General features: G+C 34.2%; 5 protein-coding genes across 8 annotated transcripts; 3 read left to right on the top strand and 2 right to left on the bottom strand.

Annotated features, from left to right (window-relative positions):
* The first annotated feature begins 7,976 nt into the window (after positions 1-7,976).
* On the top strand, positions 7,977-15,120 carry LOC142620274 (TMV resistance protein N-like). The gene is made up of 9 exons (XM_075793671.1): positions 7,977-8,008; positions 9,475-10,573; positions 10,685-10,960; positions 11,033-12,142; positions 12,305-13,006; positions 13,074-13,732; positions 13,964-14,084; positions 14,209-14,972; positions 15,114-15,120. Exons 1-9 carry the CDS (start codon positions 7,977-7,979, stop codon positions 15,118-15,120), a joined length of 4,770 nt encoding a protein of 1,589 aa, XP_075649786.1.
* LOC142619956 (uncharacterized) lies at positions 15,107-18,606 on the top strand. Its single transcript, XM_075793363.1, has 5 exons — positions 15,107-15,755; positions 16,016-16,626; positions 16,831-17,014; positions 17,144-17,752; positions 17,839-18,606. The coding sequence occupies exons 1-5, from the start codon at positions 15,126-15,128 to the stop codon at positions 18,469-18,471; spliced, it is 2,667 nt and encodes an 888-aa protein (XP_075649478.1). The 5' UTR covers positions 15,107-15,125; the 3' UTR covers positions 18,472-18,606.
* A 9,310-nt stretch (positions 18,607-27,916) lies between these two features.
* On the bottom strand, positions 27,917-28,975 carry LOC142618300 (uncharacterized). Its single transcript, XM_075791207.1, has 2 exons — positions 28,832-28,975; positions 27,917-28,651 (listed from the first exon to the last, which is right to left on the bottom strand). Exons 1-2 carry the CDS (start codon positions 28,886-28,888, stop codon positions 28,073-28,075), a joined length of 636 nt encoding a protein of 211 aa, XP_075647322.1. The 5' UTR covers positions 28,889-28,975; the 3' UTR covers positions 27,917-28,072.
* Positions 28,976-37,620: 8,645 nt separating this feature from the next.
* On the top strand, positions 37,621-43,353 carry LOC142621168 (hypersensitive-induced response protein 4). The gene is made up of 5 exons (XM_075794484.1): positions 37,621-37,929; positions 40,319-40,439; positions 40,539-40,630; positions 41,363-41,459; positions 42,748-43,353. Exons 1-5 carry the CDS (start codon positions 37,735-37,737, stop codon positions 43,116-43,118), a joined length of 876 nt encoding a protein of 291 aa, XP_075650599.1. The 5' UTR covers positions 37,621-37,734; the 3' UTR covers positions 43,119-43,353.
* An 8,737-nt stretch (positions 43,354-52,090) lies between these two features.
* LOC142621153 (uncharacterized) lies at positions 52,091-59,931 on the bottom strand. Of its 4 annotated transcripts, none has more exons than XR_012841717.1 (5): positions 57,243-59,931; positions 53,280-53,503; positions 52,909-53,083; positions 52,493-52,547; positions 52,091-52,286 (listed from the first exon to the last, which is right to left on the bottom strand). XR_012841717.1 is itself a non-coding variant. In XM_075794461.1 (1 exon), exon 1 carries the CDS (start codon positions 59,630-59,632, stop codon positions 57,239-57,241), a length of 2,394 nt encoding a protein of 797 aa, XP_075650576.1. In that variant the 5' UTR covers positions 59,633-59,931; the 3' UTR covers positions 56,951-57,238. The 4 variants fall into 4 exon arrangements, 1 of the variants encoding a protein (XP_075650576.1); XR_012841718.1 differs by having other exon boundaries at positions 52,497-52,547; XR_012841719.1 differs by having other exon boundaries at positions 52,909-53,075.
* Between the last annotated feature and the right edge of the window lie 12,158 nt (positions 59,932-72,089).

Raw genomic sequence — 72,089 nt, 5'->3', positions numbered from 1 at the left:
TTTTTGAAGATTCAAATAGATTCTATAGTGGCTATATCGGTGTTTATACTCTTTCCAAGAGTCCGGCAATTTAAACACAAGGCCATAAACCACAAACCTCTCAGGTAAAACATCACCCTCTTTAGCTAGGTTAGACACTAATTTTTGAAAATCTTCATTTTGGCTGGAAATACCTTTTTCCTCAACCATTTGAAAAGACATAAATTTAGCCATAGCAAACTTTTTAGCACCCTCATCCTCAATCCTATAGCGACCATTAAGTTCATCCCATAAATCTATAGCACAAGTTAAATGACAATAAGTATCAAACAACTTGTTAGATAAACCACATTTAATAGTATGTGATAGGCTAAGAATGTATTGACTCCTTAGGTAAATTAATCAATTAATTAGTCAAGTGAATTAATTAAATCAATTTAACATGCAGTACGTGTGGTAGCACAAATAAATCACTAAATAACTAAATGCAGCGGAAATTAAATTTGACACTGGTGATTTGTTTACGAATGGGAAAAACCACCGAGGCAAAACCCCATCGGGTGAATTTAAAGTCACCAATCTCTAGAATCTACTATTATCAAAACAAGCGGTTACAAATAAAGGAATCTCAGTACCTTATACCAACCTACAATTGAACCCTTACCCTAATACACAATTGGACTTGCAATGTAGTGACAATCTCTCCTTTCAATGCACGGCTCCCAGTACGTGACTAACCAATCGATGCACGAATCCCAGTACACGGCTTACTTCTTTGCACAAATCTAAGTACGTGACTAACACACCAACTTGAGAAAGATGTTAGCTGCAAAGTTCTTCAGTTCATCCACATGATGAAGATCAAGAAGCTCTTTGGTTACAAAACCCTAAGGCATACAAACGAGCAACTTCTTCAAGAGAAAGATGAACTAGGGCAAATTGTCTCCGGTCACAATTTGAGTGAATAATCACTTTGCATCAATTTGCATCACCTTAGACGCCCCTTAAAATAATCCTTATGTATGTTTAGGGTTGTGAGAAAAGAAACCTAAACAAATAGCTTGGATATGCGTGAAAATTAAATCTGGAAATCTAATTTTTGTAATCCTCGATAGATAGGTTATCTATCGAGCATTGGGCTAAATCTCTTTTTAAACCTCGATAGATACAATCTATCGAGTTTTAAAATACAACACTTCTTCACTTGCTTCTTGAATAGAATTGCATAGCTTTAACTCTTGAGTTGAACACAATGTTGCTTGTAAACTTAAACCATCCCAAATCTATCCAATTTCAAGTAAAGTGTGTTTTGTCAAAGGATTAACTAATTCTAAATGACATATATTCATAAAAAGTTCCATATATGTCCTAACAATCTCCTCTTTTGGTAATCTGTGACAAAACCACAACAAACAAATGAAATATGAGAGAAGTCAAAAATCACTCAACTCATACTCACTTGTTAAATTCAATAAAATCTAATACTAACACAAACTCTTGAAAAACTTTGCAAGAAGAGAGTTCATGGCATGATAGATTTTGACAACCTGTATTTCTGAAACATTTTAAACAAAACTCATTAAGGCATCTTAGTGTGAAACAGAAAATAAAAGATTGCATACATAAGAAACATGTGTATAAAGGGAGAAAATAAACAACACATGGAGAGATAGGTAAAACATGATAACAACATCATCAAATATATATATATATATATATATATATATATATATATATATATATATATCAAGGATAAATACAATGTTTTCTTTCACTAAGTGGTCACAACACCTGTACATGAGGATAATGTAACTAAAAGAAAAGAAAAGTATATATAAGCGTCACTACATCCCTCAAAAAAACAACACTCATCCTGACAAGAAGGTCCTATGCTAACTCTCCCCCTAGATACATGACTACTCTTATACCCAAAACTACTCCCCTTTTTTGTCACGAATGACAAAGGGCAAGTCACTATAAAGTAATCATCTCCTCATCACCAGAAGAGCTAGCATCCTCATCATCATCACCGGAGCCATCATCATTGCCCTCGTCCTTGAAAGCCTGTGGAGATAGAGAGGGAGAAGCAACGAAACCACCCATCTGAGCCTAACATCGTGCAATACGACCCACACATGTGTTAACTTAATACAACTCAGTAGTGAAATTATCAAGGCAAGCATCCATGCGCTCAAGCAGTGCCATGATGGTCTCAAGCGTCACACCACCCGTGAAAGAAGAAGGAACGAAGGTGGATGGAGGAGTTGCTGTCTTAGTTCATGGCTACTTAGGTCGAAGCTGGGCCTCGCTTCGTCAAATAGTACCGGTGTCAATGGCACACATGACAGGGAAGTGATCAGACTTGAGATAGGAGATAGAGAAGTGGCGAATGATCCTCATGATAGTAGAAGGAAAGATAAGCTTATCATGGGTCACCGTATCCTTATAGACATCTATAAGGGAGAGAATGAAATAAGAGGGAAAGGCAATAGGTAGGTCCTCTAAAAAGGACAACAAAAAGTGATCACAAGGCTCAGTAATAGAATTATAGTAAGATAAGGGATGGAAAACAAATGTCATCACCATATTTAGGAACCTCAGACCTTTTGCAAAGCCCGAGCATAAGGTGTTTTGACGCTTACCCTATGAAGAAGGTGTCTCATAAAAGAGAAACAAAAGTTCATCTTTGGACACAGTCCTCAAACGTGGACAACCGGGGTAATTAGGATGCGATTCCCTCAGAACATGTAGCACTTTGGAGATAAACTCCAGAGTAACTACTATATGTGTACCTTGCACAAGAGTGATAAACTAAGGTACAGAAGAGTGAAAACCGTGCATATGGGAGTAGAACTCCTATATGATCACGGAGGGACAACTCACGGGTATCTCACATAGAGATTCATGAGTAATCAGGATGTGATTCCCTTGGAATATGTAGCACTTTGGAGATAAGCTTCGGAGTAACTACTATATGTGTACCTCGCACAAGAGTGATAAACTAAGGTACTGAAGAGTCAAAATAGTGCATATTGGAGTAGAACTCCTGTATGACATGGAGGGACAACTCACGGGTATCTCACATAGAGATTCCCAACCCCACCTAGGTATGACAGTCGGAAGAGCAGTATCAGAAAAGTTTGATAAGATAACGTGGCATTCCGAATGAATGCCACTTTTGGAGAAGTTCTCCAAGAAGTCCTTATGGGCCTTCTCATCACGAAACCTAACATGGAGGGGTGTAGAATCAGAAGATGATGCCCCAGAATGAAGAGGGTTCCAGGATGGAGTATATTTGCGCTTGGGTGCCATTGCGCAGACTATCCGAGAGAGAGAGAAAGAGAAAGAGAGAGAGAAAGAAAAGCACCATCAACAAGAGTACCAGAAAAAGGAAAAGAAAAGGTACGTATGCTTGAGTAATGCATGATCATGTGATGTGCAACAAAAAAAACATCATGGGCTCAGCCCAATCCAATTCTACTAGCACACAAGGTTCAAACATATAAAATATATGTCTAAATGCATGAAACATTGTGAAAATGCAAATGTAATGCAATGCATGAGCATATAACATCATTTAAGCAAAACCCAACCCAAAAATTTCACAAAAAACTCAAAGATTTTCAAAAACCCAAAACCTAGATCTAAATGCATGAAATGTGTGAAGGATAAGAGAAAGAAGGATCATACCAGAGAAGAATTGATCACTCTAGGTTGAAAAACAAAAGGATTTAAGGTTTATAGAGAGAGAGAGAGAGAGAGAGAGAAAGAAAAGTGTTTGGGAGGTGAAAGGACAGGTTCCAGTCAAGAGAGAACGAAAGAAATGAGATCAGATTTCAAGCTGGATCTTTGTAAAGAAATCGCGTCTCGATGGATCGAGGATCTGTCGAGCACTAATTCTCAACAGATAAATTTGTCGAGGTGTTGTTGAGAATCTATCGATGGCAAAAGTCCTCAATGGATCAAACAGTTGTCGAGAAGCTATCAACCAAATAGAAACTTTCTTGATGGATCGAGAATTTGTCGAGAACCTATCGAGACAAATTCTAAATAGCTCAATGGATCGAAGATGCGTTAAGATCTGTCGAGAAAAAGAAGTCAAAGGGTCTTGATAGATACCTATCTATCGAGAGCTGTCGAGAAGCTGTAGAGCTTGATAAAAACAGATATTTCAAAGAGGAGAAAAGCACAGAAATGAATGCAATCAAGAAAGCTACTCAACCAAAGATCTAATCAACATGTTGAGCTCTCAAAAACACTTCTCAACAAGAAAAATGTAAAACATTTAAGATCCAAACACACACACACACACACACACACACACAAGTCTAACCAATTTTATATTTCAAAAACAAGTCAAGACAGTTTAGTGAGTATACATTAATACATGTAATCCTTGTGATGGTCAAATCACATTATATGTGCACATGTATCAAAAGTAGCAAAGAATAATGCATGTTGTGTGTGTAAACATTGCAAGATTACATAAGTGTCTCATGTTATGACAATTTGAGATATGAGAAAACCAATTTAACTCACACACAATCATAATTGCTTGATAGGGACTATCACCTTTGAGGTATATCCTATAATTCTCACATCTCCTAGAAACACACTTGCAACCATATTTAAAAGCATTTTGATTCTTTTTACTTTTGACTTTCTTTGCATATATTTTTTTTTTGAGCATATCATGCATGGGAATATAAGAGAGAGAAGAAAATACCCAATTATGTTAAGTTTTAAACATCACAATTTTGCTATGCTGAGGCATACAGATGTTATTACATGATTGACGAGCTTTAGTGGTGAGCTGGTCATTTATGCCTTTCTCTTAGGATTTTCTAGCCCTTCCCGTCAAAAAGGGTGATATGAGTGTTAAGTATAAAAGATTACTTAATCTTACTCATTACAGACACAAGCCACAAAGCCCACTTTCTTAGTTGTGCATTGAGATGCCCATTTAAGTTACAAAAGATACAAAGTTTAGAAAAATTTATTTCAATGGCCATCCAAGGTACACAAGTACTAATGTACACAAAAAACACGTTGTTTTCGTATTTTTCTGATTTTTCAATTTTTTTTATGAAAAACAAAATAAAACAAAACTAAAAGAAAACAAACAAAAGCATATTAAAACAAAGCATAGCATAAAACTAGACTAACTCAAACACAAGAAAACAAAACACACAAGTAATGCATAACCAAAAAGAGTGGGAGAGAGAAAAAGTGATTAAATCACTTTGAGCCTTTTTCCTTCTATTCCTTGGAAGAACCTTTCCTTTTTGCGAACCCTTGAACCGAAGTTGAGGGGGAAGAATTGAAACCGTTGAAGTTCGAAAGGAACATAAGGGCTTTAAGAAGATCTCCAAAAGGAGCAAAAGAGGATGGAAACTAATTTCAATTTCCAGATGAGATCATATTGTTGCTTTGTTGAGTGGCTAACCACTTGTAGCAATTTGGTTGAGTATGTCCTATAGCTCCACAGTGATGACAGATATGCTACTTCTTCGGTTGAGACTAGGGGTGTACAGCTAACCCACCAACCCGCCAAAATCGACCCAACCCAACCCAACTTGCTGGGTTGGATCGATTTTTAGGCCTTGGTGGGTTGGGTTGGGTTGGGTTACACAAAAAATTTTGATAGCAGGTCGGGTTGGGTTTGGGTCATAAAATTTCAAACTCGCCAAACCCAACCCGACCCACCCATATATTTAATATATATATATATATATAATATTATATAATTAATAATTTTTTAAAATAACCAACTCTTCCTATTCTATATAAAAGCCAATTAGTTAATACAAACCCTAGTAAATTACTATTGTTTTTTAATATATTTATATTTTTTTTCTACTCAATTTAATAATAATAATAATAATAATAATAATAATAATAATAATAATAATAATAATAAAATTTGTCCAACCCATGGATCCAACCCAACCTGACCCAACGCGACCCATTGGGTTGGGTTAGGTTGGACTTATGTAATGGGTTTGGTTGGGTTGAATTTTTTTGACCCATCATGGTGGGTTGGGTCAAAAATTCCCCTCAACTCGACCCAACTTGACCCATGCACACCCCTAGTTGAGACTTATTGTTATTTCCTTTCTTAGTCATAGGGTTTCTAGTCTCTTTCTTTTCAAGCTTAGGGGGTGCACCTAAAATAGATTTGCATTTGTCTAAGTTCTCACTAGTAAGTTCAGTTTTAAGATCATTGTTCTCAGAATTAACATTATTAGTAGGAGAGACAAAAACAGTTCTACTAGAAGAAGTTGTATTAGGATAAGAGAAATCATATCCTAAACCAGTTCTATCAGAAGCAAATTTCTTGGAAGCAAATTTCTAAACGCTAAGCATCTCATCAAGCTTTGTGTTGGAAGTCCTCTCCAATTGAGCTTTAACCTAGAACAACACTTCTTCAAGCTTCTTGGTCCTTTCAGCAAGGAAGTTGCTCTTAAACCGCAGTGCTCCAATGGTCTGGTTAACTTCATCAACTTTTGTAGAGAGCTCTTCTCGGTCTAGTTCCACATCACTAAGCTTCTTGGTGGTCAATTTATACAGTTTCTCATGCTTCTCGAAAACCTTATACAACTTAGCATAGGCAGCATAAATGTCATCTTGTTCATCAATTTTCTCAAAGTTAGATTCCACCAAGTCCTCTTCTTCATCTACATCTTCAACAATCCCCTCAATAAGATTTACTGTGGCCATGAAGGCATTCAAGATTCCCTCATCCTCATTGTCATCTGAATCATCCTCAAGCTCAATGTCACTTAAGGTGACAGCAAGGGCTCTGCTTTTCACAATGGTCTTGAGACCAGTTAGACATTCTTGTTTCATATATCCAAAGCCTTAAAATCCGAAGCACCTTGGTCCAAAGGAAACAGTGTACTAACCGCTATCCCTAGCATCCTTCTTCCCTTTATCTTGACTCTTGAACTGTGAAGAATTGGAATGCTTTCGGTCCTTATCAAATCCTTTCCCATTGGCATTCCTCATAAACTTTTTGAACTGTCTTGTGATATAGGATTTCATCTTAGAATATTCATCATCTTAGAATCTTCATCATCAAAAGACTCATCGGTGTCACTGCTTTTGGCCTTCAATACCATGCTCTTGCTCTTGCTCAATTTCCCAATCCTAGACAAACCCAATTCGTAGGTTTGCAAGTTGCCAACCAGCTCTGTCAAAGGAATTTAGTTAGTTTTCTTTGATTCCTCTATAGCGGTGATCTTGGCATGGAATCTCTCTAGAAGATATTAGAGCACCTTTCTAACAATCTTGGGTTTTGGAATGGTTTCCCCAAGATTAAATGCAGAGTTCACTATGTCCTTTAGCTTGGCATAGAACTCATCAAATGACTCATCCTCCTCCATCTTAATCTCTTCAAAGCTCGTGGTAAGCCTTTGAAGCTTTGAATCCTTGAATCCTTGATAGTCTTAGTTCCTCCATAGGTTGTTTAGAGGATGGTCTATGCTTTCTTAGCAATTTCAATGGAGGATATCTTCTTAAACTCCTCATTTATGACCGCACTAAATAAGGCATTCAATGCTCTACTGTTGAAATTTGCCACTTTGATTTTAGCATCATCCCAATTAGGCGGCGCTTCCTTTGGCTTGGTGCAGCCTATCTCCAGAGCTTGCCAAACCTTCTCATCTAAAGACTGCAAGAAAGCACTCATGTGTACTTTCCAGTATGCATAGTTAGTGCCATCAAATAAAGGAGGTATAATTAAAGATTTTCCTCTATTTGTGACAAACAAGGGTTAATGGATAACACAGCAAAGATTAACCATAATCAGAGTATGCCTGCTCTAATACCACTTGATAGGCCAAGAATGTATTGACCCAGTAAGTAAATTAATCAATTAATTAGTCAAGTGAATTAATTAAATCAATTTAACATGCAATATGCATGGTAGCACTAACAAATCACCAAATAACTAAATGCAGCAAAAATTAAATTTGATAAGGGTGATTTGTTTACGAATGGGGAAAACCACCGAAATAAAACCCCCCGGGTGAATTTAAGGTCACCACTCCCGAGAATCTACTATTATCAAAACAAACGATTACAAGTAAAAGAATCTCAGTACCTTATACCAACCTACAGTTGAACCTTACCCCCAACAATTGGACTTGCAATGTAGTGACAATATCTCTTTTCAATGCACAGCTCCCAATACATGACTAACCAATTGATGCACGGATCCTAGTTCAAGGCTTACTTCTTTGCACGAGTCTAAGTACGTCACTAACACACCAACTTTTGAAAGATGTTGGCTATAAGTTCTTCAGTTCATCCACACGTTGAAGATCAAGAAACTCCTTAGTTACAAAACCCTACGGCGTACAAACATAGCAACTTCTTCAAGAGAAAAATGAACTAGGGCAAATTGTCTCCGGTCACAATTTGAGTGAATAATCATTTTGCATCAAGTTGCATCATCTTAGATGGCCCTTAAAATAATCCTTATATATGTCTAAGGTTGTGAGGAAAAAAAAAACCCTAAACAAAAAGCTTGGATATGCGTGAAAAACAGATCTAGAAATTTGATTTTCATAATCCTCGATAGATAGGTTATCTGTCGAGCTGCAATTGAGTATCGAGCTAAAATCTTCTTTTAAACCTCAATAGATACAATTTGTCGAGTTTTAAAATACAACACTTTTCAACTTGTTTCTTGAACAGCATCGCATGGCTTTAACACTTGAGTTGAATACAATGTTGCTTAAAGACTTAAACCATTCTAGATCTACCCAATTATAAGTAAAGTGCGTTTTGTCAAATAATTAGCCAATTCTAAATGACATATCTTCATAACAAGTTCCACATATGCCTTAACAGTATGAACACATAATTTATTTGTTCTTTCTCACTTTACTATATTTTTAGGATCATTTTCAGGTTTAGGCTAATAAAGAACCCGGTCAATTTTGGTAAATTCCAAGATGGGCAATACCCTCTGTTTCCAACATTTAAAATTATTTCCATCAAAAGCCTTAAACTTTGTAATTTCCGAAGTGACCTTAAGAGAATTAACAACTTGTTTCTTTATTTTTAAAATACAAATATCAAACTTTAAGATTGCTGGAAAATATGGCTAAAAAAAACAAGTTCTGATTCAACAATATAAACCCTAAACAATTAGCAATGAAAAAAATAAATAGATAGAGTTAGAAAGATCTCACAAACTATAGAATCATACAAATATAAATTCGTGCCAAGCCCAACTCTAACACCTAGCCCATTATCTTTCAAGCTACCACTTAAGGCAGATAATTGCTTATAAACACATAACATGGTTCACTCATAACCAATGTGGGACATAAAGCACAATGCTAAGTGTTTGGACGGCTATGTTTAGAGCGCGTCCCCATAGAGCCACACAAACTTTTCCTAAGATTGAACTTATATTGAATATTTTTGTATAATTAATGTGACTAGTTTTGTCTAATCAATTTTTAAAAAAAATCTTAATTGCAGGCATGAATCAATAGTTATCGAAGAAATCATTGCAAGGATTCTTCGTGAATTGAATCGTAAATTCTTAACTGCGTCCAATGACCTTTTTGGTATAGAGTCTCGTGTGGAGGAATTGTTGGAAAAATATTTGCATATGGGGTTGGATGATGTTCGCTTTGTGGGGATATGCGGTATGGGAGGAATTGGTAAAACAACTATTGCACAAGTCATCCATAAAAAAATTTCTTATCAATTTGAAGCTAGCTGCTTTATTGCGAATGTTAGAGAAGAAACTAAAAATCAAAGACTAGTTTCTTTACAAGAAAAACTTCTTTCTAAAATCCTTATGGGAAGTGAAATAAAATTAGGGGGTATTCATGAGGGAATCGATATTATGGGGAAAAGACTACTTAATAAAAAGGTTCTTATTGTTTTGGATGATGTGGATAGTGAAGAACAATTAGAAGCTTTAGCAGGGAAGCTTGAATGGTTTGGTCAAGGGAGTAGAATCATTATAACAAGTAGAGATAGACATTTGTTGAAAAGACATATAGTGGATGATAATATATATATGGCTAAGTTGTTGAATGATGAGGAAGCTTTGCAACTTTTTAGTTGGAAAGCTTTCAAGAAATATTCACCTGAGAAAAATTATGTGGGTTTGTCGAAATATTTTGTGGATTATGCTATGGGCCTTCCTTTGGCTCTTAAAGTTTTAGGTTCTTCATTGTATTCTAAAGGAGAGAAGGCATGGGAAAGTGTCCGAGATCAACTAAAAGCACATCATAACAGCAATATTCAAAATGTACTTAAAATAAGTTATGATAGGCTTCAAGAACCCGAAAAAAAGTTGTTCTTAGATATTGCATGTTTTTTCAAAGGAGAGGATAGAGATCGCATAAGAGACATACTTCAAAGTTTGGATTGCTTCCCAAACGTCAATATTGATGTTCTCATTAACAAATCTCACACAAACATTGTAGGGGGAAAATGGTCTAAGCATGACTCGCTACAAGAAAAGGGTAAGGAAATAGTTTGTCAGGAATCCCTTAAAGAGCCAGGTGGACCCAGTAGGTTGTCGTTTAATGAGGATGTTCTTCATGTGTTGAAGAATAATACTGTAAGTGGACTAATCTAGACCTAAACCTAGTGAAGTATATGTATTTGTACAATTTCTTATTAGGAGTTGCAATAATTTCACTATGCTAATTTGATTGTTTTTGGTTACTAGGGAACGGAGGCAGTTCAACGCATATTCCTAAACACACATGTTCAGAAAGAGGAGCACTTGAATGCCGAATCCTTCACGGGGATGAAAAGAATGAGATTGCCTGAAATTCGTAATGTACAACTTCCACAAGATCTCAATTATCTTCCTAATAGACTATCCGTCACGAAATGCCATGGATATCCTCTAAAATCCATGCCAACCAGTTTCCAACCAACCAAAGTTGTTGAGCTCAGAATGCGTTGCAGTTGCATGGAACAACTATGGAAAGCAATTAAGGTAAGATTTTTATTTATGCAAATATTTGTTTTCTTCAATTTTTTTATCTTATTAATTATTTGTTTGCAACAGAGATCAAACGATTTAAAACTGATTGACTTGAGTGCCTCGGAAAACTTAACCGAAACCCCTGACTTCAGCTGGGTTCCAAATTTGGAGAGGCTGCTTCTTCAAGGTTGTACAAGGTTGCTTAAGATTCATCCATCCATTGCAGCTCTTGAAAAACTTATTCTGTTAAATTTACAAGATTGCAAATCTCTCAATAGCCTTCCAAGTAAGATCAACTTGAAATTTCTTGAAACTTTGAATCTTTCTGGCTGTTCAAGACTCAAGAAATTTCCAGAGATTGGGGAAAATATGACATGCTTATCAAAGCTTTTTTTGGATGAGACTGCCATAATAGAACTGCCACCATCATTTGAGAATTTGTCAGGCATTATCTTATTGAGTTTAAGAGATTGTAAAAACATTTCAATTCTTCCGAATGTCATATGTAGGTTGTCATCTCTTAAAACTCTCATTTTATCTGGTTGCTCAAGACTTAACAAAATGCCAGAGAACCTGAGTGGTATGAAATGTCTGGAGGAGCTCGATGCAAGTGAAACTGCTATAAGAGAATTCCCATCCTCCATTCTACATATGACAAAGCTTAGAAAGTTATCCTTTCATGGATGTAAGGATCTGCCACCTCAATCGTGGGATTTGCTCTTCTGTTGTCCCTTGTTGCCGAAAGAAAGCTCAGGTCCCGTCAGTTTGTTATTGCCTGATTCATTCTCGGGTTTAAGCTCTTTGGTATCATTAAATCTAAGTGACTGCAATCTATTGGATGGAGCAATCCCCAATGATCTTAGTTCTCTGTCCTCACTGCAATCGTTAAATCTGAGTGGGAACAAATTTATAAGCTTACCAGATAGCATATGTCAACTTTCCATGCTTAGAGATCTAACCTTAAGAAATTGCAGCAGGCTTCAAGCATTGCCAAACCTTCCCTTGAGTATATTGCATGTTTGGGTTGAAAATTGTACCTCACTGGAGACATATTCAAATCAAATTCATGCGCGTACTACAAGTGAAACTTTAGCAATTATTAATTGCTCTGGATCTGTCACACTTGAAGAGGGCAAAATTAGAAAAATTTGTGTGTCAAATGCACAAACTAATTTATTTGTGCAAAACCTTAAGGTGACTTCTTTCTCTTTTTTAGCACAAACAATTCACTTGTCCTGTTGAAATTTTAAAAAAAATATATATATATTTTTGCTTGATAGCTTAAGAAACATACAACATAGTACATGCACTTAACATCTCTCTCAATCTCTCTAATTTTTTGTGTTTATTTTACAGGCACAAATTTATCAAGACAATATAATATGTGGCTCTTCAATGGGAACTGAAATTCCAATGTGGTTCAAGGAACAGAGTACTAGTCCCTTTGTAATAATCGAGATACAGCCAGATTTGGACTATGGGAGTAAGTGGATGGGATATGCTCTGTTTATTGTTTATGAAGTCCATGAGAATGAGAATATGAATGTTGGGATTTTTAACTACAGTGAGTCTACTCTTGATTTGACGAAAGATATTCACCAGTTTGCTTGTCATTTTGAGACCAATGAAGGTAGTCTAAAAACACCCAAAGTCCTTATTGGTCCTAAAGTCCCCTTTGTTGGGCCAATTGCAATTTGGGGATATATACCACATGCACAATTTTCAGAACTGTCAAATGATTTAGATAAATGGACCTACATTGAGGTTAAAATTGCAAGCATACCAGGCGTGGTTGTTAAAAAGTGTGGGGCACGTCTACTGTACCAGCAAGATGCTTCAGAGTTTGTCGACACTATAGGTCAGTACTCTTTGGGGGATTTGTATGATGATCATTCAGATTATCACGAACTTGCAGATTTTATGACAAGACTTCCTGCAGGTAGCAATGGTGAGGCTGAGGCAGAATGCACTTCAAGTTCCACTAGCCTCTCTAGCCCCATCGCAATGGAGGACCAGCTAGAAAGAGACTTTTATCCATTGCTTTTAAAATGCTTTCAGGTCTCTCTCTCTCTCTCTCTCTCTCCGTGTGTGTGTGTGTGCCTGAAGATATTTCTACGCTTTACAGGTAACCCATGCACAAAATAAAATGTACAAATATATTTTTCCTATACGTGCGTCACCCTCATGGTTCATAGCTCATGGTCTTGGGAACTCAATAAGCATGAGTCTACCTCCGAATTTGAATGACGATAAGAGATGGATCGGTTTTGCTCTTTATGCTTCTTTTGCTGTCCACAATGAGCATCAAACTGTTTCCCGTGACTCAAAAGTTTCTCGCAGCTTCTTCTGTCTTTTGTGTACTGAAGATGGTTGTCTTCAATCTTTTATAGTCCTTCCCCTTACTAGGGACATATTTGTCGAGTCACATCGACTTCTGGTACTTCACATACCACGTGTGTTTTTTACCCATAAGTTGAATCAACGAAAGTCAATTAGGGCTCTGTTTGGAGGCTTCAATAATTCAGACCTGAATATCATCAATTCAGATGTGGAGGTTGAAGTTTGTGGAATGCGTATGGTATTCGAGCAAGATTTGGAAGGATTGGTCCAAAGAATATTTGACTGCATATCAAGTAGTCCGGATATCTACCATCAAGGTTATCGCCAAGGTCTTGAGGATCAAGAGAAATGTTTGTCAAGCTATGTTCATGCTCAGGAAGAATCTACCGGGACATTATATGGAAACATGCCACATGACTTTGATTGCTCTTCTTCATCGCAGAGGTTAAATTTCAGTCCAAACAATTTTGTCATTATTCCTGAACACGTATATATCATTTATTACAAAGCTGTATTTCTTTCACACACAGTGTAAAATGTTTCTATAAGCTAAAAACATGAGTTAAAATCACATTTTCAGTTATAAAAACAGTGTTGAAGAGTTTTTCCCCTTAATCTATTGAAAACTCTAAACCTTGCAAATTAAAGATTACTTTCTTTCTTGGATGATTGCAGAATGAGTCAATCCATGCGTAAGCAACATGTAGGACAACAGTATTTTGATTCATTGGAAACATACTTGGGTGAGCCAATGGCCAGAAGTGATTTAAGAGATTCAAATTTCAATATAATGCAGGTAGGCGTAAGTTTGCCTATAAGAATGAACTCTGCTGAGGTGATCTTGCAAAAAGAACTAACTTGAATGTTGGTTTCCAGTATACTTTTAGGTCTCTTGATTTGTCTCTTTGTCTATCTTACAGGAGGGCTTTGATCAAACCCGGGTTCTTAGCAAATGTTTTCCTTGGCATGAAATTCCACATGGGTTTTGCTGTCACAATGGTTCCTCAATGCGAACTAAAGTTCCTCAAAATCTATACAATAATCCAGATTGGATTGGAGTTGCTCTATGTGCGACTTTTACATTCCTGAAGCATCCAACTCTCATCCATGACAATCTGCGTTCGGAAATCTCTCATGGCCTTACTTGTTTAATTGGAAGTGATGTAGGTTGGACCTTAAGACTTCGCAGCAACTTCACTGAGTCTGAATTCAACGAATCGATTTGGTTAAATCAACGGGTATTCATTTGGGTATTGTATATATCGCATGTTTCGATTCTAGATAAACTGAAAAAATTTGGAAGACTGAACACCTTATTTGAAAGTGAGAGCCCTTACCTAATGGTTGAGAAGTGTGGGCATTCTATTGTATGCCAACAAAATGTAGAAGCGTTTGAGCAAATGATAATCCAAGGCTCATTTACGCCTCCAGACATTTCCCAACTCACCCATCATGTTGTACAAGATAACAATGAAAATAATAAGGAGGCATCAACCAGTGGAACTAGATACTCAAGTGAGACCCATCATGTTGTACAAGATGACAATGGAAATAATAACAAGGAGGCATCAACAAGTGGAACTAGTTACTCAAGTGAGAGATTAAAAGCACCCTTTTATCAGGGGGAATCCAGTTCAACTAGCAACCAACCCCATGTAAACGAGCATATAAGCAAATGTTTTAAGTTCCTTACAAAACATTCGATTTCTGAGGTTTCTCTCTCTCTCTCTCTCTCTCTCTATATATATATATATATATATATATATATATATATATATATATTTCACACACACTTAACATTGGCTATTGCATTTCTATATTTCAGGACTTAAATCCAATGTATCCATATGATAGTTGTTTCCCTCCAAGTGAAATTCCAGAGTTGTTTAGCCATCGTGGTGTTGGGCCCTCGCTGACAGTCGACCTGCCCTTGAATTTGCTTAATGATGCTAGTTGGATGGGATTTGCAGTCTGTGCTTCGTTTTCTTTGCAAGACTGTCATTCTCTTAGCAAATTGGAACCAGAAGTTCCACACCACCTTATTTGTCTATTTGAAACAGATACTGGTAGTCTGAATCCTCTCCATGTATATCGAACCACTAAAGAAGAACTCAAGTTGTTACATCTACGTGGATTCATTTGGCTATCCTATATACCATATCAGTGGCTTTCAGTTACAATGAAGCAGTGTAATCGCATAAAGATTTCAATTGCAAGCGATTTTCCAGGATGGACAGTACAAAAGTGTGCAATTCGTCTAGTGCACTGCTACCCGCAAGATGAATCAGAGATGTGGCAGATAAGATTCCATTGCATGACCTCGTTTCTGGACAATTGGGATATCTGCCGTGAAGAAGTGGAACAAGAAAGCATTTCAGGTTCCTCGGCTGAGAATGAAGCCTCTATGACTGACTTTACAACTCTGAATAAAAAACACCTTAAGTCATTGCTTTTAAGATACTATGAGGTCTCTCTCTCTCTCTCTTTCTATCTGTTAGCATAGCTGTTGTTTTAGCATATCTCGTCTATATTAATGTACATATTCAGCCCTACATTATGGCTTGAATCAAGGATGGCAGGCATATCAATCATCCTTGATTCAAGACATAATAATCAGGTGTCTTATTCTACATCAACTCTTTCCATTGTAAATATAGAGGTTTACACACTATATACCTAGCCTAGCTAACTATATGTTTGTCTTATTATTTTATACTTTTACTACAGCTACAACGAAACTTCAATCATGAATATATTTTTCCTCAAGGTGAAATTCCAATGTGGTTCAGCCATCGAAGTATTGGACCCTCGGTCGAAATACCACTGCCACCGAATTTGTATAATGATGAGAAATGGATGGGAATTGCTGTATGCGCTGTCTTTCCTATTCCCCCTAATTCCCGTGGCAATATGGATCCAAAAATCTTTATTCTTCATTTGGATAGCAATGAAGGATATGAGAAACCTACCATAGTCTTTCAGCTTGTTCAAGACATATTTGTGGAGTCAAATCGACTTTTGGTGTTCTACTTACCACCTATGATGTTTCCTGTTAAGCTGAATAATTGGAATCATATCTGTGCTGCATTTGAATGCGACATACCAAGCGTGGAGGCTAAAATGTGTGGTATCCATTTGCTATACAAGCAAGATTTGGAAGCGTTTGTCCAAACAATGATTGAGTGCTTATTAGCAAGTTCAGAAATTTACCATGACGTCTATTACAAAGAACTGGTAGAGCAAGTGAATAAGTGGCGAAAGGCTGAATCAAGTGAACACAATCCATGGGAAGAAGAAATAATAATTACTTATGGTTATTATTCTCATATATTGCAAAGGTAACACTTCATTAGTTTTCATGAATGCATGGGTCTCATTTTTAAGCTTAAAATCATTAATTGCATAATTCCAAGAGCATGCAGTCATCGCCAAGCCCTTCGTCCTTTTTTTTTAAAAAAAATCTTTTTTTTTTTTTTGTTGAGATTATTAGAAATATGTACATTAATATGCTGCTAATCCTGCTGAACCCCTCCCCATTGAAGAGTTGAATGCGTAGCAGAAAAAGATTGTACTTCACCAGAAACATTATCAAATCAAGCCATGCCAGAGAGCACTTCAGGCAATGCTATTCGTATAATTTCGCCAGCTGAAAGAATAATCTGCAAAAGTGACTCAGGTTTCCCGTTGAAAGGGGATCTTAAATATTTGCTCCAAAAAGAATTTAAGGTCTCTCTCATGGAACCCCCGTTATATTTCAAATTTTAAATGACATGACATTATATATACAATTAATTAGATACAAAAAAATGAAGTCTTGAGTGTGAAATGAATTCTCCATTCCATTCTGTTTTACAGGGCTTTGATCCATACTCTATATGTAATACTTGTTTACCCCAAACTGAAATTCCGGAGTGGTTCAGCCATTGGAGCAGAGGGTCTTCAGAGACAATTCAGCTACCTCCAAATTTATATGATGACAGTAATTGGATGGGACTTGCTCTTTGTGCTGCTTTTTCTGTCCAGGAGCATCCGACTCTCTCACTTGCTAATCTTGATGCCAACGTTTCTCACCACCTTATTTGTCAGTTGGATACCGATAAAGGTAGACTGGAACCTCTCCATCTCCATCGTGTTGCTCAAGAAAAATTCACATGGTTCTATCTACGACGTGGATTCATCTGGCTGTCCCATATACCGCGCCGGTCATTGACAGATTTTTTGAACCAATGCAATCAGCTTCAGGCTTCAGTTGAAAGTGACTGCCCTATGTTGACAGTGCAGGGTTGTGGGCTCCGTCTTTTATACCATCAAGATTTGGAAGAGTTTGAGCAAACACTTGTAAATTGCTTTGCCTCTCCTTTTGACAATATGGATCTTATCCGTCAGTTGATAGCAGATGAAACTAGAAATGAAGGCATTGGAAGTAGCAAGTCTTTTGAAGGCCAACACAGCAAAAGTGACCGGGTAATTAAATTAGACGTATGTGGTTATGAAAAATAATTAAGCCTTCTTCCATCTCTCTCATTGGACACTGTATTTCTATTTTGCAGGACTTTGATCGATGCCGCCTATATAATTCATGTTTCCCTCCATGTGAAATTCTGGAGTGGTTCAGCCATCACGACAATGGCCCCTCAGTGACATTCCAACTACCTCCAAGCTTTTATAATGATCAAGATTGGACAGGACTTGCTCTATGTGCCTCTTTCAAAGTTGATGAGCATCCAACCGCCATCCCAGACAATTTGGATTTAGAAACTTCTTCTTATCTCACTTGTCATTTAGAAACTGATATTGCTAATGTGGATCCTCCCCATTCCTACCACCTCACTAAAAAAGATGTCATGTTGTTACATCTAGGTGGACTCCTATGGCTGTCCTACATACCACGTGAGTCACTTCAAAATTGGTTTAATCAATGCACTAGTATTGAGGCTTCATTTGCTAGTGATTTCCCACGAATGACAGTGCAGAAGTGTGGACTCCATTTTGTTTACCAGCAGGATGAGGTAGAGTTTGAGCACACAATAAGGCAGTGCAAGGAGTTATTTGATAAGCAAAACCATGATTATGAGAAAATACCCAGTAGACCCGGTAGCTCTAGTGGAGACATTGGCCATGAAAGACTGAGAGACCCCAATGATCGCATGATTAAAGACAAGGGCAAACAAATTGTAGAATAACCTGTCCTCTTAATGATCTGTTGCTTTGCTCATTCTTGTTGGACTCTAGAAGGAACAAAGATGTACATGGTTGTTAAAAATGTGCTTGGAAGGATAACCATTGCATTGACAAGAGGTAAGATGGCATTTACATAATTCTGAGCTTTCTTTACAAGTATGCTTTATTTATTTTTGAGTGGTCGATGATAAATGTACTCTTATGTTTGAATCTTTGCTGTTAGCTACTATTGTTTAATCAAGAATTAAATACATGCTAATGCAGTTATCACATGAATGTGATGTATAGTAAGAAAAAAAAAAAAAAAGGACTTTTTTTGCCACATTAATTGCTTTAAGGGGAAAATGATATGAAACTGAAACGATCTAGAACTATTCTCAACAGCTTGTGTAGCCATAAATCCTATTTTGTATACCATTATATTGCATAGATACATTAATGGCAGTAGTCTCTCTCTCTGCCCTTTATTTTTCATTTTTATATAGAAGACCACAGATGAATTATTCTATTCAGGGATGATATTATTTTACACAAAATTTATTACTTACTAGAAGCTTGAAATCTGAAAGGCACAAAAACCTTAGTATTCATCCAATAAAGTCAATAAAATTCCAAAAATTGTGGCAAACATGGAAATTCCTTGGATGGGAATGCTATAATTGCCATTAGAAGAGCACCCCACAACAATCAAACTTGTGACCCTGCTTCGTTGAATTTAGGAGAATGCAAAAAGTTGATCATGATCGAGATCTTGTAAGATTCCAATCTTTTTATGGTTTTATTGATCTATAAATTATTGTAATTTTAACTGTTCTTCTATTAAGGTCTATATGTATAAAGGATTTGAAGATGCAAAGATTACTCTACGCCATCACTTATTAGAATTTGGAAGAAGATGAACTGAGAATTGGAGGAAATGATCAAATTCTCATTACATTGAAAAAAAATGAATTATGAATGGTTTTATATACAATATCAGACAGTGGTGGCACAAGGAATTTATTGTAATTTTAACTGTTCTTCTATTAAGGTCTATATGTATAAAGGATTTGAAGATGCAAAGACCACTCTGCGCCATCACCTATTAGAATTTGGGAGAAGATGAGCTGAGAATCAGAGGAAATGATCAAATTCTCATTACATTGAAAAAAAATGAATTACGAATGGTTTGATATACAATATCAGACAGTGGTGGCACAAGGAATTTTTTCTAGGGGGTCAGCGTTGTAATTTTGTATGCTAAAAGTGGTATAATTTTTTGCTAATGGAGAAGAAAAGTGCAAGGAAAAACAATTTCATTTTGCAACCAATGACAAAGTAAGCTAGAGTTGGAGGGAAGGTTTATTTATTTATTTATTTTTAAAAGCGAAGTAGCAATTTTAAAAATGGAGCTACTGATACAACACTTTAACAACAAATTAATCTAGGTGGCAAGTTATTAAAAATATGTAAAAAATTAACGTCATTTGTGGGATCTAGATAAAAATCAATTAAAACTTACCACTTAACTTTTCCTGTAAAATTATTGTGAAAATAGCACTAAAATGATCATATTTAAGTTTATTTCAATTTGGATTAAACAAAAATTTAAGATTAGAGTGTTCAAAATTTTAGTTTAGAGTCAAAACAAATAAAAAATTTTATATATAGTTTTTGTTTTTTTGGCCAGGCCAGGGGGTTCATTTGAACCCCTGGGTTGGCTGTGTAGCCGCTGCTGATATTAGATAACCAAGTGTAAAGAAAACTAACTAACAAATCCTAACTACTACTAACAAACTTTTTCTGCATCACATGTCAGTACTTAAGGACTGCTAGAACAGAGAACAAGTCGTATAACTATAGGGCACCATGGCTTCAGTCTCCGTCCCTTTCTTGAATCAAGGCTCAATGTCTCCAACGTTGAATGACATGTGCTTTAAGCTCTTAATACACATGTTTAATTTTGTGTTAATCAGTTATTATTTACTATATGATCTTTAAGCTTATATTTTATGCATAATTTTAAACTACAAAAACTTGTAATTTAAACAATTTATTAATGACTGTAGACGCTCATTCTTTGCAAGCCCAGAAGAGAGGAAGGCCCAAAGTCATAGGCTAAAGAAAGTATTGTGAAAGTGCCATTAAGCGAGTGGCAGGAACAATGAATTATGGGTCTAACAAGCAAATAAATGGATCCTGAGGAAGTAAGTGGACCTTAAAAGGTCCGGAAGAAAGTAACCACGAACCCATGGGCTGTATGGATGTAGAAAAGTGAGAATGGGTCATAGCTGCTACAGTAGGCCCAAAGTAGTGCAAGTAAAGAAAGTAAGGGACTGTGAAAAACCCATGAGCCCCAAGGGAAAAGTGAGAAATACTTGGCCAGAGGAAGCCCAAAAAGTTAGTAAAAGCCCATGGAAGACGTAAAATTAAAAAAGAGCCAGAGACGCCCGAGAAAGTAAGTGGGCCAAAGACGCCCAAATGGAAGTAGGTGGGACAATAGGAGCCCGCAAGTAGCAAAAGGGCCTAGTGAGATCATTGGGCCTTCGAAGAAAGAATGAACAGAAAATATCCAAAGTGGCCCAGCAGGATTGGAGTCAAGAAGGCCTCATAGCAGGCATGACAGAATTGTGTGGCAAGAAGCAAGTAACAGGAGTTGGGAATAAAGGCTTGGAACGGCCCATGAACAAGCATGGCCCAGTCCTCAGAAGATGCAAGCCATAAATGAGCAACAAGTTGGGCAGTTTGACGTTCAGACCGTGGCAAACAAATGAACAGTAGACAAGATTTGAACGAGCATGGAGGTAAGGCACGCGCAAAGCCCAGGCACCACCAGCCTGTACCCAGCCAATACAGGAAATGGTGAGGTCATGGGTCAGAAGTAAGGGGGTATGGTCTGGCGGTGGGGAATGGGAAAAACTCATTTTTGTGTTTCTTGCTCAAGCCCTTTTAGAAGCAATATCCTGCTGGGAAGGCATGTGAACCAAAAGAGGCAAGGTTGAGTGGGAACCACCAGGTGCATGCCGTGAGGGGTAAAAGGAATGGGAGTATTCACTCCATGGCAGGTAGGAATGCCGCAAGGAGTGAGCAAAACAAAAAAGTCTTCTCTGACTGAGGCAGGGTGGCACTAACTGGGTAACTGACTAGTCAGTGACGGTCGGCAAAGGAGCCCATGCTAGACAAAAACGGTTAAGGGCTAAAATGGTGAAAAGCCAAGCACAGCTGGCCCTATATAAGAAGCCCTACAGTGCACGGTTGGAAAGGGGGGACGAAGGTGAGGGGGAACCTCTATAAAATAGTGGCAAGAATCATAGAAAACAGGGGAATAAGAAAAACGCAGAGGAGAAAGGAGAGAAAGGATAAAGAGAAAGAGAGTAAAAAAAGAAAAAAGGAAGGAAAAAAAAAAGAGAGAGAAAAGGATGAAAAGAAACAAAAGCAAGAAATAAACAGAGTGAATGGAGTGATTGGTATGCACCGAATGGATTAATCTCCCTCTCCCCTTCCAACTCATGCTCTCTGTTAACCAAATAAAAAAAGAGAAGGGAAGAAATCTCATTTAACCCAAGTCACTTAGGCCCGTTCCTTCAAAACAGCTAATTTTTCCTAAAAGAAATTAGTCATGTTGAGGGAGTGGTTCCCTTTCCTGACGCAAGCTCTGTAAAACAGCCCATCACGGCAGGCTAACATTTGTTTCTTTAATACGCTCCTGACTTTCCATCTAACATTCATTATTCTGATACTACAGTGTAAAACGGCCACCCTTCATTGAGGCCCACTTACTATATTGCTTAAATCTCTATTATTTTCTTTTCTTTTTTATTATATCTGCCTGTTGTAGCTAACGTGATAATTCTGCCTGCTGTAAAGATCTGATCACCAAATGACATTGTTTGTGCACAAGCTAGACCAAGAAGGTTTGTTCTCGGACTAGTCCCAACTCCTCAACCCAGAAGAAAATCTTGGGCCTAGTGTAGCAGCGGGTGGCCTAGCCCAACACTTGCAAAAAAGGCCCACACAATGACATAACTATTTATCTTTAATTTTCTAGAAAATTTGCAAGAATGAAAGATATAAGAAGAATGTATAATCCAATGGTGAATTTGTCAAAATTTATCTCTAATAAAAAGATATTAAATAAAGTTGTAACCTTAATTTTGTAACTAAACTTTGTCTATAATTAAATATGGAGCTAAAATTATTTCTTTTCCACACCAGTACCCAAAAAGGAAAAATAATAAAAATGCAAAGACCGATCAAATGTAACTCATGTTTATGCACGGGAATAATGAATTGTAGTGGTACTATTAATGTTAATTTGTGTTATTAAACATAAAGAACATAGTTCAATCCGGACATTTGGAGGTATTAAAATAGTTTTTCCTTGCAAGTTTCTCATTACATTACTACTACATATATAATTTTGAAAATCACTATTGGATACTAGATATAAAATATCAATTCACAATATTGTCTCTGAAATTATACTAAATACAACACAAAATAAAATAATAAATTGGTCAAATAGTATCTCTTAAATTGAATGGGATAAATGCATAAGATTTTTCAACTCAATTACAATTTGTTATGTTCAATATTTTCATATACAAAATATTTAAATATAAGCAGTATAAAAAAATATGCTCATTAGTTCAAAAAAAATAACAGCAAAAATCTAAACAATTCAATTTGTATGCAAAGATAATAAAAAGCAAAATCCAATTTTGATTCTAATTGAATTTTCTCTAAACATTGATTTAAAAAGGCACATATATATATATATATATACACACACACACACACACATATATTACGTAGTTAGTAATGGAACGTACATAGTCAAGGTATATTGCATAAATAACTTATAAATTTAAATTTTTTTAGTTATACAAAAAAATGGCTCATAAATATAAAATCATTCAAACTCTCTCTTCCTCTAATTTTATATATAGAGTTAAATATATTATTAGGTTTTTATTTATATTAGATTTCTTGTTTTCTACATTAAAATTAAACTCTAATTGAAGTTTAATTTTTACACTAAATTAACTTACTTGACATAAAAATTTTAATTTTTAAATTAAATGGAACACGTGGCGCAAAATTAAACTCTAATTAAATTTCAATTTGAAATCTAATTGAATTTTCTTTTAGCTTTCTCTATATATATATATATATATATAGAGAGAGAGAGAGAGAGAGAGAGAGATAGATTATAAGAATAAAATAAGGACCACAATTTTTATTTTGGAAAGGATTGTTTATACACTGATTCTAAATTAATTAATGTATTTGGTTTTGGTACAATTACCTGTATAGAGGGACCTCAGCAAAAGGTTCTATTTTTATTGGCAAAGCTTATAATCAACCAAGATAATTGTGTTAATGTCAACTTATTAGTTTTTTTACGTATTGTTAGATTATTGACCTAAAATTTAGAATAATATAATATTATTTTTTTATCAACAAAAATAAGTAGGTGGAGCGACCTATATAAATTATAATATCATATTACTTTTTATGATAATTATATAATATCATACTTCGTGAGTTCCAGTTAGCCCACTAGTAAGTTTCTGATAATTAAATAAGAGGTCTATTATCATTAGAAGTAGACACTATAAATTTACACCATAAGTTGAAACTCTTTTTTAAAAAAAAACATTATTATTAATGATTTTAATATTTTGGAGAATGTGACAATACTCGATTCAATCTTATGATGCGATGTTAATAAAGACCCTTCCATATCTAGGATGGACCTGATTTTAACAACCTTGGACACTTGGCCCAAGGTTTGTCCAACCCAACATAATTTTGAGGTAAATCCGTAAATAGATTTTAAATGGGCTGCTGATTACTTTTCACTGCCGACAATCACTGGACTCTGGGCTTTCTATAATTCAATCACAAGCTAAGAAAAGAGAAAACTTATGGCCATCCAAAATCTCCCAATCACTCTTCTGTAAGGATGGCAATAGTTAGGGTTTAGTGGGTTATTTGATCCAATCCAACCTTAATAAAATGGGTTTGGATTTACAGTTTTAAATCCATTTTAGGGTCTGGGAAGAGTTTAGTTTTTATACCTCGGGTATATGTTTCTGGCTTTATTACGTATTTAAATTACGAAAATGATTTTATTATTAATTTTTTTAATATAAAAACTAGGTTTATCAATAAACTTGTCTTTTTTCTCTCTTGAAATTTTGTTTGTTTTAATATAAAAAACTTATTAATTTTTTAATGTTGTTAAATAAATAGCATAATCTTATAATTAAAAAAAACAGGTACTACATAAATAATGACATCTTTTGTGATCCTCTACTCTCTATATTTGTGGTTCAAACCCCAATTCTCTCTACCCCTCTCACTATCTACTTAATCCTTTTGACATCACTAAGACGGGTCACTTGTTAAATTGGAAAATTTCTACAAATTGCATGAATTCTCAATGCTAATAAATGCTTCTTGCATTCCGTCAATTGCTTAATTATTATTCATTAGAAAGCTATGATGTCCTGCGTTAGAGGGACATCAGAAACTTTAAAAGCGAAAAAAAAAAAGAAAGAAGGTTGGAAGAAATCGACATCAAGACTAGAGACAAACCAACAAATCAAGCACATGTTAGCTCAAGCAGCCAGACAGCAATTAATAAACTTGTAATAATTGTAATTGAAACAGTGCTAAAAACGTGCTTAACGTAACAGTCCTATCGTAACAGGCTGTTTAGCAAGCTTATTATACTTAGTAGTGAGTGTTTTTGTGGAAAATTATTAAGTATTGTCGGAGTATCATTAATGTGCACTTCCCCCCCTCTCACATAAATAGTGGGTCTCACCATAAATTTAATTAGTAAAACCCATCATTCATGTAAGAGAAGAAAATACGCATTTATGATACTCCGAGAGTACACAATAATTTCCCGTTGTGTCCCATGAATGTTGATTGTTGAGTGCCACCGTACCTATTCTCCGTTGTTAAGTGCAGGCCAATGATGTTTTCAAATGATCAGTTTTAGTTATCAACAAGTTAAATATTCTTACATAAAAAAAAAAAAAATTAAAAAAACAAGTAAAATATTTTGTTGGGATTTAGATATAAAATGTCATATTTTATTATTTTCATTAAAAAAAATCATGTCAGGATATTCTTTGTTTAAGGAGGCCATGGTGTTTTCAAATTGATTTTAGTTTTTGAAAATACTAAATATTTTTAACACATACACGTGAAAATGAGAGAAAGTCTTAAAAATACTTACAGTGGTGTATTTTGAAAATGGCCTATAAGAAAATCTTTTATTGTCAAAAATAAAGGATGTAGAAGAAGAAACAAGATTTGAATCTTGCCCAAACAGTAAAAAATATCGAGTCTTGGCCGGATAATAAAAAGCACTTATGATAAACTAAATACTATATAAGTTTCAAATCTCATTATATTTAAGAAAAAAAAATTTCAAGATATTCATCAATATAAACTGTGATAATTAAGATGATGAAACGTTTATGTTGTTGGCCGCCGTGTCTAACAATGGCCATGAAAACCGTAGACTAGTAGCCTCTAATGTTGCAGCTTCTTATGTAATAATCAAAGGTTTAAGTATGGGTTGGATTCATATCATCATTTGACTCATCAAAAAAGATTTTACAAAGAGGGCACATAACCACAATGGTTATGTTTAATAGAACTGTTAATTGCATCAATGTTGTGATCCTTCAAAATTAGTTACTCGGAAACAGAAACTTCTTGATTATTGCAAACACTTAAAAAAAATTAAGATCCCATTCACCCTTAAAAGCAGTTAATTAAGTTAATCCATTCACCATTAAAAAAAGTTAAGATTCCTCACAAAGCACCATGCAACTGCATTTTGGATAAGCTCGTTTTAATTAATATAATAACAAATTCCCTTTACAGTGGATAAGAGAGACAACTCACCATATTTATGAAATAAAATTAAAGAGAGAGAGAGAGAGAACCACCCCCAAAATTAACCCGCAAAACAACTCTAAGTTTATGTAGCCCTCTCTCTAAGCCCAATGGGGGAATGCTATTTGTCCTCATTTTAGCATTATTGACATATTTAGCATGTATTTGGGGAGGAAGATTCAAACCCAAATTCTCTTCCATGAAAGAACTTATAGCACTACCGAACTAAAAAATTCTTTAAGCAAATTTTACATGTAACACCGAAAATGTCTTCCACTAAATATTTTTTTTACAGGGCTATGCAAAATTTCCGAGTAAATTACACCTCATTGCCACATGGACTAATTGTCACCTACATGCATGTTTGAGAATGCAGTGTGAACTTTGTAAATGAAAATTTCTAATATGACTTCAAGTAATCTCACACAAATAATACACCTTCAATATATGCCTTCAACTTCAACTTTTTATATGAGAACTTCTAATATGTTTGTTGGAGCATTTTAATATTAAATAATTAAAATGAATAAATTTTATAACATAAATGTAAAGATGTGGGAGTGAATGTGGAAGATGAGGAGTTAATGAAAATGTTTAATCCCACATTGAAAAGGAGAGAGACTATTTCATTCTTTTTAATTGTGGTGATTAATGGGCTAACATGAATTGTCTCAAATATTGGACCAGATACGTGTGCAAGGGGGAGGTAAAGGGTGGAGATGTCAAATTTGGAAATGAATCAGCACCATTGTTCTAGCCATACAACACTTGTTGGGCTGTTGTATCTTGGGGGAGACAAGTCAGAGACGGTCTGCCGGTTTGAATCTCCTTAAAGAGAGCGAGTGTCGCGCCTCAGTCCAAATAGTGTTGTGTAATCTCTTTCTTTAAACTAATAAGAATTCAGAAGTATTATTCAGTTTCTCTTCGTGTTATTTCTATTATCATTGTGTTTGTACCAACAATGTTTAAGACAAAGTTTCTCTCTTCAAACTCCTATTAAAAAATTAACATGACTATATATTTTGAAAATCTAATAGTCAAATACTAATATTTTTTGATCCATAAACATACTTTTTATGCAAAATTTAACACTACAAAAAATTAAAATTGATTTAATTACTTGATTGATGACATTATTATTGATCTTTGATCTTTTTGAAATTTATAAGTGTTGAGAATATAATAAGAAAATACAATATAATAGTGGATTTGTCAAGATTTACATCCAATAAAAAAAAAATGTATAAAGGGAGTTTAAAAAGGTTTTTTCTTTTTCCCCAAACTTTGTCCACATATTTATATGCATTCAAGATTTTCTTGAAAGATAATTTTTCACAAATTTTTCTTTTAACCTAAATGGTTTGAACTTTGAAGTAGATGCAATGATAGGTATATTATATATGGTAAATTATGTTGGTAATGGCCTCTTAATCTTTCAACTGAAAATAAAAAATATTAAGGACAAAACTTAAATACAATTTCTTAGATCTAATGGATCAAAGTACCTTTATTCAAAATATGAGAGAGAGAGATCTTGATGCATTTCTCAAACAACTTCAGCAATGGAGTACTACTATTAAGTATATAATTTGTTATTTACATTCAGGGTTTCAAAAAGTAGCTTCTAATACATGATATTATCTTTGATTGGAAAATGGAGGCAAATTAGGAGTCAACCAAAGGGAGCATATAAATAGAAACTTAAGCTTCAATCTGTTTCCCTTGTGGGAATCTGATTCTGAATACATGCTCTTCACCTGTGAATTTATCTACCTTAACAACCCACTGACTCTTCCCAATTTCACATCTGCTGGCAATTTTAGTCACTAGCAACCCTTCTCCTATAGGTAACAATTGAGTTCTTGATCCACCAGACCACCAAGATCCTTTACAAAATGCATTATACCCCACAATAACCACACCACTTTGCCTCCTTACCTTTTGCACAGCTTTAAAAATTCCTTCATGGTTCTCAAGATTACAATCAATAAGCACAAAATCTGCTTCCCTATATTGGGTTTGTACTAGCTTTTGAGCTTCACCTATAACAAATTCAACATGACATGCATCAAGGCCTAGGACTTCCTTTGATAGCTGCACTTCTTCAATCCCACCAAGGATGCAAACTACGCGGCCACCGGTTTGGTGAGCGGCAGCCACCAATGCTTGGGTGTTGGAGTCACCAGCACCAGCACATGCCACAACCATCAATTGTGCATTGTTGCCTGCTGCTAGTGCTGAAATAAACTCAGCTACATTTGGCTCTTTAGCTCTTTGTCCCTACATTAAGATCACAAAAATCAGTAAGTTAAAATTGAAAAAGGATATGAAATAATTGAATCTATGACACCAATGGGTTTCTTTGAAGTCCTTTATTGAAGGGTAAGAAACTTTACTACCATTTGAGCTAACTATAATTGTTGATAAATATGTTGAAAAATAAAGGGTTTGAACACTCACCATTTTCAAAGTATCGAGGTAGGCTTTTGTGGCATTCTCAGCAGACCAGCAAGCCATATTTTGCTTATGATATCTTTTTCTTCTTTGATCTTCAGCTTTCAATGGTTTGGTATAGGTTTTGGATCGAAGTAGAAGAGGCCCTTCAAGCTTAGAATGATTGATGCCTTAGCCTTATGCGCTGGACTATATATAGAGGAGCAACTGATTGGTCAACGAAGTAGCTTTAGACCAAGTTAACTTAAGGATGCTATTATTTCGAAAATTACACTGTCATTCCAATTTTCCAAAATTACAGGGTTAGGTATATATTTGATAATTTTAGATTAGGTGGTTAGAGGAAACTACCACAGTTCATTAGAAAATTTCAGACTTCGGTTTTTCTTTTTTCATCTCTGTTGTATAAAGGTTAATTTGGCGACACACAACGAGAACAAACTAACCCCTCCAACCTCCGTGAAGATAAGACTGATCCTATATCTTTAGTACAATGCCTGGAGATTTGATCATTTAAGTTGGATGGCATATATTCATAATAATATAGTTAACAGATGTCTTAAGGGTATTGATTTAAGAAATATTTTTAGAAATTTTTTATGAAAATAGAAAAAAAAAAAAGTCTTATTTATTAAATAATTTTTTGGTATATTATTTATAAAAATGATATTAAAACTTTCAAAAAAAATGTCCATTAACAAGGGTCGTGAGGGCATCTGTCAAATTCATGTTCAATATAGATGAAAAAAGTTATCTCCTCAATTTATAACCCATATGCTCAACAAATCAATATTGACAAAACACCATTTCATTTACTAATTTATTTATTCAATACCGGTTTACTCATGTAGCTGAATTGAGTCAATGACACCTTGGTAAAAAGATTTGAAATGCAGACTTAACAACATATTGTAATTATTTGTTAAAAAAAAAGATATTTCTTTTTTCCGGCAACAACTCATCTAAACACCATTACATTTACCTCATTTACAAAATACAAAAAAATTAAATTAAAGTAACAAACTTTCTTGTCATATCTTCAAGAAATCAAAATCTCAATGTTTTAGAGGATACTTACCTCATTGAAAATTTTCAGCTTGAATAAAATAAATGCAAATAAAGATAAAAACAAAACACATTAGATTAGTCCTATAATCATATTGTTGACCCAGAAAGATCTTAGGTGAGTTTCCTGGACACTAACTAAATAATTATTAATTTTTATAAATTATACTTGCTTTATAAAGCCAAGCTATACCTCGTGCCCCATATATTCTTCAATTAGCTGTCATGTTCTAAATCGATTGGACAACATTAATTTTTTAATTTTAAACGATATTGAAAAATAAAAAAGACAGAAATTAAGTAAAATTTTGTTTTTGTTTCTTTTAGCGACAAACCAAATAAATTTCACGCTAACTGAGACAGCAGCCCAACAAAGGTACGTATTATTAAAATCTTAAGTTTAAGGATTTAACATTAGATTGGTGCAAAACCATGTGCGAGTTGCGACATGTACGAAGTCCTCTTAAGTACGGATTGTCTAACTTGTCTTGCAACTTGTATAATAAGAATATCCAGAAAAAAAAAATTATATATATAACAGCAAAGAAACTAGACTAAAATGAAAAAAAAAAAAAAAGTAAATGAAAATGGAATCATAATTATATGAGGGTCTGTTGGCGTTCAACGTGATAGTGGCTCAATTTTCTTTTCATTTATTTGGTAGCAAAATCTTAAAAATTAAAATGTTACTTATTGAAAAAATAAAGTCCTGACTTTTTTTTTTTTTTTTTTAAATTAGAGTGGGAGATTTGAATTCTAAACATTTCGTTAGAAATTAATACTAAGAAATGCCAATTGAAGTGTTGTACAACAAGACTATTAACAAGTCCAACATATTTAAATGCCACACAAGGGCATCTGTTAATTCTCTTTTGATCCTTAATTTTCAGTCTAATTACTCTCATTAAACAACTTTTGGCAAATGACACATCTCAAATTGATGTAAAACAGATAGTATAGGAGAGTAGCTAGCTAGTAAGGGCACCAGAAGTCACGGCGCAAGATCAATGGAGTTGCCAATAGAGGCAATCAGGGCGATAATGTCAAAATTGTATAAAATTTGGCAAGCTAAAAGGAGACGACATTATGATCTAGACTCGAGATAGTTGTCTTGAGGGTCGCCCAAATTTAGGTGAATATCTTCCTTAAGGCCCCAAAACAATGTTTTGCTATTTTAAGTAATTTCTTTTTTCCTTAATAACTTTTAGTTTAAAAGTCAGAATAAGGTCCTGTTTGTTTTGGAACGTCTCTTAAATTAAGATAGTATTTTCAATTTCTGCAATTATCTAAATTTTGCTATTTTTGGCAAAAATTACTATTTTGCCACCTAATTATGTGATTAGCATGAATTAGGGTTTCTAGGCATTTTTCTAACCACCCCAGGGTTTCTTTTTTACTATTTAAACATATTGTAGCCTCTAGAGCAGTTCAATTTTTAAATTTGCAAAAATACAGATTTTGTCTATTTCTCTTTAATGGATTTCAAAACCTTATCACCTCATAGATTTAAGGGATCCTTCATGGATTTGAGATTTTCATTCAAAAGCTAATGTGTTTAGTTTCTTTTTCCATTCAGAAAGTAATGTGTTTTATTTTTCCTTGTAGCTTCTGTGACATCACAAATATTATACATACTTAATTTCATGTTAAAAGAGAATTTTATATGTCAAAGAATTTTGTAGCTCATACACTAATCGGTCTTTTCCATAAGTCACGTGGATCCAAATCTCCAGCCTTTCCCTCACTAAAAAAAAAAAAAAAAAATTGATAAGGGTTACATATTGGAAATTTGTTGGGCCTCTGCCCACCTCCCTAGCTATGATGTGTCTTTGCTTGCAATGTAATCTAATTTTCCAACTTCCAACCCAATTAGGTTGACAAAGTTTTCACCACAAGTACACAATTTAGAGTATCTGTATCTCACTCTACTAGCTAGCTAGCTAGCTACTTCATTATTTATTTTTGTAGTTTTCATTTCTCGTTTTTGCAATATTTGTAGTTAATTATTTTCTTTGTCAACACATCTAATTTAGCGTCTACTTGTAGTTGTATGACACAAAAACAACATGACTGAAGTTGGATTACTGCAAAGGTTGTATGTACATTCACCCATATTCCTACACAACAGTCTTCTTCTTGATAATTTGGGAGTTTTGATCCGAAGTAAGAATGCCTAACTACGTAAACTAGCTTTATGAATTCAGGCCAAAAGCTATTGGCTATATCGGTCCAGGCACACCCATTATATGTAAACAGATAAATAAATCGAAAATTTTTTCATGACCTTATTGACCCCACCAGGAACATTTTTTTATGAAAAGTTTTTAATTGAATTAAATCCTAAAGAATGTGAATTGATGTAGGTACAGCTATTGGACTAATATAATTATAATATCATTTTTTATCTTAAAGGGTAGTTTTAGACTAGATATTTCTATTTTGAAATAATTCGAGATAGAGTCATAGATTTTCAATCCAAATTGAAGCACGAACCAACCCCTCAATAGTTTTTTTTTAATTAGTGACTAAACAAAATAAACGAAAGAAACCGCATTCCTTTCGAGCTCGTATAGTACTAGTATTTCACTATTTATCATAATTGAGTGGTGTATGATTTTGTTTTTGGGGGGAGCTAAAATTATAAACAAAAAATTCATTTCACAAATAGAAACCCTCTATAAAAATAATTTACGGTAGTATAGCATATCCAATTCCATCTTACCTTGTTTATTTTAGCACTAATATAGTTGGGCCTAAAAAATTTGGGATTAAGATTTGGTTGTTGTTGTTGATGATAATGATGATGATTGCTTGGGCGATCTAAGTATCTAACTACACGAACGCCTTACTTGTCAGCTAAACTAAGCCAAAATGCCATGTCAACAACACCATGCTTATCATCATTATGCTTTTTGTTATTAGAAATGCCTAAGATAGAAGAAAACTATAATCTTTTTCCACATTCAATGATCCCCTCTAAAAAATACAGAATTTTATCAGAGACTTAGCTGGCTCAATGTCTTATTACAAGTCTGGTCTAGTTCCTGCCCCCCAACAAGGCAAACAGAGATCTAGATCGGATCAAGCTGCTTCCCTTACAAAGACATTGATAACAAAGAAACCCGATGTATAAATAGTCTGTCTTGTGGTCTCAAATCAATTGCATCATATAAGGTGCCCCATTTGTCTGATTTTGCTGCAGAGATTATGCAATTCTGGTGCTAGTGACCAACTTGGATATTTCTTGATCTTTCTCTAAAGTTTTTCATGAATTTACTTTCCTTTTCCTTGGTTGCGATTGGATTCCAAGAATCTATAAGAAAATGCAGGGAATGTGAGGAAATTATGAGAAATGGGGGTTGTATAGACTATAGAATAAACAAAGTAGTGGGTGTGGGTCAAAAGATTCTGGCTTAATAATAATAACTTATGCATCCTGGGAGGGAAACATGTCTGCATGGGTCTACATGCAAAAATGCCTCGTAGTGTGGTACCTTCTATTGTACAAGAACCTTGCTATATATATAAACTACTCAATAATGTTTCTATAAAAACTATTACTTAATCTTTTGGGGGATTTGTTTATCACATACCTTGCACATATATATGCTTATTGGGCATGCATTTGCACGTGTGGAGATGTATATGCGTTGGCTATAGAGGTGTTATTGGCTTATTGCACATGTTTATGAACTTCTTTTGTGATGGACTGCATTATGAAATAAGCAAATCTAGGTGTCTTAACTCGTTTGCCATCCAAATTCGTTTTAAAGAAAGTCAGCATGAGAGAACAAGTTGCAATTTATCTTGTTTGTAATTGGTTATGTTAGAGAAGAGTTAGATTTCTTTTTTTTAAAGGGAGAGCAATGCTACATATGCATAAATGTATTGTAAGTTTTTTTAATATTGAGGGGGCAGGGAGACATTAGTAAAATGATGTATATATTATAAAAATTATAAAAGGGATACCCTCGTTAGTGCATGTCCTTGTAGAGCAAGTTGACAAACCCTAACATTTTTCTTTTTATTATTACAAACTATATAGATATTGAAATTTGTGACTGTGCTAGCTCTCTATATAATTGATGATTTATTATCATTAGTTCAACACCAATTAATTTCTTTTTTGATGATTTATTATCATTTGTTCAACACCAATTAATTTCTTTTTTGATGTAGGCAGGATTCCTAATAAGTTTAGTGGACTCATTTTTAGAAGTCCAGTACATTCAAACTAAACTAAACATCATTAACTAGTCTATTAGTAAACAAATGTACTAGCTAGAAAGCTCATTAACAAACTGTATGTCTATTTTGCCGAGTGTGCTGTTTGTATAATTATTAGAATGTTTCTTCTACCATCAGAATGTCAACGAGCGTACAAAGGCACGTATCGTTAACAATATTTTTGTGTTAAATGCATTATCTATATTATCAAAGTCTCAAAAAAGTGATATTGAGTGTATAAAATTCTCACCTTTACAAGATTTGAGAAAAGTAGAAAAGTATTAATAGCCAGTCTTATCTCCAAAAATTTTTTAAAGAGGTTTAGCCTAAATTACAACTTTAATATATATATATGTGTGTGTATATATGTGCGCACGCACGTGCGCTTCTATATGTTTATCAATGATAATGGCATTCCAAATTATGTACTACTCCATGAGAGGCTATTGAAAGTAACCCATTAAACCATCCAGGCCTAAGTTTAAGCCCTCATTCGTTTAAGACCAAAAAAAATTCAGGCAGGACTCGTGAGACAAGAAGACTAAAAAGCCCAACACATAATTATCAATCAAATTAATACCAGTACAGGTCCAACATCCATGATGGATCCTGAACCTGAAGCCATTCCTGTAAGATACCTGGCCTCAGAAATTGAGCCAATCTGCTTGGGAGGAAAAAGGCCCATAAATTCGATTGTTCATAGCAAAAATGTCCACGAGCCACCTATCTACATTGGAATATTAGTGCATCACACATTTACACTCACTTAGAGCCAGAGGCTTTCTTTCTTTTTTTGGATGAAATTACAGGCTACAGCCCAGAGGTTTCATTTACTCTAAACTCTAAAAGCAATAACTTGGGCCTGGAGCTTTCATGTCACAATTCAGTTCGAATAGATGGGCATTATAAACTCTCCCATCAATGTGGTCCAGTCTAAAACGATTTAGAGTTAAAGCTCAACAAATAAGTTTGGTTTGAGAAGCAGGCCATCTTAATCCTGAGGTACATTCTTATGTATCTATGCGTGGCCATATGAGGTCCAAATACTGAGATATCGAATGTCAATTTCTGATACTTTAGATATTTCTTTTTAAGTAAAAATGGAAAATCATTTTGTCCTGTTTTGAATTTCTTTTTCGTAAGTGTCTCTTTCCAAATATATGGCAAGAGACACAGTCAACCTTGCTACATTCAGCTCACTAATCTATCAAGCAATTACCAGTATACATGTCGTTCAAAGTTATTTGATTTAGAACTGCATGCATTTTCCAAAAGTTTTGTAACTCATTGTCATTATCTCATCCCCTTCTATGAAAATGATTATGGTTTGAATCCCCCACTTTCATTGTTGTAAGTTGTAACTATTGAATTATTTGGAAAAAAAAAATTGCATGCTTACAATAAATCTAGGTTTCATCATGAAAACCAAACACCATTCATTTTCTTCTTGAATTTCATTGGATGAAAAGCCAAAATCAACCTTTTTAAAACAAGCTTTAGGAAGATTAGATACACAAAGTGTCTGTTTGATAATAACTTATCTAGTTTTTTGCTTGTTAAAAGTGTGCTAAAGTATATTTGTATTTTGAAAAATTTTGAAAAAGTAAGGTTTTTTTTTTAAAAAAAATGTACATAAAAACTAAAAAATGAAACTAAGGCCAAACAAGTTCCAAATATATATATATATATATAGAGAGAGAGGGTTGGGATCAAGTTTCACCTGGTGTGACTCTAAACAATGTTACACCACCCAATAACTTGTTATAAAATTTATATTTTGAAAATCCTACTGTTGGATTATATGTTCTATGTGTTCTAAATAAGAATGTCAATTTTCATACCAATTGGATGTTATTTACCATTCAATTCATAGACTCATCTTTTATACATTATTTTAAAATACATAAATTTGAATTTAAACAATTGATTGATGACATGACTTTTAATCTTTGATCACCTTGAAATTTTGCAAGTATGAAAAATATACGAAAATAATATAATCTAATGTTGAATTTATCAAAATTCGCATCTAATTAAAAAATATTAAATGTTGTAACATTGCTTCAAGTGGTGTGTGTGTATATATGTGTATGTGTATATATATATATATATATATATATATATATATATATATATATATATATATATATATACACACACACACAAACGTATACCATTCTTGGATATTCTTCCCGCATCTCACACACATCACGGGATCTATAAAGTCATTAGTTGGGAATCTTTAGTCAACATCTCAAGGCCACTTCAATAATATTTATCTATGTTGCAAACAAAATAAATAAATAAATAAATAAATATCCCATTATTCATAAGATTGTCAATACATAAATTTAAATAAAATTTTAAAATTAAATTAAATAAAAAATCTTTAAAAAAAAAAAATCTCACCTTGTTCAATGGTTTTACAAATCAAAAGTTAGTAAACCAAGCCTATATATGACCATATTTTATAAGGCAGGTTTGCAGGCCAATGCTGCTCTGCTTCCGATTGGTCAAAAAACGGTTAAAATACAAAACAACGTAACGGACCCGATATCCGTACTTTAACCCACAGTGCAACCGCCCTTACCCTATCACCACAATCACACACACTTCCAACAGAAATATCCAAAACCACACGGACGACAAACCCCAGGGAAAAAAAAAAAAAAAACGCGCTCTCTCTCTCTCTCTCTCTCTCTATCAATACCCTCTCTAAAAATACCATATTTATCATTCACTAGCCTCATCACACGCGCTTCGCGCGTGTAATGAGACTTTTCTTTTTTAGTGGTCTTATTTTGTAAAAAAAATGTATTTAATTATTTTATATATATATGATTTTTATTTTAAAAATCTAATTTATAAGTGAATAAATCAATTTAAAAATTAATAGGAGAGTGATCCTATTTTTTAGGCAATATTTTAGTGGGAGTTGGAGTTGCATTTTTACCGAATTGTCCTTTAATTTTGTCTCTACTTAAACATAAAACTGTAGGGGCATCTTTAAACTAAAAAAATGAGTTTTACCGGATTGTCCTTTAATTTTATCTATACTACTATTTAAGGGGCTTTCCCTGTTTGGATTCCTATTTTTTTAGTTCAAAAATGCCTCTACAGTCCTATGTTTAAATAGAGACAAAATTAAAGGACAATACGGTAAAAACTCATTTTTTTAGTTCAAAGATGCCCCTACAGTCTTATGTTTAAGTAGAGACAAAACTAAAGGACAATCTGGTAACAATTCAACTCCAACTCCCACTAAAATATTTATTCACTTATAAATTAGATTTTTAAAATAAAAATCATATATATAAATATAAAATAATTAAATACAGTTTTTTTCTACAAAATAGGACCACTAAAAAAGAAAAGTCTCATCACACGCGCGAAGCGCGTGTGATGAGACTAGTCTCTATTTAAACATAAGACTGTAGAGGTATTTTTGAACTAAAAAAATAAGAACCCAAACAGGAGAAGCTCCTTAAATAGTAGTATAGATTATTCGTTAACGAAACAGAGACTCGGGTTGAGAAAGTCGGTTAGTCGGTCTCAGTTTCAGAAAGAATTTAAACAGCACAGAGAGAGAGAGAGAGAGAGAGAGAGAGAGAGAAAAGATGGGAAACGTATCGTGTGTGTTTTGTGGGTGCGTAGAGCAAGCGAGCGTAGGAGTGGTGGAGAGGTGGGGCCGGTTCGAGAAATTGGCCGAGCCTGGCCTTCACTTCTTCAACCCTCTCGCCGGTCAATGCTTCGCCGGTTATCTCTCCACCAGAATTTCCTCTCTCGATGTCAAAATCGAGACCAAAACCAAGGTCTCTCACACAAATTTCGATTTTTTTTTTTTTTTAAAGTTTTGGAATTAGATTCTGAATCTTTGTTTATTGTGTGTGTTCAACGCTGAAAATGACGTCGTTTTCGGTTGTTGAGAAAAATTTGGAGAATTCGGATATTGTTTTGAAATTAGGTCAGGTTTTGAATTTGTGGAGTCACAACTTGTGATTGGAAATGAAAACAGAGTTTGTTTGTTTGTTTGTAGTGACTTACTGTAATTGGAAATGAAAATTTGTGTGCTTAAAACTTACTGTACTTGGAACCATGAAATGGATTTTGTTTGGTGGTTCCTTTGTGGAAATTATGTAGCGGTTGAGAATTTCCGGTTTTTTTTTTTTTTTTTTTTTTTGTAGGGGAAAACAGAGTTTGCAGCGTGCCTTTTCGATTAGAGGGTCATAACTCATAAATTTAATGTAAAGTTTGTTTGTTTGTTTGTTTGTTTCCTTTAGTGCACAAGGAACTAATAGATTAATGGGAGGATTGTGAGTATGAGGAGGTGAGAGCTCATGTGCATAATACATTAATGAAATGCAGACACTTCATCTGAGGTGGCGTGCCTATATTGTATTGGTGTCATATCCGCCATGTCATGTTATAATTTTTTAGAAATTGCTCGTGTCATTGAGTTGTACCCGTACCTATACCTGCGTATTGTGTCTGTGCTTCCTAGGTTTGTAGTGTCATTGATGCTCTTCTTAGTGGAATTCTGAATAGGGGGGAACATTTTACATAAGTGTTGAAAACATTGAGTGACACTTTTTTTTTTTTGTGCACGTTTGAGGATGCTTTTCTAAGAAGGGTGAATGTAGATATGGCTTAGGACAATGCTACTCCTTCAAGTCAAATTTGAACTTGGAGAAGCATTCTCTTTCTATTTGCTTGTTTGGGACCACATATTTTCATTGGTTTATTGGGCTTAAAAAATAGGGATAATTACATTTTACCCACTTGTGGTTTGCCTCTAATTTGACTTACTTACCCGTGATTTCATTTTTAACACTTAACCCACCTGTGATTCCTTTCGTTACTCCTATATTACCCACCTCCAGTGCAGACGTTACTCTAACACATAAACTCATTAAAAACAAAACCTAAAACAGATCAAACACACTCTCACTCCAAAAACACACTCTCATCCAACTAAGATCACAATGCAGTGTGCTTGAGATAATGGACTGAGAACCACCTGGGTTTTGATCATGCAAGCAAACCGAGGAAGAAGGAGACACAGTGTTCATCTGTTCAGTTGTTACAGGAGCACGTTGCAAAGAGCCCTTTGCCCTTGCTAGAGATCGTTCTGCCCAAATCTACACTTTAAATGGAACGCTGTCATTGGAACAAAGGGATGGAGGTAGGTGGTTACAGAGTGAGAGCCTGAAATAAATTGGAGAACTTTTTTAAGGTTCTAAATGTGGGTCAGTACTTAGTTCAGGGTTCCATTAATGGTAATTAGAAATTGGGTTTAGAGCTGTAAAATGGGAGTGCTGCGAATTTGATTGAGGGAAGGGGAGCATTAGATTGTGTTAGGACATGCAGATTTGATTGTGGATTTCATAGGGATTCATTGTCTTGAGGTGACATATGCGGGTTCGGTTGTGGGTTAAAGATAAGATTTTGGCTTAGGGGAAACTTGTGTTCCAGGGAGAGGGAGCAAAGGTGTGGCCCAGGTGATGCAGTGTAGAGCAGGTGAAGGGGTAGAAGCAAGGGAGAACAGGAAAGAGGTACATATTTTTTCACTTATGTTCATCTCCAAATCAACCCCATCAGGCCCCTAGGCCCCCTCCAACGCAAAATATGAATGGCTAAACCCAAAAAATAAAAATAAAAAAACACCCACGCACACAACATAAACAAACATATAACAATGGCAGCAGTATAAAATCAACAACTAATTCTTGAGCTATTAAGTGCATCAATCAAAAATCAAATTGTGCCGAGGAAGAAGGAGCACGTTGGATGAGAGTGTGTTTTTGGAGTGAGAGTGTGTTTGATCTGTTTTACGTTATGTTTTTGATGAGTTTATGTGTTAGTAACGTCTACAATGGAGGTGGGTAACAGAGTAGTAACGGAGGAAATCACAGGTGGGTAAAGTGTCAAAAATAAAACCACGGGTAAGTAAGTCAAATTAGAGACAAACCACAAGTGGGTAAAGTGTAATTACTCCTAAAAAATAAGGTGGATAACTTGGTCTAAATATTATTACATTAACACGGAGCTTTACCTTTTGTAAGGTATATTAAAATTTTGAGTTGTCAGTATGATATAGCAGCTTTATTTACTTTATTTGTAGTTATATTTCACAATATCTATTGTGAGGTGAGAATATTGTTGTTCTATCAAAGTAATTAGTTATAACAACTGATTCTACAGGACAATGTTTTTGTGCAATTGATTTGCTCAATTCAATACCGAGTTATTAAAGAAAGTGCTGATGATGCATTTTATGAGTTGCAAAATCCCAAAGAGCAGATCCAGGCTTATGTATTCGATGGTAAATTTCTTAGTTTTAGCTTCTTTCCTGAATAAACTCTCCCTTTCTTTCTTGATTTTTGCCCTTTCTCATTGATGCTTTTCATTTGCATTTTTTAAGTGGTTCGAGCTCTAGTTCCAAGAATGAATTTGGATGATCTCTTTGAACAAAAGGGCGAGGTTGCTAAATCTGTCTTGGAGGAACTTGAGAAGGTATCTGGATGATTTTTTTTAGATTCTGCAATTACTTTTTAATGTCACACGTTTTTTATGGTAATTGTATGTCTTATTGCATCTGGGCCCTTCTTTCTTGCTCGTTTATTGTCTCCTGGTAGTCTATGATTTCTTGTTTTGCTTCACTTAGTTTCCATAACTGTATGCTTTCTTCTTAATTGTGCACTACACATTTTTTCCTGCTTTAGCATATGAAATTTTATGATGCGGAATCTTTCAATTTTCATTATAAATGGTGTTAAACAAGTTTTGACAATATAATGTTGATGAGATAGTCAATTGAAGGGTAACTGGTGCTCTATGTGTCTGTATTCTTGGGTGACAGCACATTGGCATCTTTTTTGTGGAACTTTTTACTGATCAAAAAGGAATTAAAGAGAAAAAAGAAGAAAAGACAAAGACTTCTCTCTCAGGCTCTTGTGCACTGGCCTCTATGTGTTTCCATAACTTACAAGTGAATTGTTCACCAACTCATCTGGTCTGGACTTGGACTGCTATTTCTGTAGGCTAATATCAACTTATTGTGCCATTGCCTAAATTGCTTGAGTTTATTTGACGTGGTGACTATGATTAGCTTTGTATCTATCAAAAGATATTAAAAAAAAAAATTTCCATCTGTTCCTACGCTTTCTTTTCTCTTTACTGAAATATGTTGCTACTTTGTGTAAATGCATAAGGATTTATACATCATAAGTTGAAATCATTGCTCAGGTGATGGGAGCATATGGATATAGCATAGAGCACATGCTAATGGTTGACATAATACCTGATCCCTCTGTCCGCAGGGCAATGAATGAGATAAATGCAGGTAACCTTTTACATTTTCCTGCTCTTTTTTACCCCTTTTTTTTTTATGAATAGCATGTCTGGACTTGATTTCTTATTTTAACATATTGTTGAAACATATATTTTGAGACTCAATTGAGTGTTGCTCCTGTTGTAAGTGGGGAGGGATGGTTGGTTGACTTAGGTCTTAGGTTTTAGGTTCATGTATTTTTTCTTTTAATAATAAAATAAAAAAATAAAAAAATTAAGGAATAAAAAGAAAAAAAGTTAGGTCTTAGGTTCAAGTGTTTCTGTACAAAGTATTTGAAGATCGACCATGTCTAACTGATTAGTGGTACATGACAAGCTACTTGCATGAATAAAATCTTAATTTAGCCCCTGGTCCTGAGGGCCAAATTTAAAGAAATCTCCTATAGAAAGATTTTGGACTATCTATCATAAACCAAAAAAGAAAAAAGAAAAGATTGTTATGTAATTCCTCCCAACCATGTTAATGGGGAAACGGGTTTGGTATCTCTCTCTCTCCCTCTCAATTGGGAGCAATCTACAAAAGGCTGGGCCCCTTCATCAATTTGTAGATTCAAAGTATTTGCTCAATTATGAAAGCAAAATTAGGTTTCTCGTGGTTTCCTGTTAGTTTCTTTAACTCAATGTCATTTCTCTTTTTTTTTTTTTGGTGTCCTATAAGAAGTATATCATAAATCCTGGGCCAGTGAAAGCCATATAATCTCCAATTATTCTGACAAAATACTTTTCAAATACTTGTATATGATTTGTTAATATTGCAATTTTATAATTAAAAGTTTGTTACATCATCTTCATGAGTTCTAGAATGGGAATATATACCCTCTTCAGCCCCCTTCAGACATTGTTTGCCACTTTATGCACTCCTTTTTAAACGTTTTCTCAGTATTTTTTTGGTTCCAACTTTCAATGTATCTGTAGCGGTCAATAATTACCATTGTTTACCCTAAGTTTGGATGGAAGGAGATGAGGGAAGAGTAGAGGAGAGGAGAATGGAAGGTGACTAATGTAAATTTTAGTATATTCCAGCCACCTTTCCCTCTACTCTCCTCTCCTCTCCCTCTGTTCCAAACATACTATTATTCTTTTTCTTTTTTTTTACTCTATATGCGTCTATAGTTTGGGGATGGAGGGATATGAACCATGGATGTCTCCTTAAGATACACCAGGACAGGAGGTGTCAAACGTGCCATTATTCTTGTTACTGATGGAAGTTGAAGCAAGTCTGGTCCATTTGCCTGAGTTTATATGTGGCTAAACAGTCAAATATTGTTTCGCTTTTACAGCTCAGAGACTTCAGTTAGCTAGTGTATACAAGGGAGAATCAGAGAAGGTGCTCATAGTCAAAAAAGCAGAAGCTGAAGCTGAAGCCAAATACCTAGGTGGGGTTGGTGTGGCCAGGCAGAGGCAGGCAATCACAGATGGCTTGAGAGAGAACATTGTGAACTTCTCTCACAAGGTGGAGGGCACCTCGGCAAAGGAAGTGATGGATCTGATCATGGTCACTCAATACTTTGATACAATTAAAGACCTCGGCAACTCTTCAAAGAACACTACTGTGTTTATTCCTCATGGCCCTGGTCATGTTAGGGATATTGGTGATCAGATACGTAATGGTGTGATGGAGGCAGCCAGTGGTCAGGTAAGTGTTGAGTAATATATGCACAGTTAACCTCCGAACATATATCGCTCTATATGATATATTGCGAAGGAAAAATATCCTTTTTTTCCTGTTGAATTTTGAACAAAAGGATGGTATTTATATTGGTATAGTAATGTAGTGCTGATATATTGTCAATGAGATTTCAGCTGGTTTTTCTTCTACTGTACAAGGATGCTAATTATAAAGGATTTTGCTTTTGGTACGTTGAATAGTACTGAGCTTGCATATATACTGTTTTTTTGGTAATTGGCACTGGTGTAAATTTCAAATAGAACAAGTTTTGGTTCACCATTAATTTAGTACCTTTGTTTGGTTAAGATCTACGATGAACTGCCTTTATTACAAGGAACTGGAATCAGAAAATACAGAGCTAGATAATGTGTTGTGCTTGGTTACACAAACTTCTTACACACCCTTTATTAATTAACTTAGAAGGAGAAGACTGAATGTATTCCTTTATAGTGTAACCCTGAAGTTTTTCCCAAAAAGAGTATTTTGATTCATAGCTTTCAGCTCAGATACTTAGAAAGTGAGTCATCATCGAAGTTTCCTACTTAAAAATCCAGTGGCTGTTCACTTTGCTAGCTTATTCTTTCATCCATCCTCTACCCTTGTCTTCGTTCCACAGGTAGTCTTACCAACTATAATCCAGGCATCCAGCCCAAACTCAAGGGGCTCAAAATGTTTATTCGCATGGGAATCACTATAAAATTTAGATTAAATTACTAATTTGGTTCACAAGGAAATTACTGTAATTTTAAGGTTAAATTACTAATTTGGTCCACAAAGAATTAGGCAAAGTTTAATTTGATCCCTTAATTATTAATCGTATCAATTTGGTCATATAACTTTTAAAATGAAGGCAATGTTATTCTTTGTTTGATAAACTATTTCTCACTCAAGGATATGTTACCTTTGATTTTGGAAGTGGACAAACTAAATTAACACCATTAATAAATTAGAGCCAAAATGAATTTTTCCAATATTAAGAATCAAATTATTGATTCCTATGACACTGTTTTGAAATTCATGGACCTATTAAAAACTTCAAAAAATATAGAGATGAAACCCAAACACATGGATCAAGTTCATGTGTAACTCCTGTATCTTTGCAAAGAAAAGATACACATGAACCTTTTTATTTTTATGAAACAAAAAAAGGGGTAGGAGGGGGGCATTAGGGAAGGTCATGTGTAACTCCTATATCTTTGCAAAGAAAAGATACACATGAACCTTTTTTTTTTTTTTAATGAAACAAAAAAAGTAGTAGGAGGGGACATTAGGGAAGTCACTGTATTCATGTGCATCCTTTCTTCGAAAAGATATAGGATTTGTGATATAGAGGGCATAAAAGGCATTTTAGTAACTTACTCTAGGCTCCATAAATTACCTTGCAAATAGGCTTGTAATGCTTACAAGTCCATGAGAGGTACGCAATGCATAAGCTGAGTTACACAAAGGATCTCACTAGTTTGTTCTTTGAAAGATCAACAAACTAGGTAGACTCATATAAAGCTCACACTTATTGGGCAACCAACTACATTCATTATTTTATATCTACTAGATCATCATAATTGAGGACAAAGTTTTACTTTAAACTAGTTTTGAGGAATCTCATCTAACTTATTATGTGGCAATTCATAAGACTAATCATACGATTCATTAAATCATATTTTTTTTTTAAAGTTCAATTGACTATTAAGTAGATCATGTGACTAAAAATATATGCGGATATTGACATATGGTAAGTTTGAGGAATTTTCCTCCGAATCAGTTTCAAGAAAAATTATATCCCGTAACTAATGCTTTATTTTTTTGAAGTATCAAATTTAGTAGATCTAATCATTCAGAACCATCATTTTCTTTATAGAAACAAATCAAATCGAATTAGATGGACCAGATTACTTAGGTGGGTGCAAAATTGTACAAGCCCAATCTACCATGAAATCTAAAAGCCATATGCAAAAGGCGTCAAAATTCACTACCTAAACCTAAAGGCCCAAACCAAGCTACCAAGCACTGCCCAACACTGGAGTAGCGGTGGAATCTATTCTTACTACAAGCCATTTACTTACTACTCTCGCAAATAATAGACTAAAATAGTACAAATGAGATTGACCCTTTTCTTTTTTGGGATAAAAAACAAAAGATCACAAAGAAAGAAGTAACTGGCATGAAGGGGAGCAAGGGACAAAGAGGAGCACAAGTCACAACAGACAGTAACTCCTCATAGCAATAATAAATAAATAAATTTAGTTGTAACTTTATCATGAAGATTTCAAATTCCAATTCATCCATTTTGAAAATTTAATATTGGTGAATTGAATTTAACAGTCATTAACATTTAAACAAATATTGATCATTACTATTTTTTTTTATCTATTTAAATTATTGATGTGTCAAATTCAAATCAACACCTTCAAAAAAAAGGTGAAAAATATTTTAAAATTACATGATAAAATTACCCTAAAAACTTTGAAGTATCTTAATGGAACGTAAACTATAATTCTTTGAAGTCAATGGGGAATGTTTTTGATGAATGTTAACTTGTCTTGCTACTAACATGCACCCGAGCCTCTGCCAGCCACCATTGCGAGCATTGCTCTGAGATGAGCCTCCTTAAGGAGCTACGCGCTGCCTATCTTGAGGATCTCTTAGTTAAATTCTTTTCATAGGTCTCTTACTGTGTACTAATTAATCTGGAGTTTGCCATTGTGGGTCTCTTGCTACTCCATTCCATTTGGACATGTCCCTTCCTAGCTACCTAGACGTTTTGGCTCGAAAAGCAACAATTTTTGCATTTTACTTGGCTCTTAAGCAACAAGTTTGTGTGAAAATCTTCTATTCTTTATTCTCTATGATTAGCTTTTGCCTCTTTACGTTTTATGTTTTTGTAACTATATATCCAAATTGCACTATTGTTGAGAATATTTTGTTCGTAGTTTTCTTTTTTGAGAGCCTATGTTTCCTCCCATCATGTACTTTTAAATAATACTATTTCTGCCGACTTATTTTAAATATACAAAAAAAAAGAGAGGAGGAAATGCCTTCAAAAATTCTTTGCGGGTCCTCCTTTTTCAAAATTTTACTTTTCTGTTAATTCTTATCTTTTAGTACTATACACTATACAGTATACTATACAACGTGCATGGCATGGAATTAGCTTGTGAATGGGTTTGCGGTAGGGACAAACAAACAATGATTAAGACTACTGGGCATGTCCTAGCCGACCTTAGTTAACTCAATCTTTGGATTGACAAATATTCTATTAAATGCCAAATTTTCATGTTAGAATTGGTTGATCAATGAATCTGTCACAAATTGTCACCTCTAAATGACACAATCATTTCATCAAAGAAACTAAAAATGTCTGTATATTTCTTTTTTCTTTGGTTTTGGGTCTGAAAAGAAATCTTGATTAGTTCCCCTACAAGAAGAGATTGCACCCACTAAGCTAGAGAAAAGCAACCCTTAATGAGTCCAAATCAAACTATTAAGTATTATAAGTATTACCCATAGCACAAGTCAACTTGGAATCACACTATTGGACCGTTAAAATGGACCCCAGAATATTTGTCTGCTTCAAAATCAAGTACAATTATATGTTTAGGTGAGAAGGGGCATCTTTGTGCCATACAAAATGCAATTATGGAATCGGAGGAATACTAGAAGAGTATAATTGCATTGGTAATGATCATAAATGATGGTTAATGGATGAGATAATTGGGGATTTGATGGGAGCACTAATTCCTTTTCCTTGATTTTCAGGGTTAATTTTCAACTATAAGATGTAATTATAACGAGTGAATTTCTGGTGAAATGGAATAATGTTATTCCTGCCATTGAGGTTAAATGAGTACCTCTCGTGTTTTTACTTTTTAGTAGAGGAATAATTCATTTCAGTAAGATAAAAGCAAGCACCAGTAATTCATACTATTATTTTGAAATGATAATCTATGCTTAAGAGATTTCATTTAAATTATGTTTTTTTTTATATTATTTACACTTCATTTGTTTCAATGAAAAAACCTTGTGTATAGATATTGTAGGAATGTTGAGCCCAGGAGTACATATCTATGTATCTGTTGGGCCAGAGGTCCAATCCGAGGGCACTAAGAAGTCCAAGGACAGGAAAATATCTTCCCAAGAATTCGGGTTGGAAAATAAAAAGATAAAGTCTAACCAAGATCATCTAAGAAGGTGGTCTGAGGAGAAATATTTCCTCAGCGGAGTAAAACCGAGGTTGGTAAGGGAGGTATGTCACCCGAAAGCAACTTTCTAGGAGATCCTGTTTGTAAGGATGTACATGGTAAGAGTATAGGACAAGGCTGTGAAATATCTAAAGGGAAAGCTGCTACCACCGCATTGAATACTCTGTAACCAACTCTCTGGCCGCATTAATGAGGAAATGATGCTTGAGTAGGAGTGTTTAGCCTTACAGCTATCTTCAAAAGGTTTTAGGAAGGTGCTGATAGGACAAGTATCCTGCCCAGTAATCTAATCCATACGTGGAGGGTAGAGAGAGGTGGAAGGGAAGTATAAAAGTAGGAGGAAAACCCTTAAAAAAAGGGAGTTGAAGGGAAAAGAGAGAAAACACTATAGACTAAATATCCGTAATTTGTCTTTAAGAAAGAAGAAATATTAAGAATCAGCTCATTGGCTTGAGTTTGAGGACAATTTTCATCATACAAACTAATTCATCCTTATCATTTTGTGATATTGGGCAACTATCATTATTATCTAAGGTCATAAAAAACTAGATTTCTAACCCATTCTCTACAAATTTATTGTATTGGGCTCTTTGGGCCTGTACCCTTCCTATTATTGGGCTTAGGTACAAATTGCAACCTTGCAGATAGTTTTTAATGTTTTCTAGTATTTGGCAACGTCATAAAAAATAAATCAAAGGAAAATTATTTTTGATCAACAAAAAAAGTATGGCTTATTTTTAGAGTTTTTTTTTTTTTTTTTTTTGCAAAAAAATTTTATCTCACAATAAGCTAAATAAAGTAAGTCAATAGATTTTTTTTTAACTCATTTAAGATTGTTACCAAACATAGGAAAATGATATAGTTTTATAGAAAATAATTTTTAATAAACACCTCTTGGAGGAGTCCAAATCTTCTATATATGTGTATTTACTTCTACTCTATATAAATATATTGGTGAATACACAATGGTCAAGATCCTTAAAAATAACAAAAGAAAAAAAAAAACTTATTTTATTAAAATCTTGGAGAGAGAGAGAGAGAGAGAGAGAGAGAGAGAGAGAGAGAGAGAGAGAGAGAGAGAGAGAGAGAGTATGATTATTAAACTTTCATGCTAAAAGTTACTGACCATGGTTTTTTTTTTTTTTTTTTAATTTTCAATCATATGTTGCAAGGGCATGCCTAACATATTAAAATATTTTGGCTAAGTTTGATTTTGGTTGTTCTTTTATACTATTATTTAAGGGGCTTTTCCTGTTTGGATTCCTCATTTTTTTAGTTTAAAAATGCCCCTACAGCCTTTTGTTTAAGTAGAAACAAAACTAAATGACAATCTAGTATAAATGCAACTTTAACTCCCACTAAAATATTGCCAAAAAAATAGGACCACTCTCCTGTTAATTTTTAAATTTCTTTATCTAATTATAAATTATATTTTCAAAATAAAAATTATACATATGTATAAAATAAAAAACCCCCTTCAAAAAAAATCTACATAATAGGACCACTAACCAAAAAAAAAAAAACCTCATCGCACGCACAAAGTGTGTGTGATGAAGTTAGTTTTTTTTTATTTTTAGAGAGAGAGTTTCAACCTATAGCGTCCACTCCTAATGATAGCGTCCACTCCTAATGATAGCTCTTTATCATTAGACCAAAACACCAATCAGTTTTTGGTGTAGACGGGAATTGAATCTCAGATCTCTTATTCAACCATCATAGACTTGATCTTTGAGGTTTGGACTTGATCTTTGAACCTTAAAAAACAAAACAATTTATGTCCATGAAATGTGGGGTAATTTCAATTTTGGTGACTTTAATATGAGATTGGTCGATTTGGGTTCCTTAAATATGTAATTAGTTTAATTTGTTGCCTAAAAAAGAGTGTCGGCATTTCTTTAGTCAGAAAAATAATTGAATTGACCAAATTAGGAATTCTTTGAAATTTCAAAGACTAAATCCAACTTTTTAAATTTGAGAAACCAAAATTAAATCATACATCAAAAGTTAGGGACCACAATTACCTAAAATATAAAGAGACAGGCAACAACATCACTATTGCTAATTAGAAAAATTTTACATCTACCATAATGCTAACTCTTAATTTTGACATCAAATTTGGGTCAAGTTTCTTTTAAAAGTTATCTAATGTGGGAAGACCACTTTATGTTTTTATTAAACAAACTCAATCCCGTGAAAGATAAGGCAACGAGTAAAACATTTTCCAGGCATATAAATCCATTAAAAATTAAAATCTTTTGGTAAGTCGAGAATTATTAATTTGTTTAATCACATTGTAAGTGCATTATTTACAGAAGTTAGATAGTATGATAAACTTTTTTAGATTCAAATCTTTTTTTTTCCTCATAGATTAGGGGCCACAAAAATACGCTTACCAATTATATAATGGGTTAGTGGGAAGAAATTGAGAGAGGGAGGACTTTTCTTTGACGTTGTATGTCGGAAATGGGCCAAGGTGAACAGCAAAAGTAGTCTACCATGTGATGGAACTTGTATTTTATTCCCAGCTACCTAACCAGCTCACTTACTTTTGACGGTAAAATCTTCAACTCCTGTTTCAAATTTTGGGATGGTATCCGTACAGGAGGGAAAAATAATGAGTCGATTTAAGTCAAGTGAAAGAAAATATATAATAATATAAAATAAAATAAAAATTTTGAAAGAACATTAATCGAAGTTATAAACATGTACATGTCAATTAAAAAGATAATAGAGAGTATAACATTTGATAGAATAAAATGATAGAAAAGAATATATGTGACTGACTTTGATTAATTTGCCAACAATCTTTAAATGGTCTCAATATCTTGAGATTAGAGCTCGGTTTATATTTGTTATGGTTGTATTCCACCCTTGAGGTATTGTGTTTGTAGGGCAGAGAAATGTGCAACTTACTTTACTTGCAGTTGTATATATTTAAGTGGGTTTAGAGAATTCTAGCCAGGCAATATTGAAAAGGCCCTTAGAGAACTTAATGCTGTAACTCCTAATTATTCTCTCTTATGCTCTTCTTCATTGTGCAGCACTTGGAAGGACATGAAAGTAAGAATCCTCACCCTTATTGTAAATTGTTAAAAAAAGATAGTTCGATGATAAAAATCATATAATTTACTTCTGTTTAGGTAGTTAGATTTTAGTAATGCATTCAAAGTCGTTTAACTATGTGTTGATCTATAGCCTAAGTGACCATACCAAAACCATATATATATATATATATCTCAATATGAGACTCCAACCCATCTTGTTAATGTTGACACTCGAAGGACCACACATGTTTGGTGCGGGGCTCAAAATATAAGACCACAGCTGTGAAAGGGTTTTTTTAAAGTGTAGTCACTATCATCATAACCCATCACATTCTTGAATTTGTCACAGTGTAGTTGAAATTAAGGTTACAAAGAAATTGACATTGTACAAAACGATGGCGAAAGATCAAAATGGAACCATGTGAGTTTGGATAGGCTTATTTGAAATCAGCTTATTTAGTTTATTGTGTAAAAATAATTGTACGTTAAAAAAAGAAAAAAGAAAAAACTTTAGAAAGTCGCACATTAATAAAATCATCAAAACTAATTAGAATCAACTACATTATATGTGTAAATCGAATCAAGATTGCTAATAATATTCCTTCTTTGCCTTTTTGTTGTTAAAAAGGCAAGGCCTCTACTCCATACCTCTACCAGAATATGCATGCATCACATACTTCTAATATAATATAAATAGGTTTTCTTATTAAGTAATTTAGGAAATCTTGAAAATTTTACAAGCATATTAAAAATAATAAACAAATAAACCCAACACATATTCGACAAATCAACCCCAAAAGACTGCTTAAACTAAAATACTATGTAATTTTAAAGTCACAATTATTTATCCTCATTGCAACTATTTCTGTATTAAATTGACTATAAACTATTTTCATATAATGTCTTGTCTTATTTCACCATGATCAAATTTTTGGTAAAATAATCTACAAATACATGATGGACACAATGTGACATAAAGGAAAAAGAAGGATGTTTTTTTGTTCACAATAGTGAGCCATTAAAAATACAGCACATAGAGAAGGCAAAGAAGGGTCACAAGCAATGAATACTACCAATCAATTTCAATATCATCTACTTTACACGGATGGGCTTCAAATTCAAAAACAATCAAGAGTGGTATAAGTGGAAAGGAAAAGAGAGAGATGATAAAAAAGAAAGTTAATTATGAGGGAACATTGAAAGGGTAAAGATTCTTGTAGAAAGAGAGTCTTGTCCTATGCTAATCATTATATCTCCTTCCCTTTTTAACTAGAACATGAGTGGGCTGAACAATGAAGCCATACCATACAAGTGAAAAAAGCTTTTCTTTCTAGTTGGTGAGCAGTCAGCATTGCTATATGTTGCCGACAGGATCCGGTGTCTGTTCACCAAATTTGAGTAGCAAATGCAAATACACTCATTGTACTGCTTCAACCAACCAAAAATTTAAAAAGAAAAATTTGAGAGAGAGAGAGAGAGAGAGAAAGATCATCATTTCACTTTTTGTTCACATACCCAAATGGTATTTTCCTCAAACTTTTACTGCTCAAGGTGGGTGGATAAATTCAAAGCACATAACATGTGAGAGAGAGAGAGTGTGTGTCAAACTGCTTTCCTATTGTAATAGGGTGTGATGGGGTAGTTTTTATTGAAAACTCTAATGAGATTACCATCCAAAGGTCTGAAATAGAGTGTAATAGTATTCCCAAAACAAGTTTATTGCTTCACTGCTATAGGAAATCAGAATAATGATTAATGACCAACCAAATACCTCATGCTATTTCAGCCTGCATTGTGTATTTTTCATTTGTCAGAATATAACTACATGTTTTTTCTTCATGGTTAGTAATAGCACAGGTGACCTGTCAGATCCAAAACCAGATTGAATGATTCCAGTTTCCAGATTTCTGCATGTAAAAAATAATTTGTAACAATAGCCAATCTTATAAATGTATTTAAAATAAAAGTCAATCTTTTAACAGAGTTTTCTTTACTTACTTTCTTCTTTTGTTAATTACTTTCAGTTGACAAAGGGGAGGGGGTAGGGGCACAAAACCTTGGATGAATAGGCTAGATTAGGCTATTAATTATGGAATAAACAGACACTACTTACCCACCATGTTTAGTGATATTCTGGACCTTATCTGTTCTACCAACCAGTTCCAAGCCTGGACAAAAAAGGATACTTGATAAGTTGAAAGCCAGTATAAATACTCTAGCAAACTCATCTATATATATATATATATAGATTGTGATCCTCATCAAACTAGTCAAGGTCCCGTTATTTTCTTATATTCTGTAAAAAGTTATACTTTCTGTTACTTCCTTGATTGACATGCCATTTTGTTACTATTTCTATTAAAAAATAAGAGGAAGACCATATTTAAGATTTCTAAAATAAATAGTTTCATGGTAGGCTTTTGGGTCCTAATGTGTCGTGTTGACAATGGCTTTAGGACTGTACAAATGTATATGCAAACTGAAAGATCATGTAGAGCAAATAACATCAACACCACTAGAACCACCAACCTGCTCTTTCTAGTCAACAATGTTTGCTAAAATGTACATGCAAATTTCAAGTTCGTTGCAATATCCCTTTCAGCCATCTTATGTGCCTCCTCAGACCGACAGTTTCCCTTGCTTCCACTTTGCTCAAGACTTTTTTTAGTAATCATGACAAGCCTTATCAGATTACTCTGCAAAACTACAATTTTCAACGTTGAGATCAAAAGTTTACAAAAGGGCGCAAATCAAGAGTAAAATGTCATGAAATTTGGAATGTTTAAAAGGTAAGTTACCTGAGATGATGTAATAGAACTTAAATAAAAATAAAAAACAAACAAACAAACAAAAAATCAGAGAAAGGGAATTGATGGGAAAGAAGTCCCCTTGTTTCTCACTTTTCTTTGGCTATGACGAAAGCACTGGGATTGACCTCCACTCCACTTGTGGGGCTCTCCAATTTTTTTTTAAAAAGACACTCCAGGAGATATGGTTGAGTTAAATCAATAGGAAGTGCTTCTTTTGGCTAGAACAATTCACTCTCAAATCCTTCTGAGGTTGACCAATGTGGTGACTCTAGTCTGCTTTGCCATTCACCCAACCAGTTCAATCAAACCCAGCCCTGCAGCAAAAAGATACTTTGAAAAATTCTAAACATGTGCAACTTTTTGTGTCCTTTTGCAACTCCAATTTATAAGCTAACTCAAAAAATTCTGTATTCAACCAAACATCTATATTCTATAATGGCCATTGCAGTTCAGTTCATACATATCTCTTTGTCACGTTTTTCTATAATTAAAAAGTCAAAAGGTTTCTCAATAGATCAATCCAAAAGATTATGATAATCCAGACAAAAATTCCCCCTAACATTCAAAAGTTTTTAGTTCCATTTTTTGTATAGTTATAGCACAAACACATGGTCATTTATTTTGTTTACTATCATAATTTTGAAAAAATTTGTAGGCCCTATATAGGTTAAATATACATTTCCTTTTCCTCGATTTAAAAAATAAAATACAGAAAGAATAGTTTTCAAACTGTTAAGAGAGAGATAAAAGGAGACTAAAAACAAATTGGATTACAATTGAGAACATAAATGACACTATATGGATTTGCCAATTTTCTAAGGGGAAAGCCAATCACAACAACAGCAGCATTCTATATCTAGATAGTGAAGCCATGCAAGAACAAATTTTAGTCACGTTTTAGACCATGAGCTTGGAAGTTAATGCCTGTTCGCAATGGTGTGATTGTAATTAGTGCATGAGTAGGTGTGAGATTCTAATCCTCAAATCTACAACACAACAAAAATGGCTGAGCGGACTAAATGTCAACTCTCTCCGGAATATAGAGCATCAAACATGGGTACAGGGAAAATTACGTATTTGTTCACTCCTCACACTGTTGGCATGCATTCAACTGCATGTCAAGAGCATACACCAAATCCTTAGCCTCTTACCCATATCATGTCCATCAAATATTTTGCATTTTGAAGTGTCTGTTTAACATGGAAAAAGAAATTAAAATAAATACCACCTTTCTGCCAACTGAGGAGAAAATTGAAGTTTTATTATGGGCGGTGGAGACTACATTTTGTACCCCTACGACTTAAGCCCCTATTCCTGAATGACGACAATGCAAGAGGTCCAATACCAAGAGTATGGTCAAACGGAACACAAAAACCCAAAAGATTTTCAAAAATAACCAAACCATGTGTACACAGGGATTAATTCAATTCCTGCATACGCAGTATCAAGACTGCTTACAAAAGGTTTTCTTGTGCGTACGCAATGTAATTGGTAGAGCTGCTTATGGAAGCTTTTCCTGGAATTTGATGTACAACCCAAGATATCCACCTATAATAGGCTGTACTGACCCCCTTTATGGATTAACAAGCAGCACTCATAAAAATCACTACAAAAGTGAAGACTGAAGAATGAAGGGAGCTTCTTTATTTGAGAGTTTATTTTGATTGAAATCTCCCATGGGTTGTTGGTCCACCAGTCAATGATTTTTATTTTATTTTTACTAATTCTCTTTTGTGTTTCGTGTGGTAGTCTGGTAGATTCCACTGCCCAATCGATCAAGAGGAATGGTAAAACTCCAAGAATTTGAATCTCGCAAGTCTTTCTTTCTTTCTCTTTTCATTTTTTTTTTTTCCATTTTTTAAAAAAGATTTCTGCCTTCAATTGTAGTTTTAATTTAGTTGTTTATTCTTACGGTAGAATGTAGTTAGAATAGAGTTTTCTGCCGTAGGGTGCATACGCAATCCTCGTGCGCAGATAGGTTCTTCTAGAAACCTAAAGCTTGTTTGTTTATCATCTCAAATGTTGAAAGACTATGTTTCCTTCTTCGAATATGTGTAGTAACATGCCTAGGAGATAAAACATATGTTAAAAACATGCTCTTAGGACCAGCCCTAGAAGCAGGATACCCACCCTCTTGTATGTATACATGTGCCCAATGTGTGTAATTCAAATACCTTTTTTGAAGTTTGTGTGAAAGAAAGTGACCCGCTTAAGTGAGTCCTTACCAAAATATAGCTAGTAGGTACATTAGTGGAGGTCAATCCCTATGACCGGGAAAATTTGGGTACCTACTACCTTACGAAGTCCGTACCCTACTCCGAACCAAAAGTCTAGTTCATTAGACCTTAATTTGGGTACCTACTACCTTACGAAGTCCGTACCCTACTCTGAACCAAAAGTCTAGTTCATTAGACCTTTGCATAAGGGTCCAAATCAGTTTCTTGACCTAAACCAGGTGGTAACTCCCATTCTATGCCCAAACATCAAGTTAGTGGGGCATAGTTTCAGATCCATGTGTAGGAAGGATCCATACGAGGCTCCAACCAAGCCAAGCTAGTCACATGGTGAGCATCAGTGGAGCACATGGATATTTCGCGCAAAATTGTATGACTTTTATCCATGGCCAATAAACATTTTCCGATAGTTCTATTCAGTTTAGCAGCACTTCAGTTAAGCAGCACTTAGATGGTTTAAATAACAAAAAATCAAATTAAATTAAAAACAAACACACATGCACACTTAGAGTTGAGGATCAAAGATGATCGGATGTGATAGGCAGCCCACATGGCCAAGCAATTGATTGACTCATTAACAAAAGTGATATAAGAAGCATAATTCAGATGATTTATTGTACTTAATACAATCAGTAGAGGAGAAATATAAAGGGACATTAGCATTAGAAGGATGGTTATTATATTGGGACTCATGTAAATACAAATAACATTCAGAACCTTCTTAGTTAGGATGGATCTACCCTGCCTTATATCTGCACAATCTACTAATATACAAGGGTGCTCAGTGCTCCTATTCTAGGTGTTTCTTTTCCAGTTTCATTCATTTGATTTTTGGTATCAAGCTGACATATAGCAGATTTGGTTATGTTAGGTAACCTCAAACCCACATTTACTGCTGACATAGGATATGTTGATAATCATGGAGAATTGAAGGAATAACTGTCAATCAAGTGTCTTAAATTACACGGTGCTCTACATCACAACTCCTAAAATTATAGTCATGGGGTACTTGGTCATATGTCTTAAGCAGATCTATTCACATCTGCATTTGTGTTTGTTTGCATGCAACAGAACCGAACTACTTTCTGGATATACAATTGACAAGGTTTGAAGCCAAGGCATAACCTTGTATATTTTTATCTTGAAAAAATGCATAGCACCCTCACCAGGCTGTATGAATGACACTCACATAATTGTTTCCTATAATGAAGGTTAATTACTGCTGGACATGAGGGTGGCGCCTTCAAGTATTCTATAGACAATGTTAGTTTGGATGTGTCCTACAAATTATATATTAAATAAGAGAACTGATTCACATGTACAATCATCACAATGAAGACAAATTCTTCATACAATATTTTATGTTGACGAGATTAGTAATCATTTGTCTATTGCCATTTCTTACAATTCAGAAGGGGGAAAAACCTAGTGACACAGTTTTTGAATTTGACAAACCAAACTGTAAACAAAAATAATATCTACTATTCATCTCACATTACACTAGAAATTGTTAAAGCATTGTTCCTGTTATGAAACCTGATCATCTTTATGTTTATAAACAATAAAGGGTTTTTTCTTTACAAATCCAAGATCCCCAAATCAAGCCTGGACAGGAAATTTATGATTCTTTTGAATCACACAACCATGTGAGTTCAAGTAATACATTTTTCAATTTCTTCCTGTTATCCTTCTCTCCCAATGATACCTCTCCAAAAATCTTCTACTAGAAGTAAAGGACAAACATAAAGAGTTCTGCAAAGAATCCAAATAAATCCTAAAGTTTCTATATTCTACAGGAGTTGAAAAGAAAAAACATTACACTGAGGAGGGTGCATCGGCAAAGACCTCATTGAGCATCTCATCATCACTGCCAGTCATGGCAAATAGCTCTGCGTCCTTTTCTTCCTCATTAGAAAACTCCCGTCTTTCAAGCTTGGCATGAGCTGCAATAAATATCATTTTCTGAGCCCTTTCCAGGCCCAGCCTTGAGTGTCTATGAACACAAACCCATTTCATGGAAGACCAATTACACTTAAATGAACAAGCGGTTGCATGAAGGAATATGAGCCTCACTGCAACCTTACCCAGACACTTAAACTCGCTTAGGCAAGTTTCCCATACAAGCCTGCTGCTCTGTGGGTTTGCGATTTTCATCTTTCCAGTAACCGGGTCTCGCTTTTTTACCTGAACAGCTTGAGCATAAAGAGGCTCTAGCCCTTCTGACCTCCACTTCATGAGCTCCATTAATGCAACATGAGCTTCTTCCAGGGAAACCAACCTGGTAATGAGCTTATCAACATCCTTCTCTTGCTCATGTGTCAAGCATTTGAATGGTGGAAGATATTTTCCGCTTGTGTCTCTCAACAAGTAAAGAGGGTCCAGTATGAATGCAGCCGACCATGCTGGGTGGTAGTTCTTTCTGAATCGCTTCTCAACAATCTTTTCAACAGGTCCCTCAGCAATGCTGAACTTGGCACACCAGTCCTTCACTTTCCCCCTCAAATCCTCCCAAAGGGGTAGGCATTGGGCAATTAAAGGCCTCTCAACCTCAATCTCCTGAGCCATCTCTTTGATCAGCTTCACAAGCGAATAAACAGCATCCAACTCATTCCAAAACCCTTCATTTTGAATCAGCCCCGCAACTTCCCTTGCAATTGGATCCTCCACACATGTCGCTTTATACGTATCGTCCATCACAACCATTTGAAGTATCCGGGCACAGCTTAATACCTCTTCCAACATTACATAAACAGGTCCAAAGTTCTTGGAAGTATCACATTTCGGAGAAGGAACACGGAGCAGCCCAGCATACTCAAGCTCTTGCACCTTGCACCTGAGGAAAGCATTCCTAACTTGAGAATTAGTATTTACAAAATTCGCAATCTTTATGCAAGCCTCAGTAACAGTCCTGAAAAGTGGGAGCTCTTTATTAAAATCCTTTATCAAACTAACAAACCCTTGAAGCTGACAAGAGAGATTTACCATCCAATGATTCTGAACCTCCAAATTCCTCAATGCCTTGGCCTTATACTTATCTGCAACTATCCCTACACATCTCTGCTGCACAGAATTCCCACACACACCCTTCACCGCCTCGCACAAAACCTCCTCTGCATACTTCGACGACACCATCCCTCCTGTGAACACTGCCTTATGAAAAACACTCATCCCATTTGGAAGATTCACTGTAAACTTAACCAAATTCTCTCCCTCACAAGCAAATCCACAGCAACTAGTCCCTTTCCACCCATCACTAGCAACCTGGAAAAACATTGCATCTCTAATCCTAGCATCAGACTCGCTCTTAATCTCATCAAACTTAGCATCAAGCCGAGCACCCGAGAGCTCGCGACGCAAGCTCAAGGGAGGCAATCCCACTTGGTTAAGAAAATTTTTGAACTTTGGGTGCTCTAAACTCGAAAATGACACGGACCCACATGACTCATAGAACCATTCTGCTAGTAACTCAAGCCCAGAATCAATTTGGTCCTTGTTTAAAACTGGTGGTGGACCAGCTGAACCTTTAGGACTCTTAAGCTTTTTCACACTATCTTCCAACAATGCTAAAGCACCCAAATCATCTTTCCCACCAGATAACACCAAAGGGTGTTGGTTTTGGGCCTGTTGATTGTGGTGGTGGTGCTGCTGCTGACTCAGCCCCCCCGAATTACTCGGCGAGTAATTCAAAAACTCGTTTTGGTTGTGAAAAAAACGCGACGAAGGCGTTTCAACCAAAGCTAGAGAAGAAGAGCATGAATGTGAAAAATGATGAGAACCCATTTGAGAGCTCCGTTTTCTATGGTTGTTACTGTTATTGTTGTTGTGTAAAGAGGGAATTGAAGAAATGGGTATTGGAGAGAGCGAAGAAGAGGAACTGGGTTTTGTGGAAGAGACAGTAACAGAGTTGAAATTGGGACAAGTACCACGTTTCAAGTGCTCAGAGGCGGTTCTGGAAGGATTAGAGGCTGAGAAAACGGCGTCGCATAGAGAGCACTTGAGCTTCACAGCTTTTGGAAGGTTGGTATCTGGGTTTTTGACAAGAATGGGTTCCAAGTGAGTCCAATACCAAGCTCCTTTGCCTTTGATGGCTTTGGTTCGAACAGTGACTAAACCTTCGTAGCGTTTGTTCAAGGCTTTCGCAGCTATGTTTTCATCGCTTTGTAAAGGGAGAGCTGGAGGGTCGGTGTGGGGTGAGCACGTGGAAGCCATGGAAGAAATTGAGTGTTAGAGAGTGAGGGAGTGAGTTGGGTTTTTGGTTTGTTGATATGGGTTTTGAAAGTGTGGGAGTTGTTTACATGGTGATGGGGGGGTTTGAGAGTGAAGAGAGAGAGAGTGTATGAGGTGTTTGTGGAATTGTCTAGCTGAAGTGCATGATTATGGCTGACGAGAGAGTGAGAGAAGAAAACTGTGACTGTGTGAGTTTTTGGAGTTGTGAGAGAGACAGAAACGGGAGTCCAAAACCACTACTATATCTGGGTGTCTTCTCTCTGCTCTCTCTCTCTCTCTCTCTCTCTCTCTTTCTCTTTTTTTTTTGAAAGAAACTTTTTCTTTTTATCTTTTTGTTGAAAGCAAGTCTTCTCTAGGGGCCTGAATTGAGCAAGTCTACAGCATGTTAAAAAACACGATTGGAACTGTTTGAGATTGTTTGTTACTGGGTTTAAATAACAGTTTTTATTTTTTTTTTAAATATGTGAGTAAAAAGGTGGGTAAAAATGTATGTAATATTATTTAAAAACTAAAAATATGTGTTTAAAATTATGTACCAAATAGCTCCTTCTAGTTAGTATTTTATAGATATTTCCAAATGAGTAACTGTGTACATGTTACATCCATACAAGAGGAAAAGCATCTATGGGGGAAAAGCCTCCATCTCTCTCATATAGAGAGAGAGAGCATTTTTTTTTTATACAAGATAGAATTTCTACTCTAACCTAATCTAAGTGTATATATGTGTGAAACTCCCTCTTGGAGACTTGAACCAGGTCTTTGCCCTCTACACTCCACAAGCACTTATACATGTAGAGTGATCATCACACCAAAGATGTGCGGTGGTGAGAGAGAGAACTCTTATGAAGGATGATCCTTTCCATTTATTTTTGAAATAAATAAAGGTGTAGACATAAACATGCAAGAAATGTGAGTAATTATTCAGCATTTTAGGAGTAATGCAATGTACTATTAATTTCTTTTATATTTTATATAATAGTAAGTTTCATTAATTAAACTCAATGTGAAGTTCAACCTTTTCACAGAAGAAATGAGTAACACGTAATTGTTATCCAATAATACCTATTAATTTTTCAAGAAAGGTGTTGCATGTATTCAAATGTATATGATATTTATATGCCTTATGATTCAAATTTCTAGTTTTCTCTTTTTTCTTTTATTGGGTATTCTATTCACTTATAAGCAGGACAAAATGCATGGAAAAAGAAAATCAATTTTATGTCTTTTACTCTTTAAAAAAGAAAAGAAAAAGAAGCTAACCATAGAGTGCAAAATGCCATTCAGACAAATTGACTATTGGCTAGTCATGCATCAGTTTCTATTGAACCATAAATGTAAATATTATGACAAATGCAAATACATGAGCTCCCAAGCTTAGGTAGCAATCATTTCTTATTATGGGTTTTAAAAGACATCGACCCCCAATCAAACCATTAAAGCATTAAATGCAACTTAGGATAGGCTTAGATAATAATAAAAATTCGCAACTTAGAATAGGTTTAAATTTCCACCCAAAAAGGCTATAAGGTTTGAGCTAGGCAAAGTTTAATTCATAGTAGGTTTGGCTTTAAATACGAGGGAGTGGCTACTAGCTAACTATTTTAGATATGATCAGTTCATTTAGGAAAAACATGACCATTAACTATTTTGGATAACTTTGTCTAATTGTACGGTGTCTTATTACTCCGACCAATAAGGAATGATTTTTATTGAAAGTACGTAAGTTGACAGTCTAGCTAAGATATAAATTTAAAATTAAAAAAAAAAAAAAAAAAACCATACTTGGATGGTTGGAAAACGATTTTAAGAGGATCTTGTACCAATCTAGAACTCATGCATTATTATTAGTCTTTCAAGTTCCCAATATGTAAGGAAAAGGTTTGGTTTTGAATGTGCTTTTAGAATTTGAATTGACATTTCTTTCTTATTTATTTATAGGTCATGTTAACGGTATTTTTAGAATAATTGTTAATAAACTATTTTAAATAAAATTTATAACATTTTTATGGAAAATCAAAAAAAATTATCAAAATATTAATTTTTTTTTCTCATAAAAACTTTCTTAAAATGGTTCACTAACAAATGTTTTCAGGAAATTAGTTAACTTTTCCTTTTGTTTATTTATAAAAAATAAATATAGATATTATTATATTGAGAAAATAAGACTTTAAAAAATTATATATAAATTATAAAGTTAAATAAAGTCTAAATAATAATAATAAGCTAAGCCAAAGGCACCAAGATGTCTTGAAAACCTTAGTTCCTACTTCCTAATCAAACTTACCAAACTTTGTAATATTTTTTCAAAGAGCATTCTTCATATATTTTATACAGAAGCTTTTACATCATTGCTCAGTTGTTAGACAGACAAAGAGTGTCAAGTTAATTATAACATTAGATATCTAATGAGCTCCAAAGCTTGTTTTGATTTTCCAATAATTAACTTAATCCTTGAGCATAACCAAGTATGGCTATAATAATGTGAAGTTAGATTGTCTATCATATGCATTTAATGTGGCTAGGTATGTTCACAACTAAACTTTCAAACATTCTTCAATGTATACTTTTAGTATATGTTAATCGATTAGTTATGGAGGGATATGATGGACTTTTTGGCAAATAAGTGGAGCAAGTAATTAGCTAGTATTTGATAGTGATAGCCTGATAGGTGCTTAATGATCATTACAAGTGTAAACCATAACTATTTTATGATTAATTAATATTATACTCGAGTTCCGTTGATGTAAATGGCTTTTTTTAAAAAAATATTTAGGATGTCATAAATTTGATTCATTAATTGACAAACTACCTTTCTATTAAGTACTTACTTTATGCATATCAAACTTACCAAATCCTTATGAATTTGGGGATTAATGAAGCACATAAGCATAGGAAAACAGTAACTTATTGATACCACTCATTATATTTGGTATCATCACAAACAAACAAAAAATCATCTTAGTTTGTAACTTTTTTTTTTGTTTGAGATAATTTCAATTCATAGCGTCAGCTTTTAATAATAACTCTTTATCATCAGACTAATATATCAATCGGTTTTTGGTATAAGCGTAGATTGAACCCTAAATCTCTTATTTAGCTATAAAAAAACTTTACTAGTTGAGCTAGCTAGAACTAACATTTTAATTTGTAACTTAAAAGTGGGTTTGAATTAGTTTTTATAAATTTTTATTTATCTAAATAAAAATATATATTTCTATCAATCTTTAGCAAATATGCTTCTAATAAAAGTTATTCCAAACACCCACTAATAAAATTTACTATTCCCTTAAACATTAGTTTTTTTTTCTTAATTTGAAAGAAAAGCTATTTTAAAAAAATAAAACAAAAGAAGATGTGATATACAGCAGTAGGTATATAATCCTATATGTGGATGGGAAAAAAGTCAAAATTAAAGTATCTTTATTCAGGTGGGAGGTGATTGCAAATTTACTTAAAGTATATGGTGCTGTCTAACACTAATAAGTTACACTAAATAGGGTCCTAAGGTCTTACTAACTTTTCAAAAAGAGACCGTTAGGAGGAATGAATGAAATTCACAAAAGCCTTTGAATTTGAAGTTTGGGCAGTGTGGACCCTATTTTACCATGTAGCGGCAAAGATTTCTAGTTTGTCCATTGAAATGTCTTCTCTGTAATTATGTAAGTTTACTGTGTTTAGCCTTTGCATAGAGACAACACAAAGAGAAGGAGACAAAAACAATACTATTAACTTCATGGTTTGCAAATTATCATCATCAAGTGCAAATGGGTTATATTTTTTGTGGTACTTTTCATATGGCCTAGGATTTATTTAAATCAGTCGTAGTTGTTGAAAATTGAATACAATTTCATTTGGGTAGAACAATATATAGAAATGTCTCAAGATAGAAATAATGATATCCAATGATGCTGAGTGCAGATATTGGTGACAATAATTTTCATTCTTTGATATTGTGATCATTGCAAAAGAGGGAAAGTAGTTTAAAAAAAAGTATTAATACGATAAGATTTAAACCTATGGTATCATTTTATGATAATTTTTTTTAATCATTAGACTAAAACACTAATTGATTTCTTTAAGTATAAACACCTGTGATCCGTTTGGATTTAGGAGGAAGGAGAATAGAGTAGATTTGACCGGAAATTAACTTATTTTCAACCAATTTTACTCTACTCCCTTCTATTCTCCCTCTTTCTCCCCTTAAACCAAATAGGCCCTTAACTAGAATTTGATATCCAAGTCCATTATTCAACAATTAGATACTTTATCAAATGAGCTAATTGAAACTCACAATAAATTGATGGTTAATAGTGGCAAGAGAGGGATGAGGGTCATGGGTGTTGAATATTTATCATGGTGGCCGATACCGTACCGGTACCGGCCGTACCGGCCGGTACATACCGTACCGGCCAGTGCACCGGTACCGGTACACTTTTATATTGTACCGGAAAAAATACCGGTTGTACCGGCCGCGTACCGGCCGTACCGGCCAATTTCGGGCAATACCGGCCGGTACAGAAAAAAGCTTTTTTTTTTTTTTTTTAGTTTTGTAATTTTTGAATTTTTGTAAGGGCATAATAGTAACTTATTTACATTAACTTATTAGTATTATTTATTTTCTTAGTATGCAATGAACAACTAAGCTTTCTAATTTTTATATTGTGTTTTTTTTTTTCTTTTAATTGATACTAAAGTCTAAAACTATGAATAATTTGTTCTGAATTGAGGTAATGTTTTATAATAAATTTTATATTTACTATAGTATAAGTGAAATATTATATGTTTATAAACATGGTTCTAGAGATTTTGGTGTGTATGTGTGTGTATATATATATATTTTATATATATATATATATATATATATAATAGTGTAAACCCGAAACGGTAAACCGGTATTGACCGGTATCCGAAATATATCATACCGGTGGCCAAACCGGTATAGCCTCCGGTACGGTATTGACTTCCTTGATATTTATCCTTCTATTTTTCTTTTGATTCTTATAATTGGGAACTTTTTTGTGTTTGGGACAACTACGGAGAGTTTTTTTTTAACCAACAATGTAGAGCTATGTAGTGACATTATACTCCTCTAAAAAAAAGTAGTGAACATTATACTCATTAGGCAACTTTCCTTTTTTAGGTTCCCAAATACATGAGCTTATTGTAATGGACCACTTGGAGGAATGATGAAGAACATGATTTTAAGCATTCATGGTCTTTCCCATTTGCCAAGTACTCCTTAGCAAATGAAGAAGTAAAATAATAATAAGTAAAAAAAAAAAACTATATTTTTCTAATGTAAGATGGGGCTAGGATAATTAGCAATTATGTAATTCATTGTATCTTACATATTTCAGCACCCATTTTAATAGTAGTCTAATAATTTCTATGTGGGTGTGGTGGAATATAACCACTAAATGTACTGTACGATTTAATATAATTTAACCTAACTTTCTTTAGCTCTACGCTATTAACTAAATCTTTGACACATTATTATAAAAATGAAAAGCTTGGTTTAAAATTGATCAATATATAAAAGAAAGAGTGGTTACTTATTGGTCCCTCCTTAACATATGGACCAACCATTAATGTGGCAGATCCACCATCCAAACTACTAGTTATTAAAACAACAAAAAAGCAGCTTTGAAAGTGTTCTTAGTTGCTCAACTTCCACCTCTCTGTGATTAGTTTTTTTCTTTCCTTCCTTCTTCGTTGAAAGTGTGTATAAAAGCTAACAAAGTTACAACAAAAACAACCTAAGTGGTCCTATTTTTTTCTTTTCTTTTTTCCTTTAACAAAATATGAGATGAATGGGTTATTCATGGGGGAAAAAATGGTTTCCTTTGAGTGTGACAATGTAGAATTGAAAAGCTGGTGTCTGTTGACATTGTTAGGATGTTTCAATTTCAAGTTTTCCTATCATTATATGGACCTTGGCATTGACATAACCAATTCTTCTTTTTCCTTTTTGATTAAATGACATAAAAAATTCATGTCCACAATTAGGTAAGTCAAAAGAGTATAACATGAATGAAATTCACAAAACGCCTTTATTACTATTTTTTAGGCTAATGTGGGTATCCAAGTGAATATAGTCTTTCCATCACACATATACTGGATAGTTATAGAAGAATTTATTTTGAATTTGGATTTTGGCAATTGACCCACTTGAGCGTGGTCTTCATTTTTTAAGAAGTGGCAAAGATTTCAAATAAGATTATCTAAATTGATTTGTGTAAGTTATATTTTTATGTTACTTTTCTTTAGGGCCTAGGGAAAACTTAAATTTGGTAGTAAACGATGGCAAGAAGTTGGAAATTATTATTGGTTTTTCTTGGATAGAACAATTATAAAAATTGTGTTACGATGAATATAATAAATAAATAACATACTATCAAAAGGTAAAGCTTTTGTCCAATGTTTCTATGTATTGGATCTGATATGCATCAATATACATCATTTTAGGACATATTGTCATGTCTAGTGCAAAAAAAAAACACTAGCTACGAACCAAATCCTACATTGAAAAGGGACTAATGTTAGATGATTAGTCGCTGCAGGCTATTAGGTTTGGGACCTGTGGTAAGCTTGAGCTGCAAAAGTAGGAAATTGGTATTTGTCGTGCGAAGGGTTGGAGAGAATGGACCCAAGATTCATGGCAAAAGATTAAAGATAGAGAACGAGAGATATGGGAGGTTTTTTTTGTTGTTTTTTTTCCTCTATTTTTGAGTGCCAATATTTATGAACTCATCATTTCATTTGGGATGGACCAAGAGGTCCAAGACCACTATATGTCCATTGAAGGATTATAGTTTTTTTTTTTTTTTTTTGAAGGATTATAGTTAACACTTAACATCATAGGCATTTATACTTTCTTCTTTCGGGGATAGGGGAGAGGAGTTGTTAATAATTGACCACTTAATTGAATTATGAAAAATACGATTACGAATAAATAACCATAGGTCATCCACAACATTCTCCCCTCTCTCGTTTTCTTTTTTAATTAAAGTTTCATTTGGTACTCAACGTAAATATATTAAAAATAGTTATTTTTATGAAATAGCTATTTGACCCATTGGTAAAGTTTCGGATAGTTGAATAAAAGATCTGAGTTCAATTTTCCCGCCTACACTAAAAACTGATTGATGTCTTGGTCTGATAATGATAAAGAGTTACTATCAAGAGCAAACGTCATAGGTTGAAAACTCTCTTATAAAAAACTATTTGACCATTGTAATTAACAAAAAAAATAAACATTTGTTACATTGAATTTTGGAATAACTATTATTCATATATAGGAGTAGCTCATGTTGGTAAAATGAAAATTTTAATTTATAAATATAATTAAAAGGAAATGCTAACGAATGCCCTAAAGACATTGGTTAATAATTCATTTAAAGAAAATTTTTATGGGAAAATGAAATAAAGCAATTAATATTTTGACAGCTTTTTTCATTTCCCATAAAAGTGATATTAAAACTTTACTAAAATGAATTGTTAACCAATGCCCTAAAGACATTCATTAGCATGACTCATAATTAAATATTGATTCTTTGTAATGCTTACTCATAATGTATTCTATGTTGATTCCGCATATATACTAAATATATTATAAAGTTTTATGGGGTTAATACAAGTATCAATTATTACTCTTTTGTTTTCTTTTAGAGAGTATAATTATTACAAATCAATGAATCATTATATTTCACGTATTCCCTCACATGTTATAATTGTGAGCTTCATTATATATCTTCGTGGGTCTGGTGGAATCCAACCACTGAATCTACTTTATAGATTTAAATAATACAATTGACTATCTTTAGCTCTACGTTATATTTAACCAAATCAAATCTTCAGCATGTTATTAAAAGGAAAAGGTGTACACTGATCATAGCAAAAAAGAGAAGTGCTCATTCTTTACTACATGGATGGACCAACCATTGAGTCCATCCTGGTGGATGTTTTTACCCGTGACCTTCTATTATAATAAAGTTATAAAAATCTTTTATCTATTTTATAACAACTTCTTTTGAGAGCAAAAAAAAAAAAAAAAGTAATCTATTTGTTTTGAAACGAGTGGATTTAATTATGTCATATCATTAAAATAAAATTTAATTTATTCATTTTTGAAATTGATAAATAAGATTTTATTAACTAGTATATGATAGAGTTACCTCTATAACTATAAAGAATCCTAATCCTTTTCAATGCTATAGCAACCCTCGAAAGGTATTTTGGTAGCTATTTCTAACTTACTTTTTAAATGCATGCTGTTCTTAATTGTGATTTTTGAGTTCACAAATGAAGATAAGTGTAAATTTTGGTTGGCTTTGGCTTTAAATAGTAACATCAATAATTTTTCTAAACGAAGGAGACCATTTTTTGAAGAGGTGACAAAGTGGAAACAAGTTTTCCTGTTCTCATTTTGCTCCACCATAAATGTGTATTAATATATATTTAGCTATTTCTTTACGTATCTTTTTTTTTTGGACATATTTTATTACCAATCCGCAAAACTCTCTCTCTCTCTCTCTCTCTCTCTCTCATTTCTACATCTTTAATGGTGAAACTACCTCATTGTGGATGGAAAAATTCTTCCAACATGTTTTATTCCGACTTGCCCTACAAGAGTTTTCTTCATCCTGAAAAGATGACAAGGTAGGGACAAGATACCCTTGATCCAACTCCACCCCACACCGTCACCATCTCTAATTTTTAGACTCCACCCCACACCGTTACTATCTGTAATTTTTAGTGGCTTGATTGAGTAAATAAATAAGAAACGTTTGAAAAAAAGAAATTCTAATTATTACACACTTTCTCTACCATAGCCACTCATATATATAATGACAAATTACATTATGAGATTCTAGGAAAAAAAAAATGCTTGGCAAATGAACATAGTTTTTTTTTTCCTGTCTTTGGGTTTGGTGAATGATGTACCAATTAGGTATACAGCACATGATAACAATTACCTAGCTACCAGCTCTTGAACTTCATTGGAGTGGTGGCTTAAAGGGGGCTTACTTAAAAGGCCTGTAAGGTTGGGCCAGCTTGGCCCAAATAGTTGATGTTTATATGAGTCGTAATCCTTCCATAGACCTATTTCTATATATGAAGATTTACTAGCAAAATGTGGCCCATGTATTATTTTTACTGACTCAGTCCAGAACAAATTATATGGCACAAAAGAGGACTGATTGATATGAGTGTGGTAGCCTCAAAGTGTTTGTCAATTTAAGAAGTGACCTACAAACTTTATGTTACAAAAAAGGGCTGGTTCACATGTACAATCATCACAACAGAGACGGGTTCTTCATACACAATGAAGAGACTAAAAGGGCTACTAATTTATGTCTGTAATCATTAGACTATGTGACTATGGTCGGTTTTTTAAGATTCTCGAGGAAAAGAAAAATCTAACAACACACAGATAATGAATTTAGTATAAATCTCAAATTACTCGGTTAACAATTTTTACTACACTTCTCTTGTTAATTTGTTATGATACTTAGACAGTTATACCATCTTTATATACATCTATAAACTAGAATGGGTTCTTTTCTTTACAAATCCAAGAACCCCAAAATGCATTGGCACTAAATTTATGATTCTTATGAATCAAATGTCCAATTCCTTTTTTCTCTCTCTTTTTTTTTTTTTTTTTTGGATAATAGGAAATATTATAAGAACAGAAGCAGTAAACTACATAGACAGGGGGCAGATTAAGTGCATAATATATTACATCCGAGACCAATAAGATCATGTAGTAAAAGTAAAGGCATCTCCACAGGAAGAATGTCTAAAATTACAAAAATTTGTTGGTGGTGGACTGTCATTCTCGCAAGCTAATCTGCATAAAACATTTGCTTTCCCATAACAGTGGTTCAGCTTCCACCTGAGAATTTGAGTTAGTAAGTTCCTGCAATCATTAACCATTGGTGCATAATCAACAAGAGAGTCAACATTGCTATTTAGTGAATCAAAAACTGATTTCGCATCTAGTTCTAGATTTGGAGTTGTATGCAATGTCCTATATATTACTTACTAGAACTCATATAACGATGATTCTTATGGCACATTTATCTCTCGCTAATGAAGAGATTACTGGTTCAATCAATCGGGAATGTGCTCCCGTTTAACCTTTACACACACCCAAAAAATAAATAAATAAATAAATAACCTGAAAAATTCCTCCTTTGAGGCTTGGCATTAGATGCAAGGAGTGTTTTTTTTTTTTTATGGACACCTAATTCATAAATGAACAATCACATAAAAAGTTCAAAAGTACAACTGTACGTTATACAAGCAGTTGCATGGAGCAAGATAAGCCTGACTGCAATCTCACCCATAGACTTAAAACTTATTTTCTAAAATAACGGTGTAAATGCATTCAAAAGTTTAAGCTCCAAATTACTTACTAGTAATTTTTGAATAAGTCTTGTGCCACATAAAGTGGCACAAGAAATGCTACAACTCGCCCATGTGGCGAGTTGTGGTTGGTGGAGGGGTGGTGGTGGGTCTATGTGGGAACACCCTTCCACCAACCACAACTCGCGACATGGGTAAGTTGTGCATTTCTTGTGCCACTTTATGTGGCACAAGACTTGTTCAAAAATTACTAATAAGTGATTTGGAGCTTGAACTTTTGAATACATTTACACCGTTATTTTAGAAAATAAGTTTTAAGTCTATGGGTGAGATTGCAGTCAGGCTTATCTTGCTCCATGCAACTGCTTGTACAATGTGCAGTTGTACTTTATATGGCACTAGAAGGACTCGTAATTTTTTAGTGGATGATTACACCATTCGAGACAATTTTATTACAATTCACTTCGAATGAAGCGGCACTAGAGTGTACAATTTGTCCATCCAAATGTTTTTTTCTCAGATTATGCAAGTTTACTCCTTTACTTGGCATTTTAACAAACACAAGAGAATGTTCCAATGAGCAAAATGTTATTGAGAGCAAGTATATTTTCTTTCCTTCCATATGATTGTGGTAGTTACAAAAGTAGCACATTAATAATTAGAATGGCAAGAGTAAGATAGATACCTAAGGCCCGTTTTTGGCAGATTCCTCCTCTTATTTGAGGGGGACCATTATGTGAAACTAACATATGAGATTCATCTTTATATGAAAGCGGCACTAGAGTGTACAATTTGTCCATCCAAATGTTTTTTTCTCAGATTATGCAAGTTTACTCCTTTACTTGGCATTTTAACAAACACAAGAGAATGTTCCAACGAGCAAAATGTTATCAAGAGCAAGCATATTTTCTTTCCTTCCATATGATTGTGGTAGTTACAAAAGTAGCACATTAATAATTAGTATGGCAAGAGTAAGATAGATACCTAAGGCCCGTTTTTGGCGGATTCCTCCTCTTATTTGAGGGGGACCATTATGTGAAACTAACATGTGAGATTCATCTTTATTTGAAAATAAAAGAAGTTGTAGTTAGGGTGTGCATAAGTATGATCTAAGGGTTTTTTTACTTTTTTCAACCCAACCCAACCTACATGAGCTAGGTAGGATCTCTGGGTTGCGTATACATGTTTACTGCCTTGTAAAATATTAGACTTTCATCAATTATTTAAGTACTTGTTTTCAATAAATTGTTACATTTTATAAAATGTGTCTAAATTATATTCCAAAATAATCAAAACTAATTCTCAAATTACTGAAATCAATCAAACAAAAAATAAATAAAATAAGGATAATGATATATATATTGAAGAAATTATCAACTTGAATCCAATCCAACCTAAGATTTACATAAAATTTTAACTCAACCCAACCCACCAACACATGAAAAACAACTAGAGGCATCGAGTTGGGTTTTGTCAGTTTCATTGGATTGGCGGGTTGAATGCACACCTAAATTTGCAAAACAAACATAATAATTTTCTTTTAAAAGAAGAGAGATAGTAGTGTCAATAATAGAGGGAGGACAGAGCAATTGGGTTCCATAAAAGAGTAATTTAGTACTCTAAAGTACGACAACTTGGTACTCTCTTCTCTTACATAATAGTAGTTCCACTAATTGAATTTATGGTAGAATTTACCATTATATAAGAGAAAAGAGTACCACGTGACTATATTCCAAGAATATATAGTATTTTTCTTTAGAAAAGAGGTTGAGGTTGGGAATTGATGGTACTTTTTTTGAGTGAACTTGTAATTTGCTTATGGTCCAATGTTTAGAATTATAGTATATGACGTTAATACATTATGGACAACTCTCTCTTTTTGGTGGTTCCAAAATAATAGTAGCTCATATGGCAATGGACCACTTGAGTGAATGATGAAGAACATGATTTACATCATAGTCAAGCAACCATGGTCCTGCCCATCTTCCATCTCCTTAGGGAAGGTGATGAGGACAAATGAAGAGTATCCTTTCTCTAAATTAGGATTTGGCTATGATTCTATTGAAGT

The sequence above is a fragment of the Castanea sativa genome, chromosome 12 (genome assembly GCF_040712315.1).
Source record: "Castanea sativa cultivar Marrone di Chiusa Pesio chromosome 12, ASM4071231v1".
Lineage (NCBI taxonomy): Eukaryota > Viridiplantae > Streptophyta > Magnoliopsida > Fagales > Fagaceae > Castanea > Castanea sativa.
Note: the sequence above shows the minus strand (reverse complement) of the source record. Positions and strands in the feature narration are given on the sequence as shown.

Coding starts and splice junctions, on each gene's coding strand:
- LOC142620274 (XM_075793671.1), top strand. CDS start 7,977: ATGGGGAAAACCACCGAAATAAAACCCCCCGG. Junction 12,143..12,304: donor TATTTGTGCAAAACCTTAAG/GTGACTTCTTTC, acceptor TTTATTTTACAG/GCACAAATTTATCAAGACAA. Junction 14,085..14,208: donor CAAATTTCAATATAATGCAG/GTAGGCGTAAGT, acceptor TCTATCTTACAG/GAGGGCTTTGATCAAACCCG.
- LOC142618300 (XM_075791207.1), bottom strand. CDS start 28,888: ATGGCTTGCTGGTCTGCTGAGAATGCCACAAAAGCCTACCTCGATACT. Junction 28,652..28,831: donor ACCTCGATACTTTGAAAATG/GTGAGTGTTCAA, acceptor ATCTTAATGTAG/GGACAAAGAGCTAAAGAGCC.
- LOC142621168 (XM_075794484.1), top strand. CDS start 37,735: ATGGGAAACGTATCGTGTGTGTTTTGTGGGTGCGTAGAGCAAGCGAGC. Junction 37,930..40,318: donor AAATCGAGACCAAAACCAAG/GTCTCTCACACA, acceptor CTGATTCTACAG/GACAATGTTTTTGTGCAATT. Junction 40,440..40,538: donor CCAGGCTTATGTATTCGATG/GTAAATTTCTTA, acceptor GCATTTTTTAAG/TGGTTCGAGCTCTAGTTCCA.
- LOC142621153 (XM_075794461.1), bottom strand. CDS start 59,632: ATGGCTTCCACGTGCTCACCCCACACCGACCCTCCAGCTCTCCCTTTA.
- LOC142619956 (XM_075793363.1), top strand. CDS start 15,126: ATGTATCCATATGATAGTTGTTTCCCTCCAAGTGAAATTCCAGAGTTG. Junction 15,756..16,015: donor TGCTTTTAAGATACTATGAG/GTCTCTCTCTCT, acceptor CTTTTACTACAG/CTACAACGAAACTTCAATCA. Junction 16,627..16,830: donor TATTCTCATATATTGCAAAG/GTAACACTTCAT, acceptor TCCCCATTGAAG/AGTTGAATGCGTAGCAGAAA.